Source organism: Mytilus galloprovincialis, chromosome 6, assembly GCF_965363235.1.
Source record: "Mytilus galloprovincialis chromosome 6, xbMytGall1.hap1.1, whole genome shotgun sequence".
Classification (NCBI taxonomy): Eukaryota; Metazoa; Mollusca; class Bivalvia; order Mytilida; family Mytilidae; genus Mytilus; species Mytilus galloprovincialis.
The window spans coordinates 76022798-76094886 of NC_134843.1; the positions used below are offsets into that span (position 1 = coordinate 76022798).

The following is a 72089-nucleotide window of genomic DNA, read 5'->3' on the forward strand; positions in this document are numbered from 1 at the left end:
ATCCATTTTTTCGTGTCGCACTATGTTTTTAGTGATACCAGTGGAACTGGATATGGTGGATGTTCAGTAGAAAATCCTAAGAATATTGCTCATGGTATGTGTCATGAATACGATGTACACCATAGTTCTACTTGGAAAGAACTTACGGCTGTTAAATGTATATGGCTTCTTTGACAGATTTTATGAGAGATAAATGCATTAATGGTTTACGGATAACCAAAACTTTGTTTCCATTGTTCATACATGTATAAGGGCAGTATGAAGCCCTATTGGCAAGATATTGCATATGCCATTTTTGTGACTTGTTTGAAGCACACTTGTTCTTAGAGGTTGAATGGATACCTAGGGAAAAGAATGAAATTGCAGACTATATAAGTCTTATCATAAATACTGATGACTGCCGTTATGTAGTACATATTTTTGAATATTTGGATTCCCTGTTTGGGTCCTCATGAAATTAATTGGTTTGTTAGTGATCGTAACCATCGATTACCTGTATTTTACTCCAGGTATTATGTACATTCAATGTGTAGTGATGCGTTCACTGTCTATTGACAAGGTTTAAATGGGTGGTATGTTCCCCCAGTTTGCCTATTATTGGAAGTCCTTATGTATACATGCAGCAGTGTAAGGCATATTTTACTATTATTTTACCTTTGTGGAGATCGGCGTATTACTAGCCGTTTTTATATACCAAAGGAGATAGATTAATTGATCAGAAGGTATAACTGGGTGGTATGTTCCCCCAGTTTGCCTATAATTGAAAGTCCTTATGTATACATGTACAAGGCATATAGAACTATTATTTTACCTTTGTGGAGATCGGCGTTTTACTAGCCGTTTTTATGTCCCAAAGGAGTTATAATTATTGATCAGGTGTTGGGTTACATTACCTATACCTACTAACAAAGCTAATTTTTTACCTGGTAGAGGGAATAAATCGGCCTTTGGTATATTGATTTACCATTTAAGGTGTTGGCTATTAGAATGGAGTTTAGGTAGACATTAAATTAACTAGTATTAACTTGGTGATAGTTTTCATGTTGAAATTAACTAGTATTAAATTGGTGATAGTTTTCATGTATTGGGGTCATTTTTATTGCATGTGCTATATTGCATTTTTTTTTTTTTTTTTTTTTTTCATTTTATTGGTATTTTATGTATTGTACTGATGAACTATGTCAAAACTTGGAAGGAACCACATATCAATTTAAAATTATGTTATTAAATACATGTATGTTTTTTCCAGGTGTTCAGAAATGATATTGCTTTGTCTAGTCCTGTATGTGATGCATACTATAGTATAAAGGGGCGCACTCGATTATTGGTGAAGATTCTCCAACAGATTCTCAATTAGAGAAATATGTGTTTGAGGATGTTAAAAAGAAATTAGGCTCACAAATCTGGAAGGAAGAGCCGATGAGTTATTACAGGATGCGTAAAATAAACAAGTTATTTTGTGCATATAATCGTTTTGCAAGTCAACACACATTTCAATTTTTATCGAAAAAAAAAACCAAAAACAAAAAAACAAAACAAAAAAAAAACAAAACAAAACAAAAAAAAAAACAACAAAAAAACCCGGATATTTACAGAGATGGAAACTGGTTTATTATTGTGAAGAACGTCACAACTTTGCGTCCAGTTCTAATTTGGAATTAATATGCATGCAGTGTCATTCAATCTGATTAAAATTTGTATTCATTCAGGAATTTGTCACAAGTGAAAGAAATTTTTGTTTTTCGTTCTACAAATAAGCCTTTAAGTTATACAAGGATGAGGGAATTTTCTTTGATGCAATTTCTCCATTTGTTCCCGATATAAAAGCATAGGGATTATATAGTATCTTGCAGTGCTATTACCGCTGCAAGGTTTGGTTTTTCAGATAGACTTTTTAAACGTCATGGACGTTGGAAGTGTGACACTTCAAAGGATGGCTATGTGAAAGACGATTTATCATAACGTAGGATTGTGTCCAGAATTTGGGAAATGAATATCTTTTTTGTTTATTTAAATTTTGAACTATATAATTTTTCATACATAGTAATAAATAGCTTCCCGTTCTTTGGGTTCAGCATGGGCGTTGTCGTGCGACTATCCACTTTACAAAGTCTTTGGTATTTATTATAGATTTTTATGGCGTGTATATTCAGAGTGTATATATGTATACTTGGATATTTGGTACAAGTATTGGTTATACTTGGATATTTGGTACAAGTATTGATTAAACTTGGTTATTTGGTGCAAGTATTGGTTTTATGTCTAAATTGATGGTTGGTTTATACCAGGAGAAGAAGTTTTACCTGGGATTCATTCAGCTATAATTGTGAAACTTGATGTTCGAGGTGAAATATGGTTTTATTCGCTGTGCATGATGTGCATGTTTTATTGTCTGCCATACTGAGTGAAATTTTTATCTTTTTGCTCGATGTGTCCGTATAGCTCACGTTGTAATTTCCATTCTAACAGAGAGATTCTTCTTTCTCGTCCATTTCTCTGGGACATTATTCTCGTTCAGAGACAACATTTGCAGTTGACTCCTTCAAGTAATGTGTCTTGTTGTCCATGAATAAAAAATGAAGAACAGTAGTAAAGACAGGGTTTAAGTTAGAATTTTGAGGGCTTAGTCACTTTGCGCGCTATTAAATTCAACATATTTTTGTGTAACAGAAAGGGACCAAGGATGTATATTACTAGCTTCATTTTTGACTTTGTCAGATTTCAAAATACTTATGCATGATTGACATTTATTGTATGATTGACTCTATTGGCCCTATTATGAAAGATTCTGACATTGGATCCGGAAATTTAGTTCACAATTTCTCATCAGTTAGTTCCAAGGGACATTCTTGATCAACAACAGTTGGATTCCATTTTAGCTCACCTGGCCCGAAAGGCCAAGTGAGCTTTTCCCATCACTTGACGTCCGTCGTCCGTCGTCGTAGTCGTCCGTCGTCCGTCGTCGTTGTCGTCCGTCGTCGTCGTCGTCGTCGTCGTCCGTCGTCCGTCGTCGTTAACTTTTACAAAAATCTTCTCCTCTGAAACTACTGGGCCAAATTAAACCAAACTTGGCCACAATCATCATTGGGGTATCTAGTTTAAAAAATGTGTGGCGTGACCCGGCCAACCAACCAAGATGGCCGCCATGGCTAAAAATAGAACATTTGGGTAAAATGCAGTTTTTGGCTTATAACTCAAAAACCAAAGCATTTAGAGCAAATCTGACATGGCGGTAAAATTGTTTATCAGGTCAAGATCTATTTGCCCTCAAATTTTCAGATGAATCCGACAACCCGTTATTGGGTTGCTGCCCCTGAACTGGTAATTTTAGGGAATGTTTGCCGTTTTTGGCTATTATCTTGAATATTATTATAGATAGAGATAAACTGTAAACTGCAATAATGTTCAGCAAAGTAAGATTTACAAATAAGTCAGCATGACCAAAATGGTCAGTTGACCCCTTTAGGAGTTATTGACCTTTATAGTCAATTTTTAACCATTTTTCGTTAATCTTAGTAATCTTTTACAAAAATCTTCTCCTCTGAAACTACTTGGCCAAATTAATCCAAACTTGGCCACAATCATCTTTACGATATCTAGTTTAAAAAATGTGTGGCGTGACCTGGCCAACCAACCAAGATGGCCGCCATGGCTAAAAATAGAACATGGGGTAAAATGCAGTTTTTGGCTTATAACTAAACAAACCAAAGCAGTTAGAGCAAATCTGACAGCGGTAAAAGTGTTTATCAGGTCAAGATCTATCTGTCCTGAAATTTTCAGATGAATTGGACAACCTGTTGTTGGGTTGCTGCCCCTGAATTGGTAATTTTAAGGACATTTTGCTGTTTTTGGTTATTATCTTGAATATTATTATAGATAGAGATAATCTGTAAACAGCAATAATGTTCAGCAAAGTAAGATTTACTAATAAGTCAGCATGACCAAAATGGTCAGTTGACCCCTGAAGGAGTTATTGCCCTTTATGGTAAATTTTTAACCATTTTTTCGTAAATCTTAGTAATCTTTTACAAAAATCTTCTACTCTGAAACTACTGGGCCAAATTAAACTAAACTTGGCCACAATCATCATTGGGATAACTTGTTTAAAAAATGTGTGGCGTGACCTGGCCAATCAACCAAAATGGCTGCCACGGCTAATAATAGAACATAGGGGTAAAATGCAGTTTTTGGCTTATAACTCAAAAACCGAAGCATTAAGAGAAAATCTGACAGGGTTTAATTGTTTATCAGGTCAAAATCTATCTGCCCTGATGTTTTCACATGGATCGGACAACCCGTTGTTAGGTTACTGTCCTGAATTGGTAATTTTAAGGAAATTTTGCCGTTTTTGGCTATTATCTTGAATATTATTATAGATAGAGATAAACTGTAAACAGCAATAATGTTCAGCAAAGTAAGATTTACAAATAAGTCAGCATGACCAGATGGTCAGTTGACCCCTTTAGGAGTTATTGACCTTTATAGTCAATGTTTAACCATTTTTCGTAAATCTTAGTAATCTTTTACAAAAATCTTCTCCTCTGAAACTACTTGGCCAAATTAATCCAAACTTGGCCACAATCATCTTTACGATATCTAGTTTAAAAAATGTGTGGCGTGACCCGGCCAACCAACGAAGATGGCCGCCATGGCTAAAAATAGAACATGTGGGTAAAATGCAGTTTTTGGCTTATAACTAAAAAAACCAAAGCAGTTAGAGCAAATCTGACAGCGGTAAAAGTGTTTATCAGGTCAAGATCTATCTGTCCTGAAATTTTCAGATGAATTGGACAACCTGTTGTTGGGTTGCTGCCCCTGAATTGGTAATTTTAAGGAAATTTTGCTGTTTTTGGTTATTATCTTGAATATTATTATAGATAGAGATAATCTGTAAACAGCAATAATGTTCAGCAAAGTAAGATTTACTAATAAGTCAGCATGACCAAAATGGTCAGTTGACCCCTGAAGGAGTTATTGCCTTTTATGGTCAATTTTTAACCATGTTTTCGTAAATCTTAGTAATCTTTTACAAAAATCTTCTTCTCTGAAACTACTGGGCCAAATTAAACTAAACTTGGCCACAATCATCATTGGGATAACTTGTTTAAAAAATGTGTGGGGTGACCTGGCCAATCAACCAAAATGGCTGCCACGGCTAATAATAGAACATAGGGGTAAAATGCAGTTTTTGGCTTATAACTCAAAAACCAAAGCATTAAGAGAAAATCTGACAGGGTTTAATTGTTTATCAGGTCAAGATCTATCTGCCCTGATGTTTTCACATGGATCGGACAACTCGTTGTTAGGTTACTGTCCTGAATTGGTAATTTTAAGGAAATTATGCCGTTTTTTGTTATTATCTTGAATATTATTATAGATAGAGATAAACTGTATACAGCAATAACGTTCAGCAAAATAAGATTTACAAATAAGTTAACATGACCAAAATAGTCAATTGACCCCTTAAGGAGTTATTGCCCTTTATAGTTAATTTTTAACATTTTTCATAAATTTTTGTAAATTTTTAGAAAATATTTTCCACTGTAATTACTGGGCCAAGTTCATTATAGATAGAGATAATTGTAGCAACAAGAATGTTCAGTAAAGTAAGATCTACAAACACATCACTATCACCAAAACACAATTATGTCATGAATTTATCCGTGTCCATTGTTTAATATGCTCAACACCAAGGTGAGCGACACAGGCTCTTTAGAGCCTTTAGTTTTTAACAAGGAATCACAGCAGAAATTAACTTGTTACGATTATCTCACTGCATAATCATTATCCCTATAAAACAAGCGGGGCTGTTTACTGGTCTCAAACTATATCTTAAAAATATTGTCCATTCCATCTCTTTACATACTGATTGGTGGATTTGCATCTGTATCACTAGGCCTGTAGCATGTGTAGAACGAGACCCATAAGATTTTTCATTAACAAAGTTCACCCAATTAGCGGTCACCTTTTCCTGTTCGATTAACAATTCTTCTATTAACATAAGCTCTATGTCGGTGAAATCTACTGCTCTTTATGAGTTTTGTGGAATGCGGAAGATTCCAGAAAGTTGTTCGTCAAAACAATTTCGTTTTAACTCTCTTCTGCCTACCTCTAAGTGTTCATAGGACATTCACGAATGTGAACATATGTTCTCTCCCTTTTCTCTATCAGCATTTAAGGCTTTCATCGGAAGTATAGTTAATGATAGAATTATATTCATTTACCTGTGTAGGATATGAAACATGTTTTTTTTCAAAAGTGATGATTTTCTAAAAATGGTTAAATATATCACAGTGGTATCTTACTTTAACTTTGGTTAAACCTATTTATTTACTTTTGACCTTGATTATTTATCCCTAATAATTTTTATCAACTATGTATGTGCATTCAGGTATTGCAGATCAAATTTATTCGTTCATAGTGTGTTAATATGCGAGTTTTTATTGAGTCAAGCCTTTTTAGTGTGTTTTTCTATGTTGTGATGTTATGATACTGTTTCAGAAAAATGGGATGGTTTGGTACCATTATAACGGTTAATCCCGCTGCAAATGTTTGTACTTGTTCTAATTCATACGTGTTTATCGTTTCTCGTTTTGTATATAGATCAGACCGTTGGTTTTCCCGTTAAAATGGTTTTACACTAGTAATTTTTTGGGCCCTTTATAGCTTATTGTTCGGTGTGAGCTAAGGCTCCGTGTTGAAGGCCAGGCCGTTCCTTGTCTTATAATGGTTTACTTTTATAAATTGTTATTTTGATAGAGAGTTGTCTCATTGGCACTCATACCACATCTTCCTATATCTTTTCACTTTGTTTTATCTGTTAATACTGTACTGATCTGTATTGTATCGACATTGATCAAGTTCCTCCTGTGTCCTCTTTCATCAGATTCCTGAGTAGATGTCGAGGCCATCATGCGTAGGTTAGACTCTAATTAAGAAATGGCTGTTTTTAAATGAAAATCAGCACTTTTCCTGCTGATTTGAATGGCTGAAACCCACTGTGTTGACCCTTTGGTACTTCAGATGATGTATATTGAAGTGTACTGCCCATGACAATGTTAACATCCCGAATATTTTCATGTTCAGGTTTTGCAGAGTTATAATTAATTCCCCTATATTCGTGACCATTTGGTTTTGTATGATAAAGTTATATCCAGGTACATATCACATGAAACTGGATCTACATATACATACAATTGTTGATTGAAGAGTATATCTCAAATATGGAATTTTGTAGGACTAGTATGCCTGCAATTACATTGTCATTATGGTACCAGAAATATGCTTGGTGGTCTCTCTGAAAGCATAGTGCTTAGGCTCTAAAGTATCAAAACTTGTGTCGTTTAGAATGGTTACTTCAGAACCGTAGTCAACTAGTGCAAGCTTTTTTCCCCTGTAATATATACTTCAACTCTCAAGATTTGACTGCTCCCACATTCAGTGATCTCACTGTACCTATTCCTGATACTACGGCTTCAGAATCATACAACTCATGTGTGTTACTCTGATTAAAAGATAATCGAGCTTTGACTGTCGACCTCCTGTATCTTGTAGATATGGACAGTCATTGATATAATGACATTGCTTATGACAATTAAAACATTTAATATTATAATAAACTCGAGCGTTTTGTCAACAGTCACCCAAATCATACAACTACAAACATCCTTGGTCATTTCAATTACATCTAGATGCATTAGTTGAAGACCTGTTGTCATACAAATTTCACTTCAGTTATGAACAGCTATCTAGATATGGCGTATCAAACTCACAATAAATCAAACACCAGAGTTGCCAAAGGATGCTACAATAAACACGTTCTTCAGGGCATCAGCCAAACTCCACATCGACCCGGCATTGACTTATGCTATTCCAACAAAAAATCTGGAAACATATATCACTATGAGGAGACCTGTTATCTTGGTTATGTGACCTAAAACTTTTTTTTTAGACTTGAAATACGTTTATTGAAAATCACCTGAATATCATTTACCTCGTATAACCCAGGGAAGTATACACAAGGGGCCCTGTGTTAGAAATGATCCATCGTCCAGGGATAAACGGTGGACTCTATTATAAAAAATATATATATATATTTATATTTTTTGCATACATAAGTTATACATTCATATTAATTACACATACAGAGTTTGCGTATAAAATATTTATAACATTCTACAGTAAATAAAATACATCAAAAGTTCCCAAAAGACACACTACAATCTACACAATCATTTACCTTTACACGTCTGCTTGTCAGGTTTTTAAATAGCGTTAAATGCCTTTCTAATGTGCTGACACTATATTTTCATTCCCAATGCAATATTCAAGGTCTTTGTTTTCGATATAATGGCTTTTGGTCCTGCCACCTCATCATTGTAGACATGATAAAATATCATGATTGTCTGTTCAGTCATTAGTTGTTTACTATATCTGCTTAAAAATTGAGTGGCGATAACCAGCGCTCTTTCAGACCATTCCTCCAAGGACTCCTTTTCTCTTCGGACACTTTTCTTGTCTTGAACATGTGAGATTTCTAATTGTTCATGAAAACCAAATCTCTTCTTCAGATTGGATATAATGTCAGTGAAACTCCCTATTTTGGTATTTTCCAGGAGTAAGGCGTAGTTATTTCTAGTTGCATCTTTAAAAAAACAGCATAGCTGTTCTGTCTAAGATTCTGACGAGGGTTTTCCTTACACTATGTCGACTATGTGACAGTGAGTTTTTTTACACGTCTTACTTGCGAGAAATCTTGGTGTGAATGGTCATGAGGTTTTTAGTAGGAAGGTCTGGCGGTATGCTGGAACTTCTGACGTGTCAGAATGACCTGCATTATTATGACCTGGATCTCTTTCAAAGTAATCACTGATATATTGATATTCCTTCGGTCTCGTGGAGGTTGGCTATTCTGTGTCTGAGGTGCTCCTCGTGTTGGTGTTTTTGATTTGTACAATATTAGGATTGTTAAGTTTGGGTTTATAAATATTTTTGATTTGAGCGTCACTGAGGAGTCTTATGTAGACGAAACGCGCGTCTGGCGTACTAAATTATAATCCTGGTACCTTTGATAACTATTAATCAGAATAGATTGATATTAATCCCTATACATAATCGTAACCATACTGATAACGATAGATCGCTGAATAATATCTAGGCATTTGATGAAATAACTTTCAATTTAGGCCATATTTGCTAATTCAATATTTTTGTTCTCCCTCAGCGAGTTTCGTTTTTGATGTTTTTTGTCAATTGATTTTGTCATGTGATTGAATTTTCCTCGGAGTTCAGTATTTTTGTGATTTTACTACTTTTTTTTTTCTTTTTTTTTATAAACCCAGATACATGTATCTCAGAGTTAGACATCTTGACTCAGGTACATTATACCATATGTATGATATATTTGTTATAATGCCGGCCTAGTTGAGCATTTATATATAAAACATTAAAGCACCCTTTGAAATGAGTAATTTGCAAATCTTAGTTGCACCTTGTGTTATACATACATCTTAAACAGTAGAGTCTCTTGGTGACAGTATTTGTAGGGGAAAAATTCTCATATGTATCTTTATTTGTGTCAATTGACTCTGTATTCTTTTCTGACTAACCTTTGATTTTGTCATTTCAGAGAGCGACTAACGTGGCTTTGATAGTACAAAAATTCCCCCCTGCTCTTGAAAATCAAATAAGTAAACAGAGAGCTCCAGGCGAAAGGTACTTAAAAGAGGGACAAAAGATACCAGAGGGACAGTCAAAATCATAAATCTAAAATAAACTGACAACGCCATGGCTAAAAATGAAAAAAGACAAACAGAAAAACAATAGTACACATGACACAACACAGAAAACCAAAGAATAAGCAACACGAACCCCACTAAAAACTAGGGGTGATCTCAGGTGCTCCGGAAGGGTAAGCTGATCTTGCTTCATATGTGGCACCCGTAGTTTTACTTATGTGATGACAAATCCGGTAAATAATCTAATTCGGTAGGTCACATTCATGAAAAGGAAGAGGATTGTAGTTACGACGTAAGGAACATATCCGATATCATTTGTGAAACGGTTTTTCCATACCGGTCAACCAACTCGTGATGGCGTCCGTAAAATTTACAAAGGTATGATTTCAACTTCACCATTTGGAACTCTTGGTTTAATAGCTTCCTTGTTAGCAGCAACCCTCTATCAAGAAAATCATGATAGGAAATGCAAGCACGGGAATATCGTATCAATTGGAAGATATATACCCCGTATGCAGCTGCAATGTTGCTACTTAGAATTGGAAAGTTCACAATTGGAAAGCTGAAACTATCTCTCTTTCGTCGTAAAGTTTTGTTTTCAACCGACCCTTATTGTCAATTTCTACTAAATGTAAGTCAAGATATGAGACCGAATTACTGTATCTGTAGTATCCTTTATCTCTAGTTCGATGGGATAGATGAGTTCAACATAGTCATCAAATTTTGAATTATTTAGTGGAAGAACATTATCTATATAGCGGAAAGTAGAGTTAAGGGATAATGCTAACTTCTTGTCCTTCTTCCTAAGAAGTTCCTATATGAAGTCAGCCTCATAATAATAAAGAAACAAGTCGGCAAGAAGAGGGGCACAATTTGTACCTATTTGAATGCCGACAGGACATTCAAACACCGTAGAAAGAACACTGACAACGCCATGACAAAAAAGAAAGTGACCAACACAGAACACACAACACAACATAGAAAACTAAAACATTAACAATACAAAACCCACAAGAAAAAAATAAAATGAGCACAAGTGCTCCAAGAGTATAAGCATATCTTTCTCCAAATGTGACACTCGTCGTGTCGTTCATGTTAGTACACACCTCGTTAGAATATACTTCAGTATGTCACATTCGTGGAAAATTGGGTAGGGATTGTAGTTACGACATTGGAATATATTCGTTGTCATATGTGAAAGAGATAATTCATAATTATCAACCAACTCGTGATTACGTTCGTTAAACTAGAAGAGATGATTTCAACTTCACCACCTGGAACTAATTATAATTTAGTTAAAATCAACTCAGTTATAAAAAATTTTAATAGCATTCACAATATTTAATACATTTCAACTTTATATATTCTTTCACACAATTTAATAAATATAATAATACAAACATTTTAATAGCAGTAACAATATTTAACATATTTTAACTTCTTTATATATTCTTATACAAAATCTAATTTCTAGTATAATACAAATAACATATCACTCTAGAACACAAACAAACACTGGGCGGTTTGGTTTCTAACATATGCAGGATACGGATATTATCGAAAACACTTAATAATACGATCCAATTCTTGTCGGTTATCAATCGTTGGTCACAATGAAAAAGGACAAAAATGTTAAGATGTATCGGAAAACTTGCTTACACTCTAATGAATTCGAATCTTGCTATAGAAAAATGAAACCATTAAGTTAATAGAATTAATATATTAAAAAGTCATCTGATTTTTTACCAAGGAATATTTATTATAACAAATTGTACTTATTTTATAATTGATTTCAATATAAATAAAACTAAAGCATTAAACCGAATGTAAACATAGATGATTTAAGGTTGGCTACATATACAGCAACACAACATAAGGTCTGTTACCGAGAAAATTTTTAATACATCTAGTTTTGGAATACAGTTCTTTAAAAAAATCATTATAAACTATTCCAATCACTATTTTGATATTTTGTCACACTTTTAATTTATCGACATGGGGAAGCATCAAGGGACAATTTGTCGGTATTGATAGAACATGATACGGTAAACTCTTAAAAAATATAAATGCTATGTCCTATCCGAATTCAAGCTTTTTTAGAGAAGAAACTTCATGTGTTAGTTCGATTTAAAGCTTTTAAATTCAAGAAAAGCGTCTGATTATCGAAATTATGATTCAATGCAACATAACAGACGCTATCATCCACACTTCTGTATTTCAGGTCAACTAATTGAATATAAATGTCAGGCGCCTTTAATTCAGATAATAAAACAGTGATGAAAGGAAGGATTGCGTGAAATTGCTACAGTTAGTTTACACCCCGTATAACCCCGATCGATACAAACGAACCCGGACGTTGACGCGTTCGAGTGGAGCACATCATGTACCACTGAGTTCAGACAGAAAAGAATTTATTCTTTTTCGAATATTATGATCCAATATATTCTTTGTCATAACATTCATTCTTTACTAAAAAGGTTTTTCAAATATGTGACACTTTTATAGGCAAATATTATTTATCTGTATCGGGGTTATACGTAGTGATTGCAAAAAAACATATTATCATTTACATGATTTACACATAATTCAAAGGGACAAAATTGCTACTCAAACTTAGAAATACCTATTATTTAATTGCATTACATTACATCACTATATTCTTGAAATAGAGATAAATTAAAACCGCCAATGAAAGTTGAATCAAACATTAGTTATCATATTTTGTAAACTTGGTTAGAAGAAGACAGCAAACATTATTGATGCTAGAGGTAGGTGGCTACTCATAAAACCATAAACATTAGACCACGTTTAGTAAAAGCAGCTTTTCCGATGAATTTTATCACAATTACAGAGGACAAGCATAAACGCATAATCAAAAACAGTTTCGCAAAGTTGAAAAACATGATTAAAACATGTTTGGAATGAACAATAAGAGAGCAAAACAACATCTCTGAAACCAAACACACATAACGGCACATTTAAGGCCTTAAACAATAGACAGGTGTATATACGTAAGTACAATACAACATATGTAAAACATGCCTAGAATTGTAGCAAATCTATATACTGTAAATACAGATATTATTGCATACATTTTTAATATTTTATACACCTAAAATGCGGTTTTAATTTTTGCGATATTTAGAAAAGCGTGTATAATTCATATAAAAAAATTGCAAAATGCGAGTTTTATATATTGCAATTATAATCCTATCGCATTTTTCTTAATAATAAAAACATTGCAATAATTTCTCAATTTACAGTATTTCACAGTCAAAAACCCCTAGCATGAGTAATTGTAAAAAGACAAAATATAACCGTACCGTTTTATGCAACACAAAATAACAAGGGTCTCTCGGTCAGAATATTTTTACGGTTTAAAATAGTTTTACATGGTAAGTACAATCAGTCAACATCAGTCATCATACATAATAATTGATAGGTATTGCATTCCTTATAGTGCTTAATAAAATTATAGGTAATTACTTATTACTCGAGACCTCAAACATACATTCATAACAATTATTAACATACACACACATACTTTTTGAGACTAAGTGTCAAACATAAGCAGAACCACGAGTGTAGTCGAAGCATTAAACAGTAGGGTCAGGAGAAACATGTCCAATAGGTGATAACATCGGTTTTCGAGGTAAGATTTTGTCAGTTATGAGTTGTCGATTATCAATCGGTGGTAACGATTGGAATCTCATTTTCCCGATCATTTCGTGCTCCATAGTCCAGGGATAACCCATTTCAAAGTTATTTTGCTCAGCAGGAGTGGGATCTATCTGTTCACCATTCGATTCTTCCAACGTTGGATGGATCATATTAGTATTTACAACACTGGCACATCGCGAAATTTTGCCTTTTGTTCGGGTGGACTCTCTGAAAAAAAAACCCACAGGAAAATATATTTAATCTTATCATAGCACCTAAAAACGTTTTATAGAGAACAAAATTTAGTACAAATATTATCTGTCAGTGGAACGCATCAAACCATATAAGCTATGTATTGCAGTATAACAGAGTTGCTTTTTTTTCTTTTTTCTTTTAAACTCTCTAAGAAGTTAAAGATAACTTTTTCTCAAGGTAAATCCTTAATACTATAAATAAAAATCATAAATACAACGATATTTGATTATAATTGATCTCCCAGCTACAGACACTAATTCGCCGATGTTTTTCATTATGCAGTGACCTTAGCAAGATACCACTCGTTATAACGTCCAAAACCATATAGCGAAAGTGCGAAATCAAATCATATTGAAAGAATGTAGACACATTAGCCCTTGCAGGTAAGTAGAAATAACAGCTTCTTAAATAACAGATTTTAATGCAACATCTGTCAAAGAATAATTTAATTAACAAATGGGAACGCATTGAAAAAAATAAAAAAAACAAACAAATGTCATTGCTTTCAATTCACGTATCTGTCGCCCTTTCCACGTTCTCTGCTTTTTGTTGTTTATCCATGTTACGATCCAGTGAATTTAGGCAGCTCACCTGAACCTTAACAGCTTGCAATCAACGTAGCATTCCGTTCAGATAGATTAAAAAAAGTAGTTTCTTCTGGGGCAAAGAGAAAGCCAGCAAGTCATTCCATCCAAAAACACATTTCAGTAGATTTAGACATACTGTGGATTCATTTATTTTCGTGGGTACCAATTTTCGTGGATTGAAGAATACCCGTATTTTCGTGGATATTTGATTCCGTGGTTTTGCCAGTCTACATTCAATCCAACAGAAAATTTGCAGTTCGTTGAACATCGAAATTCGTGGTTCACCTGTACCCACGAAATCCACGAAAATTGGTATCCAACTAATAATAATGAATCCACATTAGACAAAGACCTACGATTTCTCTGAATTTCCTTTACAACACCTAACTTTTCCTTGTTGACTAGTGTATCACGAATGAACATAGTAAAATATATTACTCGGTATTGAATCATAAAGACGAATTTAAACAAGAGTTTATCACCAATGTGATTTCAACGTTCCAATTACCTACCTCCACTTTTTCTGTAGTAACATGCCCTCTGCCACTATCGTATGCGTATGTTTTTTACATATCTACATTGACACGCAACGCACGTGCATGGTCATATTATGCAGACTTCATCAGAATAAGTATCGTCCTTACATAAAATATATTCCAATAGAGTGATGTGTAAAAATGACTGCAAAAACATTACATAAGGTTTGTGATGACCATCACGAATTGGTTAACATTTATTAAATACACTTCTTGTGTCTCAATATACTAGCAACATACATTGTATTTTCACAGTCTTACATCTTTAGATACTAGAATACTAGTAGTCGTCTAATCTGATACGAAACCGAATTTTACAATTTGATAGAGTGTACATTCGCATAGTGTGTAGTAAATGCACAATATTTCACCGGGAAGTATCTTTCTAATAAATTTATAAGGTTTGAACATCCGAAAATAACTGTCATAACTGTCATATATAAAGAATAAAACATGGCAAAATCCGTGTCATATGTCGTATTATCCCGAGACACCAATATCAGCCCAAGGGCCTGTATTTAATTTTTCAATTTAAACGTAAAAAATGACATTTTTGCACCAAAGGGAGATAATTTGGAGCTTTTTCAATGATATAAACATTTTTAAAGTCATCGATTTGTTTGGGTGATTTTTGTACCATGTTATAACTAATAGTGTAATAAATAAAATTTGTAATGAAAAAACACAAAAATGTTTAATTTTTTGCTTATTCTTTTGTACCCACGAGTCTCCTTAAGCTTACATAAATATAAACTGACTTTATGTAAAAGTAGGTGTGTGAAAAGGGTATAATAAAGGGTGTGCATCAAAGTTGCGCGATATTGATTAAACAGCAGGCTATTTATCAAATATTCAAAACCACTGTATTTACTACTAAACATATGATAAAAACTGTTACCACAGAGGTATGTCTCATCTTTTTTGTAAGTTATGCAAATATTCAAAGTTAATGAACCCTGAATGAAGGTACAATGTTAAACAATCTCTATGAAAATGACATGTATCAATCCTAATACAACTGCATAACAAATACCATTGGCTTAAACACAAAAATTAACTTGTATACAATATACAAATTTCAAGTCAATGGGGGAAAGGGGGGGGGCGGCGCCAAATATTTTCCATAAAATGAGATGAGCAAATGCTTACAACTGAATACCAATAAACATTGGACTACCACTAATAGTTCGAATTGAACTGACCTAATTGCGAACTAATTCATGAAAACTATGCCAATTTTTTTTTAAAGTCAATTGACCATGACTCAGGGGGCAGAGACAAATAATTTTCATGGAAATGAGATATGCCAATGCTTATAAAACTGCATACCAAATATATTTGACCTATATAGTTACCCCTATTGGTTCCCCATAAACTGGCCTAATCACAAACTAATACATGTTAACTAAGCAAAAGATTTCAAGGCAATAGACCATAAATGAGGGGACAGGGCCACATTTTCTAATTAAAAATAATGTGTTCTAATGCGTATACAACTTTTGAGTCTTTATTGACCTACCACTTATGGTTCACCTTTAAACTAGACATAACCATGCACAAACTAATACATTGTTGATATCGCCGCCTCCGCCAGAAATAGCATACATATGTCTCACTTTTTGACTCCGTCAAGGCGAGACAAGAAAAAAGATATAATATAATTGCCAATGAGACGACTCTCTACCAAACTTCAAATGAAGTAGATGTTGCCTTCGATATGCAGATGAATTCATACCCTTAACATTTTTGGAGGGTTTCTACAAAATAGGTTTACAGATCGTCTCACATCGTCATGGACCTAACTCATTATTACTGTTAATGTTATGGTTCCTATTTATGGATATACGATTTATGTACAGATCTCAAAGAAGAATTATCGCCGATGCTATATATGATCAATGGCAATCACGTGATGAAGTATCTATATCATTGACCCTACGACACATATTTGCAGTTGTTGAGTTTGGTGATAAAAGTGTGGCATATATTGCAGAGATTATTGAAATCAAACTGCTCTTAAAGAAGAGAGCCAATCTAGAATTGACTTATACATGATCAAATTTAAGGACAGATATAACCTTAACTGATTACATCACTAACTAATCGTTCCGTCTTTTAGGTTTTTTTTATAATATGTACATGTACCTGTCTGAAATTGAGAAAACAAATATGTCTCAATCTACTGAAATCTGCTCTTGGATGGAATGACTTGCTGGCTTTCTATTTGCCCCAGAAGAAACTACCTTTCTCTCAAATAACTGACCCCGAAGTTTGACATAGTGCTAGTATCTCTTTGACGATAGAGCATTTGAATTTTTTAGATACCTACCTATGTTTCTTTCTCACAAAAAACACTAAAAAGACCATCACTCCAAAAGCAATAATGGCACCAACAGCAATAGGCACAATAACTCCAGTTTGATTTTCTAGAAGAGATTAGAAATGATAATGTTAAACGAAGATAGACATAAATTATAGCTTATTTACTTGAACTGCTTCCTTTAGCTTCTAATCATTTTCGGAACATTTATATTCAATACTGTAATCATATGAACATTATTTGTACTGATATTAATATTGATTGTTTATAAAACAGAACTATATTAATTTTAACTCAAAGAATAAAATGGAAACGTGGACCTTTTGAAAAAACAGCTATCTGACCGATGAGACAACTCTGCAGAAGAGACCAAATGACAATTAAATTAACAGCTACAGGTCATCGTATGACCTTCAACAATGAACAAAGCCCATACCGCATAGTCAGTTATAAAAGGGCCCGAAATGACAAATGTAAAACAATTCAAACGAGAAAACTAACGACATAATTCAGTGAAATTGACACAACAGTGAACTTGGGCCTATAAAAATCAAGAAGAAATTAATCCGTATAAATACAACGACTTGGTTTAGAATAAATTTGTTTGTTTCTGACACATTAAAACCCTCCGAGTGAATCATTACCATTTCCAAACTAGAAGCTTTACACATATATGAATATATTTGTTGGTTAACGCAAAATTATGTCGGTGTTATAATATTAGTTACTCAGTGTGCAATTGTCCTAATACGAGAATTTATCGGGTCAATACAATTCATATCGGGTGAGGCGATAAATATCGTTACAAGCACTATTCGTGCGTTATACATCTCTGACTAAGGGGTTAACTTGATGTTCACATGAATACGGATTCAATATTAATGAGGTCGAACTATTCACTTGCAAGTTAATATTTCATCATCAATGTTTCTCAACTTATTTTGAAAAAAATGAACCATACTAGCTGCTAAAAGCGAATCATTATTTCACTATTTTAATTTCATTAACGATTGAATAAAATAAAAATTTTAGAATAAATTTGTTTGTTTCTGACACATTAAAACCCTTTGAGTGAATCATTACCATTTCCAAACTAGAAGCTTTACACATATATGAATATATTTGTTGGTTAACGCAAAATTATGTCGGTGTTATAATATTAGTTACTCAGTGTGCAATTGTCCTAATACGAGAATTTATCGGGTCAATAAAATTCATATCGGGTGAGGCGATAAATATCGTTACAAGCACTATTCGTGCGTTATACATCACTGACTAAGGGGTTAACTTGATGTTCACATGAATACGGATTCAATATTAATGAGGTCGAAATATTCACTTGCAAGTTAATATTTCATCATCAATGTTTCTTAACTTATTTTGAAAAAAAATGAACCATACTAGCTGCTAAAAGCGAATTATTATTTCACTATTTTAATTTCATTAACGATTGAATAAAATAAAAATCATATTTTTTATATATAAATATCTCGTTGCTAGTGCTCTTTTTTAAGGAAAGATGTTTTAGTTAAAGATTACAAAAAATTACAAAAAATGTCAAAAATTTATTATAAAAGGCAATAACTCCTTAAGGGCATATTATGCAGTTACAGGGGTGATAATGTATAATTTTCTTTACCGTGTCTTTTGTACTTTTACGTGGTTGTCTTTTTCTTTTTTCAGCCATAGTATTGTCAGTTCGTTTTCGATGTACGAGTTTGAAAGTCCATCTGGTATCTTCGCCCCTCTTTTGTGATTTTTAAAACATTAACAGGTTCCCATGGAACCTTGATATTCGTGAATTGTATCCCTCACTTTGAAATTCACTCAGGATAAAAATGCCAATATCAACGCCCATTATATGTGTAAAGTTCAAACAAATCTATGGCTTCCATGAATTATTTCTTAAATAGACCATACACTTATTGTTTACGTCACAAATACTAGTTATAACTATGTTCAAAAGAGCATCTACTAGTTTTATACTACAAGAGAGTAAAACTTTGGAATATAATAAGCAAACAGGCTTGGGTGCTAAACAGAAATAAGGTGAAAACTATTTGAAAGTTACGTGGAAAGAAGAATTTACCTGATGATTCATTCACTGGACTTTCTGCAACAGGGTCGGCCACTAAAATAGAATTTGAAATCAGATACTAAATGTTTTATTATTTTCTTTGTATTGCTATTCAGACTGCCGGTAGCCTTTTCTTCGTTTCAATATTTTTCATGACTTTGACGCTTGATTTTGCCCTTTTGTTGTCGATTGTTCATTTTGTCTGTTCCCTTTTTGTCTTTTTTTTTAAATTTTTATACAACAGTAAAATAAGGTTTTCCGGAATTGTCATTGTGAAATAAGTTTTCTAAAATAACTCAAAATTTGTATGTCCTGGTATATCAAATAGTTAGTAGTGCATCATAAAGATGGAGTTCCGATGATATAATAGAGTGCCAAATGCTAAAACTTAAATCATGCTGAACTGCAATTGAAATACATCTTTTACAATACAAGTTTACATTCATATGTCATCATATGAATTTATATTGTATGAGGTGCATTTAATTTTATAACAAAATATTGTTTACACTAACAAAACAAATTGTCTCTATTGATTCCAAATAATCACAACAGACATGAGATACTACTGTTATCTGATTGAAGACACGAAATCCCTTCAAACTCTTGACAAAAATTAAAGGAATAATGTTTCCCATTCGAATTCAGTAAGGAATTAATCTCAATAAGTTTAAAATGTTGACTTACAATAGTTGTTAACTAATTTGTCATTTAGTGTGTGGTATTATTTGTTAGATTTCGATAAAGCTATAAAAATTTCATGTTTTTGTGTACTAGTATTTAAGAACAGTTGACTATATATTCATACTTTCAATCTACTTTATATAAATGAATTTGCTTATATTGTGTATTTCAACTGGAGGGCAATATTCTATGGATATTTACTAATGATAACGGCCATACAATTTTAGGATTGTATTTCATTCTATATTGGTATAATTCTATATGAATTGTATTTGGAATATTGCATTATATTGCACAAAGAAAAGATATATTTAGTGCGCTTAAAGGGGCACTAGCTGTCAAATTCGTGTCAACGATTTAATTCAAAGTCATCTCATCTTTTATTTATAACAATGTAAAATACTATCCAACCTATTAAAAGTCTAAAATAAATAATAAGCTGGGCTCGAGCATGAAAATACGTAGCTTCGTTTCGTGTGTATATTAGTCCGGACGCCATCTAATTAACTATCGAGTTGACCTCTAAAATCATGCGATGACCATATAAGCGATGTGAATAAATATAGATATAAATAATTTAAGCAAACTCGTGCTGTTGGATTATTCTAGGTCTATTTGATTTCATTTTATAGATGAAAAATAAATGTTTATCGTCGTTTTTACCTGTATAATAATGAACTTTTTGTGGATGGAATCAGACAATCAATTGATTTACCTTTGTTACACTTTCAATGTTGAAAATCCATACTGGCTGCTAAAAGCAAATATTTATTTCACTATTTCCATTTCATTACTGATTGAGTAAATAAAACAAAATATAAGATTTTTTATACATCTCGTAGCTAGTGCTCCTTTAAGTTATAACGGTATATGCTATAACATGTATACTTATGGTTAACTGTTTGTTGTACATTCTGTTTCAGTCAATAATTAATACATTTTGTCTCTCTCAGAATATTGAATTAAACTCTTTTTCTTTGTTTTTGATAGTATCTTGTTTGATTGACATTTGAAAATTTAAATTCACTCTGACCGATGGCCGCAGTGAATGTTAGTTTTTATAGACTCAAAAATCAATATTAATATAATTAAAGGACGGTCATTGTATTCTCTCACCATTGCATACCGAGATTAAATTAATGACAAAAGTTTGTCTTTTCAATTTTTTCACGATTTACTTAACATTAATAGGGTTAGAGTATGAATATTGTAAATTGAATCATTCGTACAAAGAAAATTGTACATGCGATATCATGCATTATAAAAATCAAATCGGGTCTATATTCAACAGCATGCATGCAAATACCCAACAATTAAAAAAAAACCACCAAACCATAAAACGTTCGCGCTATCAAAGGCATTGTTTTACTCACCTGAGCATTCACTTTCATTTCTAGAAGCGATGTAATGTGTTGTTAAACCAACAGGACAGTTTTTACAGTTTACTTGTCCACTTTCGTCTTGGTACGTTCCTTTAAGACACATAACACAAGTTCTGTTGCTCCAGTATGTACCAAAAGGACACTCGTCTACAATAATTCACAAATCTACTATCAATAATGTTCTTTTTTATGATTTAAAACCGTTCCACCTATATCAAATTCTGATGACCTTGTCTGTGTATCAAACATATACAACAACATATAGAGGCGATTTACCTTAATTTGTGTCCAAAAGAAACAAAGGACACACATTATAGACGAGATCACTCAGACTTTATGACAAAATTATGTTTTGATGATGGTGATGTGTTTGAATATCTTACTTTACTAAACATTCTTGCTGTTGACAGTTTATCTCTATGTATATGATAATATTCAAGATAATAATCAAAAACTAAAAAAACATCTTATTGATGATTGTGGCCAAGTTTGGTTACATTTGGCCTAACAGTCTCAGAGAAGAAGATTTCAATAAAGAATAACGGACGACGATGACGGATGACGACGTACAACGGTCGCCAGTGATAAAAAAGCTCACTTGGCCCCCCATGAAACTTTGGAGGAAAAAAGCAAAACAGTTCAAGTCTTTTTTACAACATCTTCTTGTCACCAAGCAAATTATAAGTTTGTACTTTTGTAAAGTTTGTAGAATTTCTATTCTGAAAGGACAAAAAATGTTTAAAATGTTCAGAAAATAGAAGATTTTATTCTCGTAACCTTAATGCTCTTCAACTTGTTATTCATTTGACATTTATAACTTGTTTCCTGGTGATTTTGTTTTGTTGACGAAACGCGCTTCTGACGCAAATACTAAGTTTCAATCTTGGTATTTATGATTAGTTAATTTCCTTCCAATAGTTATCAAAGGTACCAGGATTATGATTTAGTACTAAACACTTTATAAAAAATGTTGGATTTGACCCAACTTTTCGATATTTCATAACCTAATACATCCTATGAGATGTCTTGTGATATATAGACAATAACTGTTTAGTGTTTTTTAGATAACAGCTGTATTTGTACGAGGCTATGAAACAAGGTGTATGCGAGCTTTTAGCATTCATCTGAAGACGGGTTCGCAAACAAAAGGAATCTCGAATGGTCAACAATGATACATAGCTCAAGGTGAATAATTACTAATTTTAACAGTAAAGCAAATAACAAAACATTGTCCAATTTGAATCAGGATTGTACGAGTTGTCCTAGTCTCTTCAGACTCGACATTCACTAAACATGCATACTAAAATTGAAATGGTTGTTTTTGTTTCACAATCATACACGTGCACATTCATGTTTTAAAATCGATAGTTGACATCGTAGAAAATGTTATCAGACAATTGGTGTGATTCCTATTGCTCTATAAAAATGTTAGAAAACAAATAGAACGTATAAAAGAAATCGTTAACTCGCAATTAATATGTCATTGGAATGCGACTGCAATACACATTTTGAGGTCACGCAGGTTCATACAATACTTAGTCCGGCAGTCGGCGGAGCTTTGAAGCGATATCTATATAGTATACAAATACAGCATAGCGAAAGATTTATGAAAATTGTTGTTTTTGTGTAAAATTGACCTTGCTGCCATCTTCGTAAATTTGGGATTTTTCGAGAAAAAAAAAATTCGAAAAAAAATAACGTTATTTCATTTTCTTTATTATAAATGATTGAAATATAAATATATTAAAATTTTGATAACAAAAAGTTTTTAGTGAAATAATGTTGAGGTTCCTCTCAATCAATAACTCAATCTATTGGCAGATTTCGCCATTTGATTAGGGACTTTCCGTTTCATCGGAGTTCGTATTTTGTTATTTTACTTTTGTTCATATCTACCATTATTTATTCATTGGGTCAATGTGTTACAACTTTAAAACTGATTGATATTCTGTAATATTGACGACATCAAATATGATCGTTAAATGCTACTTTTTAGGCAGTTAAATATCACACCATTTATATTTAAACAACTATTTCCATACCACACATTAATTCTTGCTCAACTGTTCCATCTGGACAGGTAATGACAGTTGCTATTTTTAATGAAGACAAGTCAGCAGAATATACAGTGCCTTTGTCATCTATCGTCAGGACATCCGTGGTATTTAGTTGATTAAGTGACATTGTTAAATCTATATATGCTACAACCATTTCCAATAATCCAGGAGAAACTTTTAAAGAGAAAAATATTTACTATTAAGGCATTTAATTGCTGTTAAGTCAATCAGTCACATTTATGTATATCCAAACGAGTCAAAATTTGCGAAACCAAACAACAGTGGAAAGCTTATTGAAAATCCACATCGGTCAAAGTTCCGGAAGACATGAAAAAATAATCTAAGAATACGGTATAAGGTGGTCAACTATACATATGAACAAAACATTCCAGGACATAGTTTAAATGGGAATGTGTTGTCAAAGTGGCATTATTAGAACCAAGTTTGGTAAACATATGTTCAAAGTTCTATGATTCCCGCGAGAACTGTCTAAATCAAAATATCGATACACTGTTAAAGAGAAAATGAAAATAAATTACATATAAGTATATAAGCTTTTTTGCAAGCGATAAATTAATTTACGGACGGACAAAACTATTGCTAATTTACACCGCAACAAGGACAGCCATTTATGTGTTAAAAAGTTAATAGATTATGACAAACAATAATGTGTATGTCAGTTAATTGGAAGGATAGAAAAACGCACACACGACTATCTAGAGATATAAGAAGATGTGGTATGAGGGCAAATGAAACAATTTTCCATCTAAGTCACAATTAACTAAAAGTACTAAAACCTTCAGAACAGAACTTAAACACTTAAACACTAGTGCTGAGTTCGTCTGAATATGAATTTTAATATTTAAAACACACACGTTTACATTTTGAACACTTAAATAAGCCCTGAATTTTAATAAACAAGTGGCATTAAATAGTTAACATTCGGTATAGATGCTTAAAACGTGTCCTGAAGTGTCAGATATCCGTATAATTACAAATTCTGCATCCTTTAAATTGCATATATATGAGAGCTCACTTGTTTCCGGAAGATTTGTTGTACATGAACATGTACTTTTGATCTGAACAACAGGGTAAATGTTCCTTTCTATAATACTTTCATATATGTATTATTAATCAAAGTAAACTTTCAACACTGATTCTACAGCTATCCAAAGTGTTAAAAATATTTCATATAATATCGAAACTATCCAATTAATTTACGTATTGATAAAGTTACAGCTATGCCTAGGAACCATTTGGTTTTAAATGTGTGCTACTCTCTTTTATGTTCTTTCTGATCAAGCCCGAATAAGTGGTTCAATACATGAAGTGATGAAATATTTTTTAATTGGATTATCTTCGAGATTTTAAATGATTTATCTTACAATGTAACACAGTCGCATGCATTGGTACTCCCCTAGTCTCCACTTGCATGTTCAATAAATGTAAATCAACGGAAAGCCAACATCCTGTTAATAACATGAATAAGGAATTACAAACAAACCTATATTGTTAGAATACAACTCTTCCAAATTTAATGGTTTTTCTAACTGTAATGAAATTATTCGTATATTGGTTTGTAAAGATGTTTCGGTAGATCTCTTTCGTCTACGTCCGCAGCCAGATGTAGACGTGCTGACCGTGCATGTATTATTCTCTACACATTGGAGGTTGTTCAAATTTTGTTTCAGTGTAGCAGATACGCTTTCTTCGTTACTACAATCCACATCATTGTGCATTACTGCTACATTGGCACTCACTGATCTAGGTGAAATTGAACCTGCAAAGTATAATATTAAGCATTTAAGCTTATATGAGTATTGTGTACGAGTATTTATAACAGGCATTATTTTACAACAATGAATGTTAACCATGTTAACAAGCACTCAACATTGCAAAAAGCCATGTCGTTGACATCAAAAGAATGTCACTTAGTAACAATGAATATTAGTTTGTAGTTGAACATCTCTAGAACTATTGCTATTTATTTAGACACAAGATGTGGTATGAGTTCCTATGAGATAAATCTCCATCAAAGTGACAATTACACAAAAAGTAACCTCATAGGTCAGAGAGCAGCAACGGTGCTTTTGCTCACACCAAACAGAAAGGTAAAAAGGTACCGAAACTGACTAATGTATAACCATTCAAACAGGAAAACCAAGTCTTATCTAATAATGATCGTAATAGGTATTTCACTTGTTCGAGTTGCTTAAATTTCTAAAACATAAACATTTCAATGATATATTTCATTTGCTTCAAAAGTAGATATGTACAACACATTTGAAACTCGCACAAATCATCTGATGTGACTGCATGTTTTACTCCGACTTCGTTTAACTCAACATGCTCAATCATTTGTTTTCTGAGTAGTTTCTACTGGAATTTCTTTTCGCTTTGAATGCCTTATCGTTCATGTAGCAACCCCATCACATAGTGTGTACCAATGCTTTTGTATGGACTCTATTATTGTCCGACGTAACCTAAATGTTTACTTATATTAGGCTGACTTAGTTCTTCACCATTAATAAGTAGGGTGTGTCTGTTAATACTTGCCATATAAGGCATATATTACGTGTCTATATGTAAATATTGTGATGTGGTCTTAGCAGGATTGTGATTGTGGTCTTAGCAGGATTGTGATTGTGATCTTAGCAGGATTGTAATTTAGTACGCCATGTGCGCGTTTCGTCTACATAAGACTCTTCAGTGATGCTCAGATCAAAATAGTAGATTAAAATATATATGTTATGAAAAAATGACTCACGAGCACATGGAGGTGGAATAGCATTCCACATATATCCAGTTTGAGGTCCGCATCCGTATTGATCAAGTGGTTGATAGTCTCTTGCAAATCTAAACCCATCTTGACATGTTACCACACATGAAGTAGAATCAGAAATGCTCGTACAATTAAAGCTGTTTTTGTAAGAGTATATAATGGAATGACTTGGACAAACTACAATTAAAGATAGGAATATAATTTTGCGCCATTTAGCAACAAGCTAGAAAACTAAAAATAAATCAGAAACCAAGATGATAACAAATCTTGACCATTGATTGTGTTTTTGAAAAGAATATAAAACTGCTGTTGAATTTTTATTGCTATATATTTAAAATTATAAATACACCTATATTCTGTCGATACTGTTTATCTATATTTTGGCATTCACAATGTCAGGCGCTACTCGAACCGATTCTGACATCTTTACGCCGAATTCGTTGGTTATGTACTGCATAATTCTTTCATCTCAGAAAATATTATTTATTTTGAAGTTGTAATTTGCTTACAACTAGCTAGTACTCTAGTATAGTTGATTTGCATTTATCGATCCAGTAAAAAGTTTTAACAGTGTGCCCTTATTATTAGTTACCATTCATTTTTTTTTTATAAAATTAAAGTTTCAAAAATCAAAAGACTATGTTTATTGCGTACACAAACAAAATAAGTACAAATTATTCGTCCCAATCATTCGTTTTTATAATCAGTTGTAACTCTTTGCAGGAAATCGTATGATTTACAAAATGGCAGCGGTTATCAACAGAACAGGATCAGAAAAATGCACAAGCGCAACTTGGAAAAACAGTTCACGATTTTGGGTTTATTAGCCTGTTGTTTTTTATATAGATTTTTATGTCATTGATTTTTCTACTGTTATTTAGGACTTCGTCCTCATAATATTTATTTGTTACCCGGACAAGGATCTGTATTACAAGCCTGCAATGACATGTTCGTTTCAGGGCAATCCCTTCCATGAAGATTAGGCGCAGGATCATCACAGTATCTAACTCTGGACTGAGTTCCACCATTACAGGATTGTGAACATTCTGACCAATCTAACCACGAACCCCAATTACCATGAACTGAAATATAAAACACATAATTAAGCATCTTCTCTTTTTAAAAAGCGAAGGTTTTGAAAACATCTGCTACAAGTTAAAAGTCTATAAATAACAGAACTTACAAAATAGCAAAAATATCAAAGGTCCATGTCCTTTAATAAAAGCTATTGCAAAATTGGTGGGAAAGAAATGTTCATACATTAAACATTGGCACCTTTCTTCGTTCAAAAACAATGATAGAATAACAAGGATTTTGTAAGATATTTTCAATGACTTTTGAAAGTACAAAAATGTATATGTAATAAAACATTTAAAAGAAAAGTAGGAAATGGCATGCAAAACTTTACTCATCACTACAAGCATTAAGCTAGATGATTCGGAGTATCTGATGATCACTCGGATCAAACAGACATGCAGGTTTATGTGATAAAACCTTCTAATATGTATAGTTTGTATATCAAATCACACTAGGATTGATATACTTTTATTTCACAAGGCTTTATATACATAAAAAAATATATAACGTACTGCAATGTCCAATAACAATGTCAGTTTAACTACAATGTCATGTACAACGTAGTACTAGTAATTAAACATTTTTTCACCTGAAGACACATACTTATCACTTATTTCAACAATGTCGTCACTTACCTTCTAATAATGTTTTCATGTTTTCGTCAAATTTTGATAACCGTGTTAAAAGTGTTTTTTGTTTTCGTTTTTTTAAAGGTAAACCATGTTTTAATAAAAAATTAAAAGTTTTTAATGTTATAACATAAACACTTAAAGTTATTTTAAATCGGTACTGAAACTAGCAAAGACATTGAAAAACGTATAATAGCCTCTTTGTCTTACTTTCTCGTATGTAGTGTTTGTATTCCTGTTTTATAGACATAATCAAATACTATCTTATATTGATATCACCTTTAAAAGAAACTTACTAATTTCTGTTTCACAAATTGGTCCGGTAAAACTGGAATCACAAACACATGAATAACTGTCAAAATTGCTTATACAACTTGCACTATTTTTACATCCATTTACTTTACAAAAGTCTGGTGGAATGTCACAATTAGCACCACTATACCCACTTAGACATTGACAACTGTAACCATTCTGTTCGTTAATACAGATATTGCCATTGCCACATGGATTCGTCTTACATTCATTAATAACTGAAATCATCACATGTTATAAATGAATATTAAGCTTTTAAAAAATTTAGAGTCGACATGGTATACAAACAAGGACATAAAATAAGCTCTAATGGGGTTTTAACCAACTAAACCATGATTATGACAAGTTTTTGGAAATCGGTTTCACCAAAAAAACCAACTCAAATTGATCGTAAGTATATTGAATTGTTCAATGACAAACGATCAATCTCAGTTGCAAATATTTTTGTGAAATCGACTCCTGGTCAAGTACATGTACCTTACGATATATCATATTTAAACTTTTTTTAATGATAATTATACTATAACATTTTGTTTAAATACTGTGTCGGTTACAAGTATGAAACAAAAATACTTCTTGGGGTTTTATTCGGTTCACATACATCTCCAAAAGATTAAGTGTAAATACGGCTGATAAAAAACATACGAAAATCATGACAATGTCCCATGCAAATATATGTACCGACAGGATTAAAGACAATTGCGGTGGTTATCTCCGTAGAAATAAAGCATGAGGTGGAATGGGAGTATAAATTCAAAATGATAGAATTGGTCATACTTTGCCAACACCTAATGTATGTTGTGATATGTTCAAAATAATAATAAAAATGATAGGTCGACAATGTGCATTTTCTCAATCTACAGGTTGTGACAAAATGACAACTTTTGTATGAATAATACAGAAAAAAACATCACAATTTATTTAAAAGCGAAATTAAATGATACAATTGTTAAATAGAATACTTCTATTGAAAATAGTGGAATAAACCTGGTTAAAGTTCATTTAATGTTCAAGTGAGGATGGTTTTGGACATGTTGCCCTCGATATTCTCATAAAGTGACATGAAAAGTAAGAATATTACAATAAGGTAAAGATTATAAAAGATAGACTGACAACACAATAACAAAAGAAATTAAAAACCAATTGTTGTCTTTCCACATGAAAGAAATTTAGAAAAGACGATAGTTTCTTTATACTGATGGGGGGAAGCAATGGCTCGCATTTACTTTTCAGTGAAATAAGGGAGATTATTGGCTACTTCCGGTGAAGTGAATGTCCATTTCGGTCTCATATGATGGCTTCTTTCACACTGATTCCAAAAAATAAATAGTTTCTATATATTTTTGCCTGTAAAACAGAAGATAATTGGCAACTTCCGGTTTATCAAAAATCATTTCTATACTTAAGTGATACTTGAAAGTATTTGAATTACAAAATATATGGATTCCAAGAACTTTTTCATGAAAAAAGTGCAAACATTGCTACTTCCGGTTTTTTCAAGGTTACTTCCGGTTGTCATTTTTCAAGGTCATATGTCATCAAACATTTTGTAAAAGATCATTTGGTTGAATAATGAACCTGGTTGAAAAAATAACCAATTAACCTTATAATAAGACATTTCACAGGAACTAATTCCTATAAGATGCCATTGGATTGTTTCAGACCAAATGTACCGTATCTTCATTACAATAAAGAAAACAAAAACCTGACCACATGCAAACCTTCAATATATGTACAAACAGCCAGCAAAGGGAATACTTCCAAGCATGTAAACTGCGATTTTGTACATGCTATAACATGTTCAATACAAAAATCCAAAAGTACATGTGTAAATGTTATTCTGGCCTTCATAGAGAATTGATAAAAAGAGGAGGAGGGGTATTATCCAAAATATTAAAGCATTTTTTTTTTAAATATTTCCAATAAACGAATAATCTACTTTTTTGACATTGGGGAAATGTATGCAAATATTAAGCAGCGCCACACTGCTGTAGGCAATAGTGAAATGCGTACAACAAACAATGACATGAAACGCAACATAAGCTGGGAAGCATTAGATAGTAATCAAAGGTACAAGCCAGGATTATAAATTGACACGCTAATGCGCGTTTAATCTACATAAGACTTATCAGTAACGCTTATATAAAAAGAGTAAGAAAGCCAGGCAAGTACAAGAAGAGCATTGATGACCTAAAATTTCAAAAAACTTGTACAAAATACGGCTAAGGTCATCTATGCCTGGGATAAGAAAATCCTGTAGTATTCGAATAGTTTATACTTTTACAAACAGTAAATTTATTAATATAATTACCATATAATTGATATTCATGTCAACACTGAAATGCTGACTACTGGCCTTGGGATACTCTAGGGGATGAACGTCTTCCAGCAGTGGTATTGACTAATGTGGTGTAAATAGTTATCAAAGGTACCATGATTATAATTTGATACACCAGACGCGCGTTTGTCTACATAAAGCTGACATACACAGTTTTTTCTGAATATGTGTGACCTTTGTTCACTGTGCTCTTCTGAATTAAAATTTTGAAATTTTGAAATTTTGCACAAGTTCAAACCATTTTAAGCAATATTTTGTACATGTTATAACTAGTATCTTTGCATTATTTAAGTAAGGAAATGTTCAATTTGTTTGAACTTGTTATAACAAGTCCAAAATCGCAACATGTATACGACATAGCCTTCAGACCAGAAGTCAAAATCATATTTGTTAGTAAATGAAACTAATATACAGCATGGTTAATTGAAAAGTCATTATTTGATTATTGATACTATGATAGAGATTACCGTCACATTTTGATAAGGAAAGCTCCGTGTCTATACTATCTGTCGTGAAAACATTTCTCATCGTCAGCAGAACACTACTTAAATTTGGTGAACAATTTTCTGCGATTTGGTTTATTAACGTATCAGACAAAATACTGTTGTTAAAAACCAGTCCTGTTAAAGTCAATCCTGCAAATACAAAAAAAAAATACTTTGTATAATAAATATTCTGTTGTCTACAAAATAATAATCTTAACAAATCAACATACACTATGGCCATTAATATGGCTAAAATTCGATCAGCTAGAATCGATTGAATGGTTGATTACTATCTCATATTATCTTAATCATTATTTTATCTGATAAATTCTATTTGCGATGATCTTGAAAAAATCACGAATTATTTGGCCAAATTCGAGGTATACAGCTTTTCAGTAATGTCAAAGTCATCTTTTTAACACGATTTACATGGTTTTGGTTGTCCGATTAGTATCCCGTAAGTATTTAGAGGTACATGTACATGTGTAAAGGACATCGCTTATTTATGAGTGGAATTATTTGTTAGTACCTTTTTATATTGCCCCTTCTTCTTTTATTGCAATATTCAAATTACCCTATTTCTTTTTTTGAAAAATCATTATCTGTCATTAAAAATGTTTCATAAACACAAACTTTGATAAATTAAAAATGTCCGGATATTAGTTCAATCTGGTTTCATATGGTTGCTTTCAACAAAATGTACCTAGACCACCAAGTACATCTTTACCAAGCTAGCTTTGAAAATGCAAAAAAAATGGTTTATGTAAGCGTCCAATGGGATCATTGTAAATAAATTATCAATTCTGAAATTTCATTCACAATTTTGTCATACTAATCACACTTTTCTCGTTTTATTCAGATTTATTCTGAACGATTTATTCAGAATGTTATTTTTAGAAAAAGGAAGCCAAATAATTTGATGCGGCATCGTCAATATTTATCAACATATATAATATTATTTTACTAGAATTCCAGTATTTATTTCACAGACGGACATTCACACTTGCTCACATACTCACAAACGCAAAATACTGAACTTGAACAATATTGAAATATTACCAGCTGCTTTTGCCTTGATCACCAAAGGTTGGCTTATTGGCAGTTCAATTTCTTCGTCTGTAAAGGCAGTAAACGTAAGTGTTGTTCTTTTCTGGCCGTTTATGAAAATATCTGATTTGCGCTCTAATCGGTTCCACGTGATGGCAACTTGTTTCCAATCTGTTTGTATGTCATCAGTCGTTGTATAATTGAAGAACCTAGTCTCACTATAATATATTATAAAACACATTTTTAATATTGTATATATTTACGCCGACTTCGTTCTTTGACATGGTACTGTTGTTTTTAAGTTCGACAAATGACTTTTATTATTCTTTTGAATTATTTTTATTTCACTTTTAACCAACTGATAATGTGAATATGTCGTTTGTGTGTAGAACAAAATGTTGGGATCGTTTTCGGGGTCCGCTTTTAAACAGTACCGAATCCTTTGAAAAATAAGAGACAACAATTCAAATTCATACAAATAATTCTTAACAAAAAAACGTCAATAGTCTAAAATGAAAAATAAATTACCTTCCTACTGTCATTTTGATCTGTTTTCCAGATGACATTTCAAAACTTCCAAGTTTAAATTGTAGTCCTTGTTCGACAGAATCCCCATGTTTCATAATATAGCTTAGAGTGAAATTCTGAATTTCGTTTTCCATTGTTGGGAGCGATAATAAACCGCTGCCTGATGTAAATAGTACATCAATCACTAGAAAGATAATAAGGATATGTATTTTTTCTAAAGTTGGTAATCACCCCAAGAAATTATCTTCAACTTTAGTCAAAAAGGGTTATCATTCTTCTGGTCGCCATTCAATGAATTTACCTGTTTTAAGATTAACTTATTTTGCGTTTATTCAAAACTATAGTTGAAAAGAACCAACGATATGTTTATGTTGTAACAATGAAATAAAAATTAAAATGATTTTTTTTATATATACATTTGTTTTAAATATCATCTTCATCAATAGAAAGAGAAACCGTAACCTTTTCTTTTTGTGTTTGAAACAATGACTCTTTAGTCGTTTGCTTTGATGCATCATACTATATTTGATTTTATTTGGTTTTAATCTGACAATATGTATAAAAGTATTTCCTTTATTCTGACAGTAATTTTGTTTGCTCTATGACAAAACATTACAGCTTTATTTTCCAACTTAATAAAGAAATAACCCTTTTTAAAAGGAATCATATGCTCTTGTTGACAATAATACATGTTAACTACAGACTATCACTTTATAATCACAAATTATTCAATGAAAGCGACTCCATGTTATTGCAATGCACAACTAATGTTATTTCCTTTAGTTCTTACCTAGAGAGCTTACCTTAATGCGGGGTTCACACATTGCCGATTATTGCTCCCGTTTGAGATCAGACAGCAATACGATATGAAAAGTGAAAAAGTCGGATTGGTATCCTCAATTATCTGGAATGTCCTATCATTATCTTAACGCATTCGTTTTAGTTCGTAACAGATTCCTACGGATCGGGAAGGGTCCGAATAGTTCGGCAAAGCATCCCGCCAGTTAGGTGCGTCCCGTAACATTCGGGGCAACTCAGCCGATTTTGTCTAATCGGATTACAATCGTGGCTATGTCGTGACAGATTCTGCTGTATCGGATCGAATTCCGAACAATGTCTTGTGTATTCTGGACGGTGTCCTGTGGAACGGGAATGATCCGGAGTAATTTTTCATAGCTGTTTTTCTGCCGATTGAGTCCAGATTGCATCCAGATCTTGTCGATTGCGAACGGTTTTTTGCCGAAACCGTTCCGAAACAGTCCCGTTATTAATACGAAATTCGTCAATGATTCCCACGTCAGAGTCCCGACAACTACAGAATACGATACGACTGAGACCAGACAAAGCCGTTTGCAATGCGATAGAGCGGATCGTGATAGGATTACGTTCCGACAGCACCTGATCATCCTGAACATGCCGACAGTTTTCGAACAAATAACTTCCGTCAGCGTCGGTTCACTGTCTGGTCACTGTCTGATCTCAGTCGGATTACATTCGGTAGAGTCGGGACGCAGTCGTGACAGACTCGGTCGAATTTTACCTGGCGAAAAATACAAATCGGATTAGAAGCGGATTCAGAACGGGATTATCGGGACTTATTCGCTTAGAAACGGTTGAATATCGGTGCTTCCTGAACACTATCTGATTGTTGTCGTGATCAAATTATTTTTTTTACAAATTTTAATTTAAGTTTGAATTTCTATCCACGATTCACAGGATCTTGATCAGACTTTTAATAAATTTTAATCGGGAATGGTCCTGTCAAGAACGGTAGTAAAAATCGTGAATGTGTGACCCCAGCTTAAATGGGATTTGAAACAAACGAAAAACAAAGACAAATGTCGATATATCTTAAAAAAAATATTTCTCCATTTTTTTGTTTGTTTTTTTGATACGGTTAATATTATATTTTTGTCCACTATAAAGATACGTAAGCACATCGCATCATTAACTTTTTCTATGACAGACGCATTATACTGTTTGTTCACGAACACAATTCAGATTTGTATTGTAAAACGACGCAAGGACAAAATAAGAATACGGATTTTCGATCATCCATTAAAATATGTTCAAGAATAACGCACAGAAGGAAGGATTGTGCAGAAGATTTTAAGACAAACCATACCACATCATTAGGTATTTTTAAAATTCTTGATTCAAATATAACTAAAATATCAAGACTTGGTATATTAGAGCAACCGATCTCTTGCAGATGATATTGGATTTATTAAAAAAAAATGAGAAATTGGAACAACCCGACCAAAGAGCAAACAGCAGACGAAGGAATCAAATTATAAGTATACATTTACTAGTATCCAAGCTAACTCCTCCTACATTTTAAATGTTAGGACCTTTTCACTTTGCTGACAATTTGTACATTTATCGAAGGTGTGCTTGTTGTCAGGGTTTTAATTTGTATTGATACTTTCTATTTTTATTGCAATAGTTATACTTTGGCAATTTTATCGTATCAGGTGCATAGCATTTCCGAATGAACTAAATACCAACAGAGTGTGAATTCTTATTTACATCATTATCTCAAAATTACCCCTTGAACTCAATTACATTTAAGCAAAAAATAATAAATTAAACATTTATAAAAATAAAATCTCAATAATACCGAATTCCGTGGAAAATTCAAATCGAAAAGTTCTGAGTAAATAAATTCATGATAGATACCAGGACTAAATTTTAAATGTACGCCAGAAGCGCGTTTCGTCTACAAAAGACTCATCAGTGCAAATGACAAATTCAAAAGCTCAAACACTTCAAAAGAATGTATAACAACTGCCATATTCCTGACATATGGTCTACTTTTTGCCAAGAAAATAGTATATATTCTTCCAAAATTCATTTTGTGTGGTTCCCTGTCAATAAGTTTTTTTTGTATTTCGAACTAAAAAAACAACAGTAGTTTATCTCGATCTGTTCAAAAGTCAAAAATCGATTTAGAGAAAACAAATACTTGCTACAACTTGTTACAAACTATAATCGAGAGAAACACATTCATCTCCGCTTATACATAATTTAGGTTGTTCGATATCGTTATGATATAACGAATAATAATGTTATGGAATCGCTGCTTGATATTGTAAAAAAAACCTGTAAATATGCAAAGGAAAGTTAGGATAATGGCGAACAAGATCAAAATTGCTAAATATTCATATTCTTTTTCAACTCACGAATGTCAATTTGATATAAATAATTAGAAATTTACGTACGCGTACAGTCAGACTGACTGGCTGAACCTGTCGACAGAGTGAACATCTGATCTGGGCATGGTAAACAGGTTACAGAGCCAGCTTCTTGTTGAAATTGTCCACGCAAACATGATGAACAGGGCACTAATCCAGTCTTGGAGAACGTTCCTGGTTGGCAAATGTCTGAAAAAGTATTACACCGGTTCTTATAATATCTCTTGTAAATTAATTAAGAAAATATGTCTGAAATTTGAAGAAAGAGTCATCAAAAATATAAGACAGTACAAAAGACCTCACACACTACCCAAAATATATTAAATAGTTATCAAATGTACCAGGATTAAAAATTGTTCATTATTCTAGAAAGATCAAAGACACATAGTCCATATATATCCTTTCATAGAATATTCACAGGTACGTAATGTAAATGGATTACTGCTGTCTTAGCTAAAACTGCACACAACTCATCTTGTGTCTTTAATGCTGAGTTCACACATAATTCGAACTCGATTCGCATTAAGTAATTCGAATTAGTTTAATTCGCATTCGAAACATTTAACGTCCTAACGTCAATTCTAATTCGAATCAGAATGCGCATTAAATTCGCTTTGCTGTCCTAACGACGTTAACTTTTAATTCGGATTAACAAAAACGTATTTCTAATGCAAATTAGTTAATTCGAAAAAGCCAATTCGAATCAATTCGTGTGTGAACGCGATTAGCGAATTCGATTCCCATTCGATTCGAATTCAATTCGAATTAAAGGAACGTGTGAACGAGGCATCATGAAAAGACAAAAGATAATAACTAATATTTTTTGTAGGATTTTTTTCGGTTTTAAATCTTTGGCTCTGTTCATTCCTGAAATGTTAATCCTTCTTAAATCCGCCCAAAATAAGGCATTGTCTTAGCTCAAAAACGACCTTAAAAGAAGGATGAAAGATACCAGAGCGACAGTCAAACTCATAAATCGAAAATAAACTGATAACGCCTGACAAAAATGAAAAGGACAAACAAATAAACAAAAGTAAATATGATACAACAGAGAAAACTAAAGATAAGCAACACGTTTATGCTGGAAATGCTTGAGAAGCATGATTTTGGCTACACTACACACCTACTTTTGCATAGGTACTATTTATGTACTAAAAAATGCAGTACTGGAAATTTACTCTTTATTTTCAGTAATATTTCTTTACTTTAAAACTATTGTAATATTGAGGTACGTGTATTGTACAGTTCTAGATTTGTATAAAATAAAATCTTCAACAATGAGCAAAGCCCCTACCAGAAATTGTTTACATATTACTAGATTCGTTTGCATTCAGTACTGTTTGCAGGGGATAGGTTTTTATGCTCCATCTACGATAGAAATGGGCGTTATGTTTTCTGGTCTGTTCATTCGTTCGTCGCATTTGTGTTCTATGGACACATTCTTGTTAAATATATTTTGGTTTTGTGTTAAAGGTAGCAGTTTTTTTAAACAATATTGTAATAAATACCTGTTAACATAAATTTCTTACCTTGACAATTATAAATACTAGTAGAACCAACTTGTTCGGTTAATTGTCCGTCCGGACACTCTGTACAGTTGATCTGGTATTCCTTATCTTGATAATAACCTTTGGCACACTCAAGGCAATCTCCATTATGAAGAAATTTTCCTGGTGGACATCCTTCTATATTATATAAGTAACGTTCTTAACACAATGAAGCACTTAATGCAATTTCCATATTTTACATATTTTGATTAAAATAATACAAGAAGCCACAGTTTTTACTTCCAATAAAACAGGGCTTATAATTACTAGTTGACACAATGAATATTAAAATGTGAAAACTTCTGCGAAATTATTCTCTAAAGTCTTATTTTTGTATGAAATTTCCCTTTTTCAATTTGGGAGAGATCCGTTTGCGCCACAACTTTTTTTTCCCTCAATGCTACGTTTGTGCCACCTGATCTAAAATTACATAGTTTCATTTGCGCCAAAAATAAAATTAACGATTACGCCAATTAAAAAAAAAATGCTTCCCTCCTCCCTTATTTAAACTTGGAACCGGCAGTTTACACGGCAAATGTTTCCTTTTCTGAAATATACTTTCTTCTTACTGCTGCTGCATGGGTACTTCCAATATTAAGTATGTAGTAGCTTATAACTTCAAAAAGACAAACATTGAAGGATGAAATGCAGAAAACAGATCATAATAATTCCTATGGAATGTTTCTGCTCCATCTTGTGGTAGATACAGTTTCAGCCCATACCGATGGTGGGAACTAAACACTGTGTCATCAACATACATGTATATGGCTAAATAAACTCATCATAGATACCAGGACTAAATTTAGTATATACGCCAGACGCGCGTTTCGTCTATTAAAGACTCATCAGTGACGCTCAAATCCCAAAAAGTTTAAAATGCCAAATAAAGTACGAAATTGGAGAGCATTGAGAACCCAAATTCCTAAACGTTTTGCCAAATACAGCTAAGTTAATCTATGCCTGAGGTAGAAAAGCCTTAGTATTTCAAAAAAATCATTAATCAGCAAAGGCTTCTATTTTCTTCTTTTGGTATATCTTTATTAAATATTCTCCCTGTACATGAACTGTATAATGCATTTTAAGTCTTTTCTCTCCAGATGCTCATCTTCCAGGTGAAATATCTCCGACCACTTGATACTTTTTTAAGCCAAAATTAGGATAAATATTTAATCATTAATATTTATCATAGATATGTGTACAGGTAAATTGGCGCAAATGAGTTCCGAGTATTGGCGAAATTGATACATTTGGAAAACAAAATTTGGCGCAAATGATACCCCTGAAAAAGGACTGCTGTCTTCAATTTTTGGCTCTGATCTTCCTGATATATGTTAATTCCAAATAATCGCTTCGGTTATGAAAATATTAAAGTGTAATTACTATATTTTAGTCTCATTTAGATGACATTTTTGTTCTTCGTAATTTAAAGTTTAACTGGTACTTTTTTGCGATTATGAGTTCTCTTATTATATATTGTGTTATCATGATTAATTTAATGATTATTTTCGGACAAGGAATATTTAAACGTAAGAAACTCTTTTTTCTTTTCATATTTTTCTTAATTAGTTCTTCAAATTAACTTACTACACAAACCAGCATCGTCACTGTACGTAGCCTTTTGCCCTTCTGGACAATAATAATCGCTAATGCCAACAACCATAGACTCTGTTGTTACACCTGGGTAGTCAAAGGCACCTTCTGTGACTTTTGATATCATGTGCTCACCCATTTTTGTTATTATTTCATCATTTACCTGCAAGATATCATTCACTTGCCATGTAGACATTAGAGTAAAAGTTAAAGTAAAAATTTGATTAGACGACGAGCGTTTTCGGCGTTTCCCATTTCCTGGACCGCACGTGATGGTAACTCCTTCAAGTGTACAATAGGCTGGACACAGATCATCATTCCATTTATCTGAATTCTCCAGATCAACCATAACATCAATGAAATTCTGTTTTATAGAGGTTTGAACAGACTGATTAGAGCAATCTCCATCGTAGTAATAAAACACTTCCCCACCAAGGGTTGCCATTCGTGGATGTATATAGTCTGCGAAATAGAAATAATAGTTTTTGCAGAAGTGATTTTCACTGCCGAGTTTCCGTTTGATATCTTTATCCCTTTCAAACTGACTTTTAAGTTTAAATTATGACATTTTTACGTTTTAGATAATGTTTGACAAATAGAGGTATCTTCTCGTTCTTTAACTGAAAGATATATTACATCGCTATTTCTCTATTGACATTTTTCAGTTGGCTCTTCCCTGTACAATTGGTATCCCTCTGACAAAATTGACAATTATTGATGAATTTTGCAACACTTTTTATTTCCATTTAGATTTATACATCCATAATAAAGCCAACAGGGTCAATATTCTTACTTCGTAAATTGTGAACTTGTAACTTGTAACTGTGTTATTTGTCAATTTGTATATAATCACATTAATATACATGCCTCCTAAAATTTTCTGGTCAAGAAGCCTAAAAATTTCCGCTACCAGATTTCCGTTCTATAAAAATTTATAACCAAAAAGACCAAAATATTCTCGAGTCCCTCGATCTAAACAGCTGCTTAACGCCCAGTACTCCCGATATGAACCCACCCGTCACCATACCTCCTACAACCTTACCAAATCTATTACTTTGTCGATCGGATCGTTAATTAACCGAAATTATTCACGATGTTAATCAATAAAGCTATTTATAAAAAAAAAATCATTTGCAATGAATTGCTAACAATACAATCATAATATCCAATTGACAAACCATGTTGCATTCCGTCTGGCTCTTCTGTCGAGCAGACAGTCAGGATCCCAGGCTACCATTTTTCTAAAAAATGACAAAATACTTGCCCCTGAGCCTAGCCCCAACTAATGAGTTTAACACCGACCACAGGCGGAATTGGGGGGGGGGGGGGAGTATCTGTGATATATAAGTTAAAACAATAATGGGGATTCAGTTTTGGTAAAAGTTAGGTTTGTCGTGTCTCGAATGCCAGATAGAACGTTTTGTGCCTGTGATTAATGTATTTTATTTCTTTTGAAATAGATTTTTCCCAGTTTGCTATTTGTAGTTATTAGTTATAGATGTCAACCAGTATAACTAGTTTGGAAACTGGTTTTGTAACACTGAGTATATACTATTGATAAATTTGATGTTAAGTGCGTAAGGCACGAGGAATGTTTTGGCGGTTTACAGATGGGGTTTAATGGTACTATATAAAAGAGGGACGAAAGATACCAAAGGGACAGTCAAACTCATAAATCTAAAACAAACTGACAACGCCATGGCTAAAAATGAAAAAGACAAACAGAAAAACAATAGTACACATGACACAACATAGAAAACTAAAGAATAAACAACACGAACCCCACCAAAAACTAGAAAAGTAAAGTTTGGCATTTAAATTATTAGTATCGAAGGTGCTCGCATTACCATGGTTACGTCGAATTGAAGTTGGTCACATAGGTATATATGCAGTTGCTGTTATTTTAATTGTACGTACAGACGTTGGAGGTATTAGCCGAGGAAAAAGAAAGAAACGATGCGAAAGAGGAACAATGTAATATTTCATATATTTATACATTGTTTCAATCGAAGAAATTTGTACTATGAAGTTAAATAAAATATTTTATTGTATAGCAATATAATATTTCCCACAGAAAGTAACCAAAAGTTAGCGTGCAAAAAATTCTGATATTGCACTAGTGCAATGAATCTTAAAATTCATGACGTCATCAACGACAAAGTTTTAGTTTAAACCAATTTTTACTTTTAAATATTATAGTGCTATACAATAAAAAGGTTATTGAATGAATATTGGGGAATATTGTCCCTCGTAGAAAAGCTCGTGCAATATAAGATTCTACTCGGGACAATACTCCTCAATATCCTCTTGCCAGTGCAATATATGTTCTACGAGGGACAATATTTCCCAATATTCATGCAATAACCCTATAGTATCGCAAGAGAAAATAAGATGTTACTGCGAGCAACCAATAAAAAACTAGAACAGCTACAGCTAGTTAGAATTGTAACAGGTCTTCCTATTTTTACAAGTAATAGAATTATTTATGATGAGATTGGTTAGAAACTCTAGCTGAATGAAGAGAAAGAAGGAAGTTACAATTATTCTATAATATTCAACATAATAATGCACCAGCCTATCTTTGCCATTCAATTCCACCAACAATCCAAAGTACAGATGTTTATCCATTACGTTATAAGAATGATATAACATACCTTTTTTGTAAACTTTCATTAACCCAAGAGTCCTTCACACCTTCAACAATACGACTGTGGAATAACCTTACTGTGGTGACACGCAACATTGACTGTTAACTGTGCAATATCAGTATGGTGTGATAATTCTGCGTTACAGAGGAATATTAACCTAATCTGACACAGTCAATTGATAACCCGAGCACATCACGAAATGGTCATTCACACTGTTATGAAAACATAGCAGGTTTAAAAACGTGCGTGTGAGCATGCATTTACCGTACTCAAGTCATATCAAAACGAAAATTTACGAAACAAACATATATCATTCATGTAATCAAACATTGCTTGCTATTGTCGGGTTGTTGTCTCTTTGGCACATTCCCATTTCCATTCTCAATTTTATTGCATGTCAAAAGATTCGAAATACTAGAAAATTCAAAAAAATTCAAAAATAAACAAAATAAAGTATGCACAGAACAACAATCAAAGCGCTGTAAGCACTGTAGGCAGTTAACCAAACACCAAGGCAAACATAATTATGAAAAATGTGGCAATGTTGCTTCAACTTTTTTTAAAGATTTAAAAGGACAAACATTAAACATTAATATATAATTGTACATTTATGTTCATTTAATGAATTAATCCTTAAGGCAAATAATTCATATTTTATCAAGGTTTTCAATAGCAAGGCACATGACCACGAATGGTCATGAGTCTTTCATGAGTCAGCAGTGGTACAAATTTGCAATGATTGCAGTTCTTCTAGTTGATCGTAATGATTCGTATTAGTTGACTGTTAGTAGTTCAAGTTGACTTTAGTACGAGCTTGTAAAAGTATGAATGGACTTGCTTCCCTGGAAAGAAAACTGAGTTTGTATTGTACAGTACAAAAGTTATGAGAAACAAATCAGACAAATGTTTACTACTACAGGGATCAATGGTGAGGTCTGACTGACCTGTCCATAGTTAATGTAAATGACTCCCACCTTCACCCCAAGTCCATGATGTCTAAGTTTGGAATAAAATGACAGGTGTTAGGGTCTAGCAAAGTGATATGCATATGTGTCGCCTATGAGATTGACCTTGTATGTCATTCAATCTTTTTTGAAATGACAAACAGGAATGAATATGGTTTAGGCGTTGATATCTCAATCTTTTACAAGTTCTCAAAACACACACAAGAGGGTGTGGGGTGACCCTAGGGACTACCCCTATTATTCATTTGATTTTTTATATTGTCCCATATATGAATATATATGGTTTATGGGTGGGGATCTCGGTCGTTATCACGTTTTCAAACAGGAGGGGGTGGGGGGCCCCAGTGACTTCCCCTATATTTCATTTGATTTGTTATATTGTCCAATACATGAATATATATGGTTTAGGGGTGGGGATCTCATCTGTTTTAAGTTATCAAACAGGAGTGGGTAGGGTGACCCTAAGGACTCTCCCTATATTGCATTTGATTAGTTCTCATACATGTATATAATATATGGTTTAATTTAAAGGTGGGGATCTCTACTGTTTCCAATTTCTCAATCAGGTGACTGCAGGGACTCCCCCTATATTTCATTTAATTTAGAGTTGGGGATCCCAACTGTTTCAAAGTTCTTCAACATGAGGGGTAGGGTGACATCAGGGACTTCCCCTAGATTTCATTTGATTTGTTATATAGTCTTATACATGAGTATATATGATTAAGGGGTGATGATCTCAAATGTTTCCAAGTTCTCAAACAGGAGGGTGTACTGTGACCATATGGACCCCCTTATAATTCATTTGATTTGTAATATTGTCCCATACATAAATATATATATTGTTTAAGATTGTGGATCTCGACCATTATAAATTCTCAAACAGAAAGGTGTAGAGTAGCCCCACAACTCCACCTATATTTCATATGATTTGTTATATTGTCCCATACATGAATATATATGATTTAGGGTGGGGGATCTTGACCGTTACCAAGTTTTGGTAATTTTTGTCTCTTGTGGATAGTTATCGCACTGGCAATCATACCACATCTTTTTTTTATATAAGAAACTTCCAGCTATTTTAACTGACCTATCAAAATTGAGAAGAAAAAAATACCCCTTGAAATTGCAGTAATGTGTTTAACTTGAAAAGCATTTAACATGCATTACCAACATTTATCACTGATAAAAAAATATGCTGTTACGAGGAACATATATATTGTTAGATAAACTGTTCCCAGCTGTCACAAAAAGTAAAATCACAAAAATACCGAACTCAGAGGAAAATCAATTTCGAAAGTCCATAATCACATGGCAAAATCAAAAAACAAAACGCATCAAAAACGAATGGACAAGAACTGTCATATTCCTGACTTCGTACAGACATATATTGGATTTTCACATTAAAATTGGTGTACAAAATATTTTCTGCTTTTTGTTTCTTATACATATGTCTTTTGGTTTCCAATTCTAGTGTTTATATTCATTTACCATGCATAGATGTATTTTGTCACCTGTCTGGATTTTTTTAGTTGATAGCCAAATCCGGGATTACCCTTGTCCGCTTCCGGAATCGGATCTGATATTGTAATCTCGCGGCAGCCATTTTGGTTTCAATGTTGTTTTTGACAGATTGTGAGATAGGATTTTACTCGGATTTACATATTATTTATCGGCGATTTTATGTATAAAGCTATCGGTTTGACAAAGTGAACATCGCTGTCATGAATAGTAATGATGAAAATAAGTTTGAGATCGTTTATTAAGAAACTTTGGTAAAAATGTTTGCAAAGATACTTTTTTATTTTATATTCTTTCAAGGTCCGTCGGGCATGTCGTGCGTAGCTAGTAACCGAGTAGAAAGTCCGACTGCAAAAGTGGAAGGTCGCAGACCTCGGACCACCGCTAATTTGAACCCCTGCGTCTAAATTGAAAAGATACGAAAATTTCGTCTTCTTTTAAATTCAAAATTTCCGCCAAAAGCGTGATCAGTTGAACTCATATATACGTAGTCGACTACGTATTGACGACAAACAATATTCCTACGACTTTTGCAATTTGGGAAATCTAAACTACTTGTCTTAAGAGATTTTCGGCGATTAGATATTTCATACATTTGTTCTTTGACATCTTAGCCAAAAGCTCAGGGGATAAGAAATTTCACAAGGATTCATAATGTGCTCTACTTCCTATGTGCAACTTCAAACTTTTTGGGAAAATCGACGATCATTTAACGTTTTTCTGGTCATATTTTTGTAATCCAGAATAAGAAGTATAAAAAAAATGTCCAATAAGTTACAAATAATATAGTAGCCAGCTAGATGATAACAATGGCACTTATTTCAGCATTTATTAGGTAGCACACAATTCCAGGGTGCTCGCATAAGGCAGCTTTACTGCCTAAAAACTATTGATAGATTACATCTTAAATGATGAAATTGCAACAATCAATTAAATTTCGACTGAGTATTAATCTAAAAGCTTGCAAGACTTAAAAGTGTGATTCATTACTGGAAGAACTTAGATATTTTCAAATTGTGTGTAAGTTACCTGTACAATTTGGAGGTATCCCTTGTAACCAAACCTGCTGGTCGTTACAATGATATTCTATTGATGTCCCAAGTGGTACAACGTTAGGCTTTGCGCAAGACATTACACATACCGGACTTCCATGTGCTGATGAACAGGACAATGCTCCGCCCACCGGTGCTGGTAGTTCAGGACATGCTATGAAATATTATTAATGAAAAGAATTGAAGGCATTGGCTGTTCACTTTATGTTAGATTACTGAAAATCTCATTAGCAAATCATATGTACATGTAATAAGTAATATGAATAATGTAATTTTATATTCATTGTATCTCTTAATTAGGTATAAGAAGATGTGGTATGAGTGCCAATGAGACAACTCTCCATTCAAGGCACAATTCGTTAAAGCAAACCACTATAATAATCACATTGACTAGTGCATGTAAACTATTGTAGCGGTTCGAAGCTTGGTAGCTTTTCTTTATTGTCTGTTGTCTGGTGTTCAATAATCGGCGGTACTGTATAAGATAAGATAAGATAAGATATTTTTATTTCCAATTATGGGCCCCAAAGGGCATAAACATTACAACATCAATAATTTTTTAAATAATATACAAATTGAATACACTTTCTTATTTAGCTAGCGTAATCCTAATAAGCCTTTGTAATAAAACGATCTAGAATAATTATTAATAATAATCCTTAAAATCATAAACTATTAGAACTTAACCTTAACGAAATAACTGGATATACAAATTCTCTATATCTGCTAGTTTATTTATAAATGAAACAAAATGACTGCCAAGACTGAATAAGAGAGAATGTCGCGCATGAATTTATAGTACACGACAAACTTTGGACACGATTTTGACACACTTTTGACCTTCTTTACGTCAATAAGATTAACGGTACCAATTTTCTTGCACCCGATGCGCATTTCGACAATACATGTCTCTTCAGTGATGCTCGTTGCCAAACTATTTGAAATCCAAAGCTTACATAAAAGATGAAGAGCTATAATCCAAAAGGTCCAAAAAGTATAGCCAAAAACGTGAAAGGAATCAGAGCTTTGCACGAGGGAGATATATTCCTTAATTTATAATAATTTCTATCATTTTGTAACAGCAAATTTTAATAACACAAAAAATCCGTATTTTTATGCCAGTACCGAAGTACTGGCTACTGGCTGGTGAAACCCTCGGGGACTAATAGTCCACCAGCAGAGGCATGGACCTAGTGGTAGTAATACGATTAACGGTACCAATTTTCTTGCACCAGATGCGCATTTTTCAAATGACGGCTCGACACAAACTGCACTTTAAACATACGGGGACTTTTACTCTGTATTTTATAGGTATCTTGAAAAATTTTGCATTTATTATTCAGATATAATACATATTTATCAAATGGTTATGAATTGAGAAAAAAAACTTAATTCATTGATGTATATTTATCAAAATTAAAAAAATGCACTTTTTACAGTTTTATAAAATTTGGTCCACATGATTTTCATGCAAAATGAAACAAAATGTCATTTAAAAAAATAGGGGTCCATGCACTCGTTTTCAAATTAAATAAGTTTTAATGCTAAAAATCGGTCGAAAAATGCATCTTTTCCCGATATGTCACAGTTTGACGTCGCAAAAATTACATTTTACGTTAGCAACGTTACTACCTCCCCTGTAACTGTATCGTATGCCCTTACAGGAGAGGTAAAACGGATTGAAAACGAAGTCATGGACCCCTCTTTTTTTTAAATGACATTTGGTTTATTTACGTAAGAAGGTTATGTGTTCCGATTTTCATGAAAACGTAAATAGTCCAATTTTCTAAAAATTTGATTAATATACATGTACAGCAAAAATGACGGTTTTTTTTCTACATTCATAGATATAGGACGATGTGGTGTGAGTGCCAATGAGAGAATGATCATTTGATAAATTTGAGTTATTTGTAAAAATAAAATGTACAAATTTATGCAATATTCTTATAACGCACAGATTACAAATAATTTTACAAAAAACAGATCGTGTTTATAATGCTTTTTTGTTATTTTTTATTTATATGGATCTTGTCTGTACACCAGCTTTGATTATTTGTAATATCTTCAATTTTTCACTTATTCTTACAACATTTGTATAAACTTCAAGATTATAAAAAAACGTTTTTTTCTAAAGTGAACATTGATTGGCTAAATATTTCTCAGTGTGTTTGAATTTGTTTGTTAGCTATTTGGTCATGAATGTTTGTCTCTAATATTTAATTAACTGTGCATTTGTATTCAGATATCGCAGATCAAATGTATTCGTTCATTGTGTAATCATACGTTTTTTGATTGAGTTAAGCCTGCCAATTGAAATTTTATCGTATGTTTTTCTATGTTGTGATGTTATGCTATTGTTTCAGAAAAGGGGAGAAGGTTTGGATCCATTAAAACGTTTAATCCCGCTGCAAATGTTTGCACCTGTTCTAAGTCAGGAATCTGATGTACAGTAGTTGTCGTTTGTTTATGTAATATATACGTGTTTCTCGTTTCTCGTTTTGTTTATATAGATTAGACCGTTGGTGTTCCCGTTTGAATGGTTTTACACTAGTAATTTTGGGGCCCTTTATAGCTTGTTGTTCGGTGTGAGCCAAGGCTCCGTGTTGAAGGCCGTACTTTAACCTATAATGGTTTACTTTTTAAATTGTTATTTGGATGGAGAGTTGTCTCATTGGCACTCACACCACATCTTCCTATATCTATTATCTTTTAAAACAAAATTTAAATACGGGATCAAAACTGTATCATATGTCCTTAAAGGATGACCGTAATTTGTAAAAAATAACCGTAACCTTTAAAGGATGACCGTCAATTCTAAGAAATATCAATCTTTGTATTCATAGCTTTTTGTTGAGTTTGTTTCAATAGGGGTTCGGTAAGCGGATAAAAATATTGTTAATCAATTTCTGTTTAAACTATTTGACATGTTTCGAGTTTAGACAATGATAGTAAATTGCATATTTCTCGTAAATAATTGGATATGTATTGATAACAACGTCAAAATTTTAATACAAATTGACAGCGATACGACAGAAAGTCCCTAAAATTAAACATATGCATATCCGGTAAACGAGCCCATGTGTATGGTTCCAGAGGAAGCAGATCAAAATCTTAATTAGTTCGGATATATGAATAACATTTCTGTTCATACAGTTTGACAAGTTTCCCCCTTGTGATACTCTATTCGCACAAGACTATTTTCAGGATCTATTTTTGGTCGTAGTATTTTAAAAACATGTTCTGTTATTTTACTTCAAAGACAAAATGGATGATCAATCAACATTTGCATTTTTGAAAAGGTGTATTTATTATATGACATTAATAAGAATCCCAGAAATGAAAAAAAAACTTTTTTGGCCAACACACGTAATTATTTGATAAAGAAAAAGATGCTCTGCAGGGCGCAGCTTTATACGACCGTGGACGCCGAACCCTGACCATTTAAGCTGGATACAGCTCTGAATTTGGATTGTGATTTAACTTTTTTTTTGGTTTTGAGCAATACACTATACTATTGAATATTAATCCCCTCAAATTTGTTTTTCAATTTTTTTCACCTTCCCTACCCTTACTCCAAATATAATCTTATTTCAACTTTCTAATGGAGTTTGAAACAATAAATACATCATAAATTTTGAAATATAAATGACATACACCACAATGATGGTTATCGTATCATTCAATTACTAGTAACTTCTTTACATGAATTACAGCTACACATCTGAAGACAATCATCATTTATTAATCTTCAAGCAGCGTAAGGTAGGTAATCAAACATATAAAATAACAGTATTATCTCAATAATAATTAAAGTACCTCCCTTACACTGATTTTAAATTGTCTGAATTGCTTTTAACTAGAAAAAATATTGTGTACCCCCTGTTTTACCCCGGTTAGCTAAATGACTTGAGCAAACCCACCCCCCCTTTTTTACCATCACTTTGTAGTATGGAAACTTGCGGTATAATTTCAGAGAGATTTATACACTTCAACACAAGTTTATGACTAGAAACTACAAAAATGTTCATAAGAGACCTTTTTTTGGCCCCCAACTTATTAAAAAAACTCTTGGAGCAAGAACCACAAAATTCTATTCCAGCCTTTCATTTGTAGTAGGAATCATTGTAGTATAATTTCTAGAAAAAATACTTCCTTTCGGCCCCTTATTCCTAAATGTTAAAAATTCCGAAATTAATCCCAAACTGAATCCCGGTTTTCCCTTTGTTATATGCATAGAACCTTGTGGAACAATGTCAGAGAGATCCATACAGTTATGCACAAGTTATTGTCCGGAAACTAGAAAAATTACTGTTTTTTAGTCCCTTTTTGTCCCTTAATTCCTAGACTGTTTGCCCCTGAACCCTTTAAAATAAATCCCAGCCTTCTTACTATGGTATTAAACTTTGTGGTACAATTTCATATCAATTGGAAATACTTATACACAACTTATTGTCCTGAAACTAGACAAAATGCTTCTTTTGGGCACCTTTTGGCCCCTAATTTCTAAACCTTTCGGACCATAAACCAGAAGTACCGTTTTTGGTTATAAACATTGTGTTTAAATTTAATCGATTTCTATTCACTTATACTAAAGTCTTCGGACGACGCTGACGACGACGTGATTCCAATATACGATCATTTTTTTTTAAATATCAATACGAATATTTCTTTGAATTGATGGTCATCCTTTAAAAAGTACTTTCATCCTTTATAAATAACGGTAATCCTTTTTCAAATTACGGTTATGTGTTTACCAATGACAGTCATCCTCGAGTCGTTATATGTTAATGTTATCTTGATAATATTTTAGTGATGATTTACGGTCATCTTAGCGATTTTTTCAAATCCAATTTCCAGTTTCATGCACATTTCTCGGTAGCAATTTGTGATTCCCGAGTGAATCTTTTATAAAATAACACCGTACTAATGTATGCTTTGTAAAGAAAATGGTATAGAAACCCTTTACAGACAATACAGAAACTAACTTAATTCTTCGTCCGACATCTTGGGATGACCGTGAATGCAGTTACGGTCACCAGGTTTACCGCAGTGACTATACTATATAGTTGAACAAGAAAATCGGCCATTTATGTTTTTGATTATTTTTTTTTAAATCTTTCAACTCTTGTGTAGGCATAAACATGAGACAGATAAACAAATGCTCTTTTTAATAATATTGATCAGAGTACAATATATATTTTGAATGGTTTATTTCAATTTTGATACAAAAATAGACACGGTAGCCTCTGGTGAATTCGAATAAACTCTGTTGAATGCGCGCGTTCATACCATTGAATTCGAGATTAAGGATACAACCGCTACAATAACGTGTGTCTCGTATCTTGACTAACAACTAGAAATTAACAATAAGGATCGGTTGAAAATAAAAATGACAAAAGAGATGATTTCAGCTTCTCGATTGTTTATTCGTCATTTCTTTGTAGCAATATCCAGCAGAGCCTGCATACGGAATATATATATCCAAGTTGAAACAACATTCCAGGTCTTGCATTTTTTAACATGATGTCCTTGCTAGAGCGTTGCTGCTCACAGGGAAAGTAGTAAACCAAGAGTTGCAGGTTGAAAAGTTGAAATCATATCTTCGTAAGACTAATGGACGCGATCACGTTTTGTTTCACCGTTATGGCATAATCGATTCACATATGATATCGGATATGTTCCTATATCGTTACTACAATCCCGTCCCCTTTTATTAAAAGAGGCCTACTGAAATAGACTAATTACCGGGCTCATACTAATATGATTAACACGAAAAGTAACTCATTTTTTTGCCTCTCGTTTAGTCGATCTTTGTTCTTTTTAAATTGCCATTTAATTATGTACTTTAAAAAAAAAACCACCTGATTACAATTTGCAATGCACAACTTGTAGAAGGACGCACAAGGAGGCTGTGTTGAGCAATGTACCGGTATATTGTATAGTGTATAGGTGCTCTTTTAATAAATATCGCAACAAAAATGGATACAAAACAATTGCATTAGAGCAAACAATCTACATTTTTTTTTTAAACGAATTAACTAAGTCATGTTTCATTAGACATATTTGTAGACTAGTTGCGATATATATGCGTAATATTTTTATCTGTTACAAAATATATCACTTTGTTTTCAAGTAATGACCTTGCATACCAGGTGGAAGTTTATAGAGCAGCCAACAATCTTCCAATAAGCATATGGTCTGATTCTATCGATCCTGAGAACCAACTTTATCAAAATACTATGGCCAAGTCCATTGTAAGATCTTCTAACTGCCGTCAGCAAAGAAAGTATAATTATTAATTATTATTTAAATGCGTTGTTGTCACAGAAGTACAAACATCAAAATATGCAAATTTGTTATTTCATGCCGATTCGCGCAATCGACAGAAACAGATAGCATAGAAAGATTTACCATCTCTTTTTTGGAATGTTCATTGTTTCACTTGTCTTCAACTAGTGTAAATGAGTTAACCTCAGACTGATATTTGTCGAGCACATTGGCGGGTCGTATGTAATCGAAACGCGAATCTGAACATTTTAATGATAAGTCAGGTATCTATGCTAATTTGCCAGATTTTCTTTCACATCAAAAAGTATCAAATCTTGATATCTGATATCCAAGGACCACATCATCACAGAAAAAAAATAGAGCTACTAGATGTTTAATGAATTATTTTATGTTTCACTTACATAGTTTTTCGCAATATGATTTTGTATTATTGGTCCAGTTCCAATAAGCTGCATTTTCATCTGAAGAATTTCTTTCACAAGTGACTTCTAAATCTCCTTCTAATTTGTAGCTCATGAAACAGGAAAAAGAACATGAGGATCCGTATGTGTATCCCGCTTCACAGGAAACCAACACATATTTATCTTCCAAAGACAGGGGTTGACATGTCAACTCTTAAAACAGAATAGAGTATAGAAGTTGAATTGTCGTCAAAAAATTGTATCATACAAAAATGCGTCCATTATAATATGACATAAATTGCTTTGAACTTTGAAAACTTAACATTGTAATTGTACTATTCATTGTTTTTTGGTAAATATGATAGACGTTTCAATATTATACACTGGCATATTTTGTTCCACGTGAAATAACGTGATTTAGAACAATATCACGTGCATTTCAGGTCAATCGAGCTTGTATGTGAAATGCCGTTTCCCTGAAATTCAACCGAATTGAGCTGTCGTGGAAATTGACGTCACATTTGCTCATCAAATTCACGTGAAATATGCAGAAAATGGTCACGTGAAATATACAGAAAATGGTCACGTGAAATAAACTTTTATTGACCCCACCACACGCTATTCATAGAACTTAACCATATGTTTTTTTTTTAAATTTTAGATGGTGTTAATGCTTTTCGTGTACACGGTCTCTCTTTATATACATGTAGGACTCAAATCTATCGTGGGTTCCAAATCTATGGCAGATTCCTTTTTTTTTTATCGTAAATATAACGTCATGCCATCCCCAATCTGTGGAAATTTTTTTAGAATTCTTATCTATAAACATTTTTTTAAAGTTTCCTTATCTATGGCTGATTTCTAGTTTTCAAATCTATGACAAATGTCGGACTAGTCAGTACATATCTAACCAATAATTGCAAAGATGCTTGAAACAAGTTGACATGTCCAAAAAATACTGATTTAGGAGAACGCAAGTATAAGAAAAATTTATTAGAAGTAAGACTAGAAAGCATGTGAAACGAACACAGACTGTAGGATTGGAATCATGTGCTCCGTAAGATAAAGTATTTCTCTGTGCATTGTACTATGTACCTGTTTGACACTTCTTTTAACCAAGTCCCTGAACAAGCCAAAAGCAGTTTTTAAAATGGTTACCAAATATTTACTTCAGCGTTTATATAAATCTTTTTTTTTACCGATGACGATTTTAGTTTTGTAATGAACAATGACTTGACTCAAGCACGTAGTTTTCTTTAAAAAAAAATCCTTATAACTCGAACAATGATACATAATTTGACAAAGACATAGAGGTAAATAATGTAAATGTGTATTTGAAATCTGTGACATATTTTGTCAATTCAAAATCTCAAGTATTGCTACAAAAGTACTATAGTAGTTGTTGTTATAAAGCTGATAAAATGCTTTTCGTTATGTAACATCTAACAGAAAATTAAAGGGACCATATGGATAAAGAAATAAACACGAAAACAGCCAAAAAGCAAATCAATATGCATAACAATGACGGTAAAGTATTGTGGAATAAAGTTTCATCGGAATAATTTTATTTTTGATGTAACGCGTCTTCTGATTGGATGAAATTGTTTTGTTAATCAGCTCATACATATAATTTTGTCATGTGACTGTGACGTTATCAAAGTTTTTTTCATTTTTTACTTCGGTTAAAATGGAATTTATAAGTGAATTATACAAAATGACTGTAATATTTTTTCTATCTATTCGAAATAACATCAAAAAGGAGGTGCACACCACCATATTTGTTTATGTTATTTTTTGATAGACAGAAGAAAAAAATGACAGTCATTCCTAAAGGATGTATTTTTCTGACATTTCAGTCTCATTCAGTCTCATTGTAATCTCGTTCTGGAATCATTTCCCAAAAATGTGATATAAGTGGAAAATAGCAATAATTTGATAATTATCATAATCAAACTTAACTCTGTGAATGAATTGTGTATTTCCAATAAGCAGTTTTTGAGTAATGAAATTTTCAAATTTATTACTAATCAAGTCAGTCTTTTTTTGTGAAATTTTGCGAAAAATTGGTGGGAGGTACAAAAAAAATATGTTACCAGAAACATAAAAACCCCATATAACTTGTTTTCTTTTCAATTTCATAGATTTGTATTTTTTCAAAACCATTTATAACAAGGAAGTTTAAAAATATATCCATTTTGTTCTTTAAAAAGAGGAAAATTATAAATTGACAAAATTGACAACATGGTAAATTTGACACGGAAAAGCATTAAACTATGATAAAACTTTCTTATATTAACACCTACCTAGTTTTTTTTAGTTGAATTTATTCAGATTGGTCCCCTTCATCTTTATTAAGAGTATGAAAAAAAAAGTTTAAAAAATGGAAAAATTATACTTGAAGAAGATTTGGCATCGGCACTGTTATTATTAAGGACTATTATAGTTTGAAACTATTGGATAGCTACGTAACAATAAGGTTATGTTACTACTGAGTCACTGGAGATACAAAAAAATGTTTGCTCTTGCAAGCCAGAATAATAAATGTCTTTCTCCTTCATTTTAAGCATGTGTGTTATTTGTAATAAAAAAATTATAGCATGTCCCTTTTCCATATGGGCCCTGGTATCATACCTTTGTCAATTGACCCATAAACAAGCGATCTCGACTCTGACAAAGAACAAGATATTTGAAGATTCAGAAAAAAAAGTTTACGTAATGAACTAAACATATTATTGACAAAAATAGAATTACATCCGACGTAGCACATCTGTTCACAACAATTTCCAAAACATTCAACAATTTAACGTCTGAGAAAATGTTGCGAAGAATCTGCTTTAAAAAAGCAATGACGAAATACTAATACAACCAGCAGAAAAAGACAGAGTTGTTTTCACAAATGTGATTTGCTCAATAATTAAAGTATTTAGTAGTAAGTTCTATTTTATTTCTAAAATCAAGGTATTTTCAATATTATAACATTAAGACATAAAAGACAATCTTACAGGTAAATTACAATACAAGAACAATTTAGAAATAAACTTAAATTACTAAAACGAGTGAAATACCCCAATGTTTATAAATGCATTTAGTTAAAAGTGGGAGAAACAGGGGTCTGTTTATCGAAGCTCTCTCAGGATTAGGACGTGTCCTAAGACCAACTTAGGACACATCTTAGTCATAAGTGGGTTTATCAACCATGTCTCAATTAAGGAAATTCCTAGGAATTGTCCTAACTTTAGGATACCAATTTAGGTGTCTTAAGATGGTCTTAGGATGGTCCTAACTTTAGGATAAATTCAATCTCGTCTTTTGTTCGTTTTCACACGTATTATTGTTTTTAGCATTAGTAAAATAGTTGAAAATCGCCGTATGTATATGAAAAATGCACGAGATTTGCCTTTGAACTGTTAAACATTGAAATCTTGACACTTTGAATTCAACTCACTCAAAAACATGTAATGATTTTTACCGATTATATATCTTGTTTACAATTAGTTTCTTAAATTTTTTAAATAAAACGTAATTATTATTTTAGTCATATCTTTTGTTTTTATACAGTTTAAATGTATAAATATTTTACAATAATCATTTATTATCTTTAATGTAACATTAATAATTAGTTTCTAAATAACTATATTAAAAAAAATATATATTGATAAAATATGATATCATTTTTTATTTTTTTTTATATTTCTAATTTGTATTTTCCTTTTCTGCCAATACTTAGGACATCGGTTAGGACATCCTAGCTGAGATATTCCTAAGATAGCTTCGATGTGCATGCTGAGACGTGTCGTAAGTCGGTCCTAACTTTATCCTAAATGCTGTCCTAAGAAATTCTTAGGACGGAACTTAGGATAGTTTCGATAAACAGGCCCCAGAATATCACTGTTAATGACAAATTTGATTATGTTCAAGTGGCAAAACGTCAAATTTCTGATGAGAGATTTTATAAGATATTAGACTCTTATTAGAACGAAAGAGTCCATCAATGTGGAACGCTTATAATTTGTTGTTTAAAAAAACAAAAATTACCAAAACAAAATTTCAGATACCAACAAAATTCAAATCTCACAAGTTGAAGGGAAACTGAAAATACAATCGGTCTTCAATAACGATTTCTTAATTTTCAAATAACATATTTCTTAATTATTGTGAGCTTAAGATGATGATATTATTATTTTGCACAACAATTGCATAAGTATACCTTCAACTATCACTGTGAAACTACAATTGGCTTTGTTGTTTGAACTATCTGTAGCGCTGTAAATTATTTCGTGATTACCAGTTCTAAATGTTGAACCCGATGTGAATCCTGATATGTGTTTAACATTTACTAAGCTTCCAGAACCACATACTTCATCATTGTGTGAATTGTCACTTGCTGTCGGTATTGGCCATTGTACAGTTACTTCTCTAGTTCCTCTATCAGCAAACTTATGAACTGTCTGGGGACAAAATACAAATTCTGGTCGCTGGACATCTACAATTAAAGTAAAATTACAGACCTTTCATTGTTCATGCATCAAATAATGAGAATTATGACCGTTTTTGTTTTACTCATCTTGAGCAAAATTAACAGTACCACTCCTATAAAAGATACCGCTCACTGCTTATGAGGACCTGAGTTACCGATTATTGGTGGGTTCGTTTGAATCGTTACATATTTTTCATGTCAGCTAACTATACGGTATGGGTGTTTCTCATTGATGTAGGGCTTACGGTTGTCTATAATTACTTGCATCCACTCCATTTCAACTTTATTGGATATTTGTCTCATTGGCAATCATACCATATCTCCTTATTGTTATCGCTGCATTGCTGACCCATTGGTAATCTTCGTTTGTTTTCTGCTCTTAAGTCGGGTTGTTGTCTCTTTGACACATTCCAAATTCCCATTCTCAATTTTATTCTTTAACATCATATGAAGATATGTTTCTGAAATAACCATTAGACAGGTATGCTCGATATTCAAAATTAAAAAAAAAATACTGATAAATAACATAAGGAATTTAATCGAGGGTCGAGACGGGGTTCACGATGAAAATGCCAATAATAATAACAATACGTTAAGGAGGCTCGATGGTCGAGACGGGGTTCACGATGAAAATGCCAATGATAATAACAATACGTTAAGAGGCTCGAGGGTACAAAAATTTCATCAAAAATTAAAACATTTTTTTTTCATTACAATTTTTTTTTATATTGCACTATAAGATGTTATTTTAAAATTTCAAGATAATGTACAAAAACCATCCAAAAAAATCAAATATCTTTTAATGTCATTGAAAAAGCTCCAAATTATCTTTTTTTGGTGCAAAAATACTAATTATCGTAAAATTGAAATATATTTTTATCTCATTGGTGACCATTTTTTTTCAATTTTTTTTTCAAATAAGCTGTACTTAAAATAAATAATTGTTAACCTTAAGCGATTTCTGTAATTGAGGTCAATTTTTTTTATTTCAATATCAACTCTTTTTCTCCTATTAGTTTAACAGAAAAAAGTACCTTTACAAAAATGCAAGCATCTTTTGAAGGTAGATTTTGAGTTCAAATGAACGGTGTCCCCCTTTAAAAAAAATCTATCATGTATATATTTAAGTTCATATACAGGGAAAAAATACCGAGATCCTATATTAAAAACTATTTCTATGAGTTTGAATGTGACCTATAGAATTGTTTTTAGGTTTGTGAAAAAATTGAGCAATATAACGGGTGCCACATGTGGAGCTGGATCTACTTACCTTTCCAGATCAATTTTTGGTGGGGTTCTTGTTGCTTAGTCTTTAGTTTTCTGTGTTGTGTACATGTCTTGTGTACCATTATTTCTCTGCTTGTCATTTTCATCTTTTGCCATGGCGTTGTCGGCTTATTTTATTTCTATGAGTTTAAATGTTCCTCTGGTATCTTCGTTCCTCTTTTGATGCAGTATAGAAGCCTCTTGTAAGAATCAATTATGTGTCAAGGAAACGCACGCTCCTTAACTAACTAGTAGATCTACTTTATAATACTTTTTGAATGTTCATGCGTTATATACATATTGAAATTTTTCTATTGTCATTTGTTTTCGTTCTCAACTGACCCTCGCAATTGATTACTAAGTATATTCGTTTGTATTTATACCTTTCAAGCACAAACCGTTGGCAAATTAAATTACAAAATAAAACATCACAATTTTCTTGCATTGCTTTATACTAATGCGGCGTTCATATAGAGCTGGTTATGTCTCCCGTTTGAGATTAGACAGCGCTTAAAAATGGAAAGTGTAAAAGAATTTCCTATCATTGCCTTAAAGCTGCGTTCACCATGCCGATTATGGCTTCTGTTTTGAGACAAGCCAGCGCTTAGACACGAAATATTGAATATGTTGGAATATCTGAAATGTCCAAACATTGTCTTGATGACGTCGTAACGCTTCGTTCCAGATTCCTTCATATCTGAAATAGTTCGGTGGAATCGGACAACTAAGAGACTTCAAGAGTCGAATGCAGACACAACGCGTGTCTGGCGTATTAAGTTATAAGCCTGGTAACTTTGATATAAACCATTAGTTGCGTCCCATAACAATCGCGGGAATCTCAGCAAATTCTGTTTTGTCGGATTGCAGTTCTGACTGTCTTTGCAAATTCTGATGGGACGCATTAACTCGTTGTCTGGACGTTGTCTACTGGAACGTGCATGATCCTATAAAGTACAGATTGCATTCAGATCTTGCCGATTGCGAACCGTCTTTGTCGAAACCGTTAATATGAAACTTTACACGGAAACATTTACAGAACATAAAATGACTTTGCCCTGACAAAGCAGAGTGCTATGCAGTTCAGCATCCGTGATATGATTGCGTTCCGACAGTACATGATCATCCTGAATATGGCGACATTTTTCAAACGAACATCTTTAGTATTTACAGATCGGCAGTAAACGTCGTGAATTTGTTACCCCAGTTGTATGCTGTAGATTACATGCACGATTGTGATATATTCCTACGGATCGCAGAGGTCGATAAAGCACATCCGACAGTCACGTACGTCCCCTTACATTCATGAAAATTCAACCGATTTGTTCTAGTCGGATTATAATCGTGACTATGTTGAGACAGATTCTAATCAAGTGGATAAAAAAGGCAACAATTGTCTGTGCTTTTTGGACATTGTCCAGTGAAATAAATTCGTTCTAGATAAATTTTTCACTGCTATTTTTTGGACCGATTAAGTCTAGATTTCGTTCCAAACGCTTATCGTCTTTGGTAGCAATAAAAAGTTAAGGAAATATATCATAAAATTAATCATCCCGTTTCCTTACTTTCGAACAAATTTAGCTTACTGTTTGTGTCAAATATATGTATATGTTTATCATCAGTATCTTCAATGGATTTATCGTCCATTATTTTTTGGTGTATCAATGGTAACTATCTGCATTTATTTGATGTAAAATATTGAAAAAGAGGGAAAAAGATATCACATTTTTCCAAAAGTGTGACAATTCTTCGTCGTGATATCTGTTTGGAAGCTGTTTACATATATCTTTCTGGAAATCAGAATTGACCATACAGGAACCGACCCTGACAGCAAACATCCGTTAGCAAACTGTCTTTATTTTCAGGATGATCATGTACTGTTGGAACGCAAAGAAATAACAGTCTTTTACCGTATTTCAAACTTCTTGGTCTGAAGTTATTGATATTGTGTTCTGTACCTGCTGTGGCTCTGACTTGGTTATAATTGCCGAGTTTTGTATGAATAACGGAACTGTTACGGAAAGGTTTCAGCCAAGACTGTTCGCATTTAGCAACATCTAGAGTAAAGCTAAAAATCAAATTCCTCCGGACCATCAGCTTTCATGTGATACCGTCCAGAATACACATACAATTGTTACGAGTTTGATCCGATACAACAGAAGATGTAACGGTATTAATCCGACAAGACAATATCAGCTGAGTTCTCCAAATTTCATGGGACGCACCAAAATATCGGGGTGCTTGGTCGACCCCTCAGGACTATTTACGATCCACCAGAATGTGTTCTGAATGTATACATCTGCGTTCTGACAATGATAGGAAATTTCATAGCATTGGAGATAGTAATCCGACTTTTCGTGTCTTATTACTATCTGGTCTAAAACAGGGACTATTTCGGCACTGTGGGAACGTCGCTTAATTGAATGTCCAGCAAGATATTTACAGGATCCAAATGAATGATAACTGTGGGAGATATTTACCAAATGCTCTTATCTACCAACAGGTGAAAATTAGTCATGGTAGAGTAATCAAACTTTATATCCATAATACAACATTTCTCTTCAAAGAGACATAACTCAATCACGTTAGAAATACCACTTTTGGGTTATCAAAAAGGGCGGTAACTCAACAAGGAGAAAAGATAAAATCTTGAAAATTAAACTTGAAAATAGAAATGTCAAAGATTTTTCATTTTGTTTAGGAGACACTGTTTGTCTTTTCGTCTGTCAACCGTACATCCCCAAATCAATATCCGATATTTCCTTTGAAAAGTAAAATATACTGAATTCTGAAGAAAATTCAATAAAGAAAGTCCTCAATAGAATGGCAAAATCAAAAGCTCAAATGCATCAAACGAATGGATAACAACTGTCATATTCCTGACTTCTAAAAGGCCTTTTGTCATGTAGAAAATAGTGAGTTTAACCTGGTTATAGTTTAACCTCCCTCTTGTATGACAGTCGCATCAAATTCAATTATATTGACAACGATGAGTGAACAAAAAAAAAATAAACATAAAAGGTAAAAAGACAAAGACACTTGTTCCTTCATACATACGATGGTTGTTTCCTTACAAAAAGAACATTACCTTGACACTCGTCTATTTGACCACTCCAACCATTCACATCGCAAATGATGTATTTTGTTGTGTCGGTGTCATATCCTTTATTACAGGTTGGGTGACATATAGAAAGATATGCATAACCAGGATCTGAACACAACAGTTTACCGTTACAAGGATTTTGTGGCACACTACAATTTTTCTCTATAAATAAAAAAATGAAATTCATTGAAGCCTTATTATATTTTAATGATAATTTACTAATCAAAGAAAAAATGTTATTTAAATACCTTTGAAATATCAACTACATATTGAAATATAGGCATACCTAGAATTAAGATAAAGGGGACACATGTATCTTTTGAGCTCCTCCGTCTTACTTGTTTTAACAAGTGAATGTGTGAGCCAAAATTTGTTCTTCTGAAAAAAGTTTCAAAGGGAATTATATCACAGAAAATATGTTTCTTGGATAACTTTTTCACAGACAATTTCTATTTGAATAAACTTATTATAGATACCAGGACTAAATTTAGTATATACGCCAGACGCGCGTTTCGTCTACAAAAAGACTCATCAGTGAAGCTCGAATCCAAAAAACTTAAAAAGGCCAAAAAAAGTACAAAGTTGAAGAGCATTGAGAACCAAATTCCTAAAAATTTTGCCAAATACAGCTAAGGTAATATATGCCTGATGTAGAAAAGCCTGAATATTTAAAAAAAAAACGTTCTATCTCTATAAAATAAGTTCACACTTTATCTGGTGAAATAAGTACCGGGTTGGTGAAATATTATTCCTTACCTATTGAAATTAGTTCAGGATTTATGAGATTATTTCTTTATCTGGTGAAATAAGTTCTGGATTTGTGAGATTTTTTTCTCACTTGGTAAAATAAATTCCTTATCTTAATAATTAACAAGTTATCTGATATACTGAGCATTTGTTATTAGTGAGCTTAAAGTTCACGTGCTTTATAAAAATTAGTATTATATTACTTATACAATAAATAAAAAGTTTAAATCATCAAATTTTATTCTTGGGAGTATAGCATTGATAATTATATACTCATAAATGATATCAGAATGACACTTTTGAGCCAGAAAAGAGTAGAATAAGATTTTTGTTATCTTCATCCTATTATTACAGTCATGCCTTGAATTGCAAATGTATCCCATGCATGCACACTGAGTAAAGCACTTTGCTTGCATTATTATTTAAGTGTTACAAGATGATATTTTTTTTTTTAACTTATTCATTGATTTATATTTAATATCTGCATATTTGTTTAAAACAATTATCACAGGAACTTATTTAACTTTTTAAAAACTTTTAACATTAATTGGAACAAAATTCATAACTATGTTTTTTGTTCCGGAATCTTATTTCACATTTGGTACAAAATTTAGTTTTGGAACAAATTTTACATTGCTGGAACATTTTTTTTTATATATTTTGATATAAATTCCAGTGGAACATATCTCCCAAATTCAAAATGAACTTCTAGACTTTTACAATACAAAATAAATCCTTTTTAGCCAGATGCATTTTCCTTTAAAAAAAAGTCGATTATTCGTTCCTTTAGTACTAACTTGATATTGCTGCCCCGTGACTGAAGTAAAGTACCTAAGCTTTATCATAGGCTGGATTGTCAGTGTTCGTAATTGTCATCTGATAAAGTCAAGAAAACTGTAAGATGCAGTTTTCTCTGCACAAAAAGTATTTTTGTTAGATCACGTGTGGCCTTCTTATTGCATAAGTCTTACTTTAAAGTAAATTAAATTCCTTAACTAAGTAACCAAATCAATTGTGGTATTGAAGTGGGAAAATATAAACTTGTATAATGGTTTATTAGAGTGAATGCATAAATATATATAATAACTATTTGAATAATTTTAGGTTCTCCTGATAGAAGATATACAGAAAAAAAAACGTTAACCGGTTACTGCATACTACATTCTGTACATGTAACATACACAATGAGGGCCGTGATGTAGTGTTCCTGGTTCGATTTCGGTCCGGGGAGAAAATTCAGTGACTTAATTTCCGGCTTTCTTCTGACACCATTTGCGAGTACGGTCATTGGAAACGATGATAATCTGTCGGAAAGGGACGATCAACGGCTGACCAGTATTAAGAAAGAGCTGTATACCTCTCACACGTAAAATACATCCTTGTAGATTTCGGAAAGAGTAGGCTTATATCGCTATAAGGCGCACTCGCATCCGCAAAGTAGGAAGGGATATAAATATAAGTTGCAATATTAAAACTTGTTTACCAATTCACTATAAGTAGATATGTTTGAACTAAACTATACTATTGTATCGGTATCGGCTTCGTCACGGAACTTGTTTAAAATTATTAATTATGTTGAAACAAAAGGTTCTATCTGAAGTGGTGTTTTTGTTTTCTAAAAAAAAAGATTATCCTGTTTGAGTTTAATGTAGAGTTGAATTTTCTTAATTTTGTTTTACGTCATGCCAGACGACAAAATTGGCATCGTTATTTTAGAAGTATACACAAAGTATAGTCAATATTGCAATATTAATCTTACTTTGACATGCCACTGTTGTAGAAGGTGTCCAAATACTACTACTACTGTTTTTATCACACAGTTTTACTGCATCACTATTAGCAGGTAACTTGTATCCTTCATTGCAAGAAACGGAACACACAGTGCCATAAATATTAGTTTTGGTGTCACATTTATATATACCATTCTCAACGTATTGACTTTCAAGACAACGAATGACTGAAATGAATGATTAATTGGTGTAGAAGGTTGAATTGTCAAATACATACAAACAATGAACAAGGAATGCCAAAGCCGTCTATAATGATGTCTGTGTTTGAATCATTCTCAACTTATATAGTAACGAAACGATAAAGAGCTTGACTATTGAATAGACATTTGTACAGAAGCCGTTACATGTCAATTCTTTTAATTTAAATCGTTATAACAACTGAGGTTACTCGTTATTACGACTAAGTTGTTTGGTAAAAAGACTAAGCTTACTATTCTAAACAACTAGAGGAACTCGTTATAATGACTTAATGATACCCCTACTGTATATTGTTGCAACTCAATATGTATTTGTTTATTCATATCATTCGTTTGTTGCCTTATTTATGTTAACAGTACATCTACTTCTATGCATACATACAGTTGGTACAATGGTGTATTTCTAGTATGATCGTGTTTTTTGTTTTTTTTTTTTTTTAGTGAATCGGTTACTTTTTCGATTGTATATCGGGTTTTTGTCGGGTGATAAAACATGCGATTAGGTCAATAAACTGCTATTTTGGAAATATTACAGTCTCCGGAATAAATAACCTTAGCTGTATTTGACAAAACTTTTAGAAATTTTTGGTTCTCAATGCTGTTCGACTTCGTATCTTTTTTGGTCGTTTTTTTGTATTCGAGCGTCTCTTATTAGTCTTTTGTAGACGAAACGCGCGTCTGGCGCAAATAAATAATTTCTATACTGGTAACTATAATGAATTAATTTGTACACGACTATCAATCGTATTTTGAATACTATACATGTTTAGCGCAACAACAAAAAAACACAATTTACTTGTATTTAGCCAAAAATAATTGATGCATACAGTCGTTAAAAATCATTAATCAGTCAAAGTGAAAATAAGAATTTATAACAACAAAAAGGTGTTGAGCATCCATTTGTTGCAATGCAATCATACAAAAGCATGTAGCTAAAAAAAGAGGACGAACGATACTAGAGGGACAGTCAAACTCATAAATCGAAAATAAACTGACAACACCATGGCTAAAATGAAAAAGACAAACAATTATTATAGTTCACACAACACAAAACATAAAACGAAAGAATAAACAACACGAACCCAACCAAAAACTAGGAGTGATCTCAGGTGGTCCTGGAATGGTAAGCAGATCCTGCTTCACATGTGGCACCCGTCTTGTTGCTTATTTGATAATCAATCCGGTAAAAAGTCTAATTCGGTAGGTCACATTCATGAAAGGGAAGGAGAGTGTAATTACGACGTGAAACGGTTATTCCATAACAGTCAACCAACTCATGATGGCGTCCGTAAAATTTGAATTTAATATTTCTAAAATGAGCCAGTCTAATGCTACATAAACTCATCATAGATACCAGGACTAAATTTAGTTTATACACAAGACGCGCGTTTAGTCCACAAAAGACTCATCAGTGACACTCGAATAAAAAAAAGTTTAAAAGACCAAATAAAGTACGAAGTTGAAGAACATTGAGAACCAATATTCCTTAAAGTTTTGCCAAATACAGCTAAGGTAATCCATGGCTGAGGTATAAAAACATGTAAGCATACAATTAATATTTTTTCAGATATTTTAACTGTATGTAATAAAAAAAAGTACACGTAAAAAAATCTCTTTTTATCAAAAGTTTGATAAAAAAAATTATACAACATAACAGAGTAAAGTACATACATGTAGCCTGAAACAGGTAATTTAATCAGAGCCTGCAATATAGGCACTACCTTTATAAGTATCTAAATAAAGTTATATTTTAGCGTTGAAGGAAGCTATAATATTTGTCTGTACCTTTTATTATCTTGATGAGTGTATGAAATATGCACACAAAAGAGCCGTCGATATTTCAAAATATAGCATTGTATTATATCTCCACAACTTGCTGGATTTGTGTTTTTGTTTTTTCCGACGTAGTAGGTATAGTTTCGGTTTGTGCCCTTTGAACTTAAGGATGCTTAACTATGGCAACAGAATATGCATGCTCGAAAATCCTTTCTGTGATTGGACAAAATGCTGTCATGGTGGGTGATGTGAAACGTCTCGAAAATTATATCATGATGGAAAGCAGGTGAAAAACTATAAATATTTGAACTAGATCTTACACAGATTTATATTTTTATTAAAATAATTGTTTCTCCAATAGCTCTTTGCATCCATGAGAGCTGTTAATTTTCGGGGCAATTATATCATTTTTTATGTAAACTTTGTTGTACGAACGTAAATGACTTTTAGAACGCACCTACGCATGTGAGATTTCCGCGGGATTTTTGTGAATGTAAACAGAAAGATACTACTTAATACAGGTCGAGAACTTTAGATTTTCTGACGTCAGAATATATTTGCATAGTAATTTCCAAAACACAAGGCCAATATGGCCTTGAAAAACTGACCAATCGACTCAATGAACTACAATGCATTGTGGGCTACTACGAGTAAACTACTACTTAAAACACGTGGAATTAGTGGGAAAACAGTCAATTAATATATTGTCTGGGACTCTCATTACCCACGTTTTTATTCTGCAAATATATTTAATGTAAAATATATAACGTAATTTTCAATTTGCATGCTCAGATTAAAAAAATATTGTTTATTGGCTTCACGATTCGACTTTCTTTTTCGCCTTGCAAAAGTAGTTGAACCAGTTTTGTGCATTGTTATAAATTGAACCTGCATTAATTTCACGACATGACACAGTGAAATATCCAATGAAGTGACCACTGTCCAGTAAGAAATCATTAGAGCTCTTTTAAACCTGTATAATGTCATTGCAAAATCATTTCTGCCTAGAAAAACACGAAACTTTCATTGAAACACTTCTTTCTGTACTGAATGTGTATTTTTTTTTATCAGGACCTGAACTAATAGTAAGAACATCATAATATTCAGTATGCTAAAAAGAAGTGTTATAAAAGCGGCAGGGGCGGGTCCAGCCATTTTAAAAAGGGGGTCCTAATCCTGGACAAAAGGGGAGGGGTTCCAACTACATGTCCCCATCCAATTGCACTGATCGTCCAAAAAAAGGGGGTCCATCCCCCGGAACCCCGCCCCCTGGATCCGCCACTGAGCGGGTACGGTATATAGCTCAATACATTTTTTATAGTTTAAATTCATCCATCGATAATATCCGTTTGTTGCTAATTTTATCACAAAATATACCTCAGAGGTTTTTTATCGTTCGGCTGCTGTCCTGTTGACATATGTAAAATATCTCCAATATTAAAAGTCTCTGGATCATAGTGGGTGCCATATTACCTATTATTTTTTTTTCTAAAACGTGCTTTGTAAATAGAAATAAGAAGATGAGGTATGAGTGCCAAATGAGACATCTTTCCAACAAAGACATAATTTAGTAAAGTAAGCAGTCATAGGTCCAATGCTGAAAAGTAAGCTATTAATGACCCTAAAATTACTTGTGTAAAACAATCCAAACAAACAAAAAAAAAAACAAAAAAAAAAACGGCCCAATTAAATATATAAAAGGACAAGAAATCTATCCCATCAAAAAAAATATATATTGTATAGGAGCCTGTATTTCAGTGGTTGTCGTTTGTTTATGTGTTACATATTTGTTTTTCGTTTATTTTTTTTTAATATAATTAAGGCCGTTAGTTTTCTTGTTTGAATTGTTTTACATTGTCATATCGGGGACTTTTATAGCTGACTATGCGGTATGGGCTTTGCTCATTGTTGAAGGCCGTACGGTGATCTATAAATGTTAATTTCTGTGTCATGTTGATCTCTTGTGGACAGCTGTCTCATTGGCAATCATACCACATCTCCTTTTTTTTTTTATTATGGATCCAACGCTGCAATTTTCACAAAACATATAAAATTTTCCATCTTGTCGCACATTCATATTGATAAAATTATTACAGCTTATTTTTTATGCATGTGGAGCAAAACTTTGGTTAGCTTGCTTGCTTGTTTGTATATTGTACAAAATATAAAATATACTAGTTAAACTATGCCTATATATATATATATTGTTTAAAGATGTCAATCTTATTTTCAAAGCTTGTATGAACAACTATACAAACAAAGCAAGCAAGCTAACCAAAGTTTTACTTTGCAGGTTTAAGAAATCAGCTGTAATGATTTTATTCAATTTGGCAAATGTCCGAGCCCGTTAAAAAACGAACAAACTGAAACTACAGTTGCTGACTTCACTACCTTAAAAAAAAGGGAACAGTTTGGAAGTCCCATATACTGAAATGTGACCAACAAAAATACTTATAAATTTTGTTAACACTGCCATGTATGTAAATATTTCATCGCCTTTTTTACGAACACAAAATTCAAGGATCTCACATTTGCCTTTAATTATCTATACGAACATTGCTGTACTCTTGAATATAAGCACCGGTTGTTATCGACGGCTTACTTTACACCAGTAAGTTTGTCTCATTTGTTTCGTTGCTTCTGGTGGACAAATACATGAAATCTCTGTGCCATCATCAAACATGTTAATGGCTATATATCGGGTAATTAAAACCTTTTTTTCTTCACTTAGAAACAACTCTTCGTTAATCTGAGCATGGAAGTAATACTTTATATCACGAACTATAAATGAGGATACACAAAATGAAAAACTAAGCGAAATTGTGAATCCCGCATTGCACGAAAAAATGTGTTGTATTTCAGTAAATAACACGTGTTCTTGGTTGATTGTAAACACGTAGTAGTCCATCATGCATTGTGATTCATTTAGTGGATTGGTCAAAAACCTAGGTAAAAATAAATTGCGTCACATGTAAATAAACAATTACATGTGCGAGAACATAAGTATGCTAATTTATGCATTTCCATATAAGGTAGTGGTCCCGACCTGTTAATATACTACCACTAGTTTCTAGTTTTGTTAACCATAAATTAAGTTTAATGTAAACAGTAGTAAATGTATTTTTGTTTCTTGTTATTTGCACTGGATTTTTTGACAAATAATTTTTTTTAGGTGTCATCACAATATTCTTATATATTATTGCCTTAATATAACCAGAGTTAGTAAAGAATTTCTTGTAGTTACATTCAGATGGAGATTTTATTAAAGAGGTCCTGCATCATTAAGTCATTGTGCTTCTGAAGGTTATCGAATTGATAGTTTTAAACATATACTCAAATTTAAATACGTCGGATATCTTTTTTAAAGATAGTTCTTGTTTTCTATTATACTGATGTTATTTAGTTTAGGTAGCAAAATATAAAGATTTATACCTCCAATTCCCCAGTTTTAAAAAGTTGCAACTTTCTATTATAATGCATGATAATTTATGAAAGTGGTATTTATGGACAGCTAACAGATTACTCTTTCAGATTAATGCAATATTAGTATTATAAAACAATTATGTTATCAATTATAATGATAACTGTGATTACAAAATTTTACTAGAAATTTCCACTTTCAAATGAAATTATCTTCTTCGTGGTTATTCCCAGTTGGGTGATTTTATTACTTGTTGTTCCGAAAGCAATTATCTACAAGAGGATATCTCAGATTTCGGATAGAATGTATAGATAAAATGTTTCACCTAATCAAACATTATCTACTTTTATGTGTTAAGGATGTTGATTTATGAGAGAACGGTATACGACAGTGATAATTTGACACCCTTTAGTAGCTCCTGCTGTTTTGATTTAGTTTTCGGAAAAGTTTCCTGTATAGTAATAGAGATGAAAGAGCTAAATTAATTCAAATTAACTGACCACGATTTTTCCATTAATTGCACAATCATTGATTACATAATTTTAAATATTGATCTGTTATCTATCTATATATAATAACATTGCCATTAAAGTGCGAGGTTTTGCATGCCACAAAACCAGGTTCAACCCACCATTTGTATCCCCCTTTATAAATGTCCTGTAACAAGTCAGGAAGATGGCCATTGTTATATTATTGTTCGTTTCTGTGTGTGTTGAATTTTAATGTTGTGTCTTTTGTTTTCTCTTAATTTTGAGATATTTAGATAAGACGTGGCACAGTACTTGTTTATCCCAAATTCATGTATTTGGTTTAGATGTTACCGGTATATTTGTTATTCTCGTGGGACTTTGTCTGATGCTTAGTCCGTTTCTGTGTGTGTTGCGTTTCGGTGTTGTGTCGTTGTTCTCCTCTTATATTTAATGCGTTTCCCTCGGTTTTAGTTTGTTTCCCCGATTTTGTTTTCTGTCTATGGATTTATGAGTTTTGAACAGCGGTATACTACTGTTGCCTTTATTTATATACGTCTATTATTAATTTATTTGCAGTCTTAATATAGTAACATCATTTTAAAGGTTAGAGATTGGAAGTAAAAAACAATGTATTGTGCTACCTTAAATATTTCTCCTTTTCTATTCAAAACATATTCTTCTTTTTTGCTGTATGGATGTTCCACTAGTACAGTAAAATGGGATTGTAGAGGATTTCATATAAAAAAAAAACTTAGTTAACCCCACCAACATGTGTCGGTTCCAAGACATGATTCTTTTCAGCTATTTTCATTTATTTTGTATTACTTTGACGCAATATCTGCAATGTGCTCAAATAAATCGGAAATGCTGATACCTGTAATCATTTCAAATTCTCTGATGGTCATACCTGTTACATGAAATCGAATTTCACATGTGTCTTTGTTTCCAACATCATCAGTAGCTGTGTACAGAATAGCATGGTTTCCATTTCCGAATTCTGATCCTGATGGGTCATCGGAACTGGAAATTCTATTTCAAAATATTCAAACAAATACATCATTGTTTTATTTTAATCTTAGACCTGATTTGATTCGCATAACACCTGTTAGGAAAAATAGTACGATAAAAAGTGTGTTTTAAGCTAGGTAGGATAAGGATGCTTTTGTTCCTCTATCAATAGAATGAATAAGATGATACGATTGACAAAACAACTTAATAGCCTTAGACTTTACTTGACGTAGACGGTAACAAATTTATGACAAAATACGACCTTCGACAATGAGAAAAAGTCATAACGCAGAGCAAGCTATAAGAAGCCCCGTTACACTGGTGTACTTTTATTCCTGAGGTCATCATCAGCTCAGTAGTCAGTGTATCAGAACTGACATGGTTTATAGCATATTTTAATTAAATAGTATGTTGGTTGATTTAATATAAATATTAAAATACCAAAGTTGCAGCTTCCCAAGGAAGCGTAAATCTTAAACTGATTTGGCTTATATTTTATGTCCTTTTTATATATCGCCCTTCATGTATTTCGGTACTTTTATATCAATGTGTTTCAAAAGCTTAGCTATGACACACAATTTTTTATTTTCATCATCTACCACTGGGTCGACACCGCTGCTGCTGGACAAATATTTAACGAATTTAACATCATCTCGGTATAGTCTATGCTTCGGTATCGACATCCTCTGTAACATACATTCTTAAATTCTTCAGTTCTTAAAACATTATACTTTATCAATAAATTTTTCAAGGAAAGTTTAGTTTAAGTGAGATTTGCTATTATTTTTCAAGTTCTTATGAATATGTAGCTCATCAAGTTGTTTGATACTTTACATCCTCGATTATTCCGAAATGCACTTCGGACGCATACAATGTGATTACAGTGCCATTTTCATTCTAAGCGCTAGGTTGCGATCGACAATGTTGCTTGTGAATGTTTTAATCCACGAGGGAACATCGTCTTAGTAAATAATGATTCGGTACCTACTCCTCTGAGAAATTTAGGCTACATTTCTTTCTAACCAAAATCTTGTAAACGTTGTGTGGCGTTTGTTAGTTTTTTTTTCTTTCTTTCTAAACGCTACGAAAGTAGAAACAAATACATCTGTTTATCAGTCTTTACTGACTCTGCTTGAAGTTTCAAATATGCATGTCAGGTTGTTGGTAAACAGATTTTTTACAAACGTAAAAAAAATATATCGTTTAATCAAGTTCAATTTAGAAACGAATGTAGCGTTTGTACTAATAAACGACTAACGACAAACTGCAGACGCATCTTTAGCGATTGCTTAGTTTGTGAAAGTTCATGTAAACTTTGCAAACGTCTGTTAGAAAAAAATGATCAAAACATGTGCGCGCTTAGTCGTTTGCATCGTTTGCACTCTTAAATACCTTTCTTAAATTATCTGTTTGTATATGTAATGTATAGAATTATAAAGGATCCATTAGGCAAAGTTAACCTTAAACGGATCGCCTTAATTTTCGGTCTTTTTTGGGGATAAATTTATCTTCACGAAAGTGAAAAAAACAATCAAGTTGAAATTGCCAATGAAAATCTATTTATTATTATGAAAATATATTAATGATAATTCAAGTCAACACCGAAATGCTGACTTCTGGGCTGGTGAAACTCCCAGGGAAATAAATTTCCACCTGTTTGTAATTCATATGTTATACTTTCAATGTAAACAAAGGCAAGTGTTTGTTTTATCATATTCACGACAATATTTTTTACATTTTTTTTTAAACCTTACAATATTCTTGTTTGACTTATTCATTTAAAACTTTGCCATACAAGGAGAGATAACTTACATAGAAAGTGAGATCACTCAGATACAGTTAATTTTAGAACTAGAGGCTCACAAGAGCCTGCGTCGCTCACCTTGGTCTATGTGCATATTAAACAATGGAAACAGATAAATCCATGACAAAATTGTATTTTGGTGATGGTGATGTCTTTGTAGATCTTACTTTACTGAAAAAATATTCTATAGTTGCTTCAATTATCTCTATCTATAATGAATTTGGCCCAGTAATTACAGTGGTAAATATTTGTAAAAATTAACAAAAATTTACACAAAAATTTATGAAAATTTATGAAAATTGTTAAAAAATGACTATAAAAGGCATTAACTCCTTGA

General features: G+C 32.7%; 1 protein-coding gene across 1 annotated transcript; it reads right to left on the bottom strand.

Annotated features, from left to right (window-relative positions):
- Positions 1-11043: 11043 nt before the first annotated feature.
- LOC143081029 (uncharacterized) lies at positions 11044-39283 on the bottom strand. The gene is made up of 8 exons (XM_076257264.1): positions 38819-39283; positions 30901-31068; positions 28080-28313; positions 23281-23469; positions 21230-21385; positions 19185-19226; positions 17105-17201; positions 11044-13625 (listed from the first exon to the last, which is right to left on the bottom strand). The coding sequence occupies exons 1-8, from the start codon at positions 39267-39269 to the stop codon at positions 13334-13336; spliced, it is 1629 nt and encodes a 542-aa protein (XP_076113379.1). The 5' UTR covers positions 39270-39283; the 3' UTR covers positions 11044-13333.
- Between the last annotated feature and the right edge of the window lie 32806 nt (positions 39284-72089).

Coding starts and splice junctions, on each gene's coding strand:
- LOC143081029 (XM_076257264.1), bottom strand. CDS start 39,269: ATGGCAACCCTTGGTGGGGAAGTGTTTTATTACTACGATGGAGATTGC. Junction 21,386..23,280: donor TGAGCAAGAATTAATGTGTG/GTATGGAAATAG, acceptor GAATTATTGTAG/ACGAGTGTCCTTTTGGTACA. Junction 17,202..19,184: donor TCCAGTGAATGAATCATCAG/GTAAATTCTTCT, acceptor AATCTCTTCTAG/AAAATCAAACTGGAGTTATT.